The sequence below is a fragment of the Triticum dicoccoides genome, chromosome 1A (assembly GCF_002162155.2).
Source record: "Triticum dicoccoides isolate Atlit2015 ecotype Zavitan chromosome 1A, WEW_v2.0, whole genome shotgun sequence".
In the NCBI taxonomy this organism is placed as follows: Eukaryota; Viridiplantae; Streptophyta; class Magnoliopsida; order Poales; family Poaceae; genus Triticum; species Triticum dicoccoides.
This window is the reverse complement of record NC_041380.1, coordinates 581,436,620-581,508,378: the sequence shown is the minus strand read 5'-3', so window position 1 is coordinate 581,508,378 and position 71,759 is coordinate 581,436,620. Positions and strand designations below refer to the sequence as shown.

General features: G+C 44.8%; 3 protein-coding genes and 2 pseudogenes across 6 annotated transcripts in view; 3 read left to right on the top strand and 2 right to left on the bottom strand.

Moving 5' to 3' along the window:
* LOC119292363 (mediator of RNA polymerase II transcription subunit 15a-like) overlaps positions 1 to 12,955 on the bottom strand; it is a 14,766-nt gene extending 1,811 nt beyond the window's left edge. For 2 of the 4 annotated variants that reach the window (XM_037571226.1, XM_037571218.1), the window contains exons 1-8: positions 12,673 to 12,955; positions 12,175 to 12,295; positions 11,954 to 12,056; positions 10,237 to 11,172; positions 8,930 to 9,000; positions 8,041 to 8,344; positions 677 to 720; positions 1 to 3 (exon numbers count right to left, since the gene is read on the bottom strand). The exon at positions 1 to 3 is cut by the window's left edge. In XM_037571226.1, the coding sequence (XP_037427123.1) occupies positions 1 to 3; positions 677 to 720; positions 8,041 to 8,344; positions 8,930 to 9,000; positions 10,237 to 11,172; positions 11,954 to 12,056; positions 12,175 to 12,295; positions 12,673 to 12,800 (1,710 nt within the window). In that variant the 5' untranslated portion in view covers positions 12,801 to 12,955. Of the gene's footprint in view, positions 4 to 676; positions 721 to 6,937; positions 7,272 to 7,643; positions 7,747 to 8,040; positions 8,345 to 8,929; positions 9,001 to 10,236; positions 11,173 to 11,953; positions 12,057 to 12,174; positions 12,296 to 12,672 lie in introns of those variants that run through there. The other 2 variants (XM_037571240.1, XM_037571234.1) reach the window with 2 other exon arrangements.
* Positions 12,956 to 21,296: 8,341 nt separating this feature from the next.
* On the top strand, positions 21,297 to 36,846 carry LOC119356100 (PLAT domain-containing protein 1-like). The gene is made up of 3 exons (XM_037623006.1): positions 21,297 to 21,322; positions 35,966 to 36,110; positions 36,208 to 36,846. Exons 1-3 carry the CDS (start codon positions 21,297 to 21,299, stop codon positions 36,754 to 36,756), a joined length of 720 nt encoding a protein of 239 aa, XP_037478903.1. The 3' UTR covers positions 36,757 to 36,846.
* Positions 36,847 to 43,880: 7,034 nt separating this feature from the next.
* Positions 43,881 to 48,949, bottom strand: LOC119292356 (ribosomal protein S10, mitochondrial-like). Its single transcript, XM_037571206.1, has 4 exons — positions 48,848 to 48,949; positions 48,650 to 48,744; positions 44,371 to 44,800; positions 43,881 to 44,237 (listed from the first exon to the last, which is right to left on the bottom strand). The coding sequence occupies exons 1-3, from the start codon at positions 48,849 to 48,851 to the stop codon at positions 44,408 to 44,410; spliced, it is 492 nt and encodes a 163-aa protein (XP_037427103.1). The 5' UTR covers positions 48,852 to 48,949; the 3' UTR covers positions 43,881 to 44,237; positions 44,371 to 44,407.
* Positions 48,950 to 56,020: 7,071 nt separating this feature from the next.
* On the top strand, positions 56,021 to 57,761 carry LOC119341891 (annotated as a pseudogene).
* Positions 57,762 to 59,241: 1,480 nt separating this feature from the next.
* LOC119356094 lies at positions 59,242 to 62,519 on the top strand (annotated as a pseudogene).
* The last annotated feature ends 9,240 nt before the right edge of the window (positions 62,520 to 71,759 follow it).

The following is a 71,759-nucleotide window of genomic DNA, read 5'->3' as shown; positions in this document are numbered from 1 at the left end:
AATCTGTCGACAACAAAGACCACATACACATTAATTTGGTGCAGAAGCAATATAGAGATGAAAACAGAACAGCTAATAGACCATGGTTTGTCATTAAGTCAGAAAATATGGCATTCGCAAGATATTTCAAGTACTCCCTCTGTAAACTAATATAAGAGCGTTTCATTTAGATCTCACTATTTTAGTGATATAAATGCTCTTATATTAGTTTACAGAGGGGGTAGCTTTTAGCAGCATATAAATCTAGAAGAAAATAAGAAACTATGATGCCCATAAAAAAAATCTTTAATAAAGATTGCTAACTGCCTTGAGACTTTACAACATCCAGATACATTGTATGGTTGTATGCTCCATACTCCACATTCATACAGAATTCCGCATACATGTAATATATATCTTATAAAGACTGCCAGAATGTAGTGCATCTATCTACACACTTGCTGTATGAAATTCCAAAAGAGGAATTTCTAGAACACATACCAAAAGAAAAAGAGATGGGCAACATGAAGTGCAAAAGTAAAAGGCCCCAACATCCAACATGGTGTCTTGTTTCATATTCTAACAATCTAGATCAGGGCAATCTCAACCTCTTAGTTCTAGGGGCCACCGTCTACGAATTTTAGGAAGTTCCAAGGAAGGTAGTGTCAAAAAGGATGACATCAGTATCATGTCTTACCATTTGATAGATCTCCTCTTGCCAATCACCTGCACCTGCATGGCCTGTTTGAGCAGTAGAATCCACAGATGTCGCATGGAGAAGAAGGTTGTCAATGAGTATGGTAGGATCAAGTACTCTACCAGGTCTAGGGCGTAGGCGGTAAGGGAAGGATGGAGGGAGACGTGGCGAGGATCGGGCGCGCCGGCGGCAGGGCACCGTCGCGGCTAGGAGAAGGGCGGCGGCTAGGGCTGTTGGCGGCTAGGGTTCCGGCTCCTCAGGGAGCCGGGCAATAGGAGATAATATTCTTCTTATTGCTTGCCTTCAAAAAGAGTCTTACAACCTATATTTATATCCTAGATAACTTGTAGAAGAATCAACCTAAGATAACTTGCCTAAGATAACTTGCCTAATCTGAAAATAAAGACTAAGATAACTTGCGGGCCTAAGCCGGCCGGCCATAACACTTCTCCCCGCCTGCACAAACAGCTCGTCCTCGAGCTGCAAGGTGGGGAAGCGCTTGCTTGAACTCTTCGAGGTAATCAACCAGCGTCAAACACCTTCTCGACATCTGGGGCGGCCAGGTCAGCGGCGACGACGTCCTCCGGAATGTAGTCTGCCACCTCCAGGTAGAAGAGTCGCGGGCAGGCGTGGCCGGGCTTGTAGGGTTTGTCGCAGTTCAAGCACAACCCTTGGCGGCGACGCTCGAGTATCTCAGCTGGGGTGAGCCGGCGGAACGGGCGCCCCGCGGTCGCGGCGAGGGGTGCCGCAGAAGCCTGCACAGGCCGACCCTGCGCGGAATCCGGTCCGGGTAGCGACCCAGTAGTCTGGGACGGTGATTCCTGCTGGATGGCCACCGCGCGGCACTCGAACGCGCGGGCGTAATACATGGCCGACTGGAGATCCTGGGGTCCCCGAAGCTCCACGTCCATGCGGATATGGTCCGGTAGACCGCCCACAAATAACTCGGCGCGCTGAGTGGCGGAGACGCCCGGCGCGTGGCACGCCAGGGCCTGGAAGCGGTCGGCGTAGTCCTGCACCGTGGATGTGAAAGGTAAGCGGCCGAGGGCCGCTAGTCGGCTCCCGCGGATAGGAGGCCCGAACCGGAGGAGACAGAGCTCCCGGAAGCGCTCCCATGGTGGCATGCCGCCCTCGTCCTGCTCGAGGGCGTAGTACCAGGTCTACGATGCGCCTCGAAGATGATAGGACGCGAGCCAGGTGCGATCCGAAGCGAGCGTCCGCTGCCCTCGAAAGAACTGCTCGCACTGGTTGAGCCAGTTGAGGGGGTCCTCCGTGCCCTCGTAGGTGGCGAAGTCCAGTTTGGCGAAGCGAGGGGGTGTCGGCCCGCCGTGCCCGGGGGCGGCCGTAGTTGCCGCCGGCGCGTATGCTGGGTCGGGAAGCGCCGGGGCGTAGTTCGCCGAGCTGGAGGGGTGATCAAACCGCAGGGAGGGCGTCCGGTGTTCCGGCGCCGTGGAGTAGACCGGCCCCGAAGACGAGCCGGTCGCCCAAGCGGGGATCGGCGATGGTGACGGTGGAAACTGCACCTGGTGCAGGGGCCGACCCGTAGCCCTAGGCGCGGGTGGTGGTACTGTCGATGGCGGCGGCGCCTGGTGGAGCTGCACCGGCGCCTGCGGCGTGGGGGCCGGCGGTGACGCCGGAAGAAGCTGCTGGGTCTGGCCCTGCTCCGAGGCGCCGGTGCCCAGGTTAGGGCTGGGCGGGGCCGGTGGAGGACCCTGCTCCGAGGCCGCTGGAAGGTAGGGCGCGACGGAGGACGGCGCGGCCGGCGCGGTCCAGGTGGGCCACTGCGGCCCCGTGGTGGCGAGAAGTGGCAGGGCTGCCGGCGCGATCTGCGGCGGCCACTGCGCCCAAGGCGGCGGTGCGGCCACTGGGGCGGGGAGCGCCGGGTAGCCTCCGGTGACGGCCCCCGGTGCCGAGTACCACGGAAGCGCCTGCTGACCCGCAGCCATGGCTGGATGGAGTCCGGTGATGGCCCCCGGTGACGAGTACCACTGAAGCGCCTGCTGACCCGCGGCCATGGCTGGATGGAGTGGTGGGGGCGGCCCGTACGGACCTGCCAGGTAGAGGCGGATCCCTTGAACCGCGGTGACGAGGTCGTTGAGGACGCCCGCCATGGCCTCCGGCGTGAACTGTTGCGGCTGCGGGGGAGGTGATGGCGGCGGCGAGTGTTGGACGGGGGCCTGTGGCTGCCCTTGGCCCGGCGTGGTGCCGGGTGCCGTTAGGACCGGCGCTGAGAGCGACGCAGTGATGCCCGCCGAGAGCGAGGCCGTGACGCCCGGTGCAGAGGCGGCGGTGGTGGAGGAGTTGGCGGGCAGCGGTGGTGGTGGCGGTGGAATTGGCGGAGACATGGTCGAAACCCGGTTACCTGATACCAAATTGGTAGGATCAAGTACTCTACCAGGTCTAGGGCGTAGGTGGTAAGGGAAGGATGGAGGGAGACGTGGCGAGGATCGGGCGCGCCGGCGGCAGGGCGCCGTCGCGGCTAGGAGAAGGGCGGCGGCTAGGGCTGTTGGCGGCTAGGGTTCCGGCTCCTCAGGGAGCCGGGCAATAGGAGATAATATTCTTCTTATTGCTTGCCTTCAAAAAGAGTCTTACAACCTATATTTATATCCTAGATAACTTGTAGAAGAATCAACCTAAGATAACTTGCCTAAGATAACTTGCCTAATCTGAAAATAAAAACTAAGATAACTTGCGGGCCTAAGCCGGCCGGCCATAACAGAGTATCAGGATACAATGAACAACCAACAAATAACAAGCTACAAGCAGGGGCAATTGGAAAACTTGTGAACCAAATAAAACAATGACAGAAGATGAATATGGACAGCTTAGTCATCATGATTATTGCACAGTAGCATTTTTCCAGAAAAAATTCCAACAAATAAGAAAACCCATTGTGGTGAACAAAAGTCAGAGATCAATAGGGTCAGTTTAGTCAAAATGATTATTACACAGTACTTGATCACTAAACATCACAATATATAATTCAATCTTCGAGCTGTTCTCTATCCATCGTAATTCAGGTAAAAAAAAGTGTGAAATGCAGTTTTAATGCTTTAGGACTAACTTGCCACCCCCTCGATAGTTCTAGGACCTATGGTGCATTTCACTTGTCAGAAAACATATAATTGCATCTGAAATGAATCTGGTTGTCATCTCCAAAAAAGTTTCAAATATTTTCAAGCTAGTTCATGTAAACTATTTGAGTCGTACTTAGGGAAAACCCAGTGTAATGATGCCAGTTGTATCTAAAACATCCCACCTAAGCAAAAGTCCAAATACCATTGCTGAAGCCTAGTTAGTGAGGAAAAGGAGAGAGAATGTATATTACCAAGATACAACCATTATCAGGTAACCCAAGATAATTAGTCTTTTTCCCTTACAGAACATATTAAATGGCAGCTCATTTCGATACAACAATAAGATATTAGCCACTGGAAGAGTTGTATCTAAACACGTATTTAGTGCATATGATAAAACACAAGATACAATGCTCCCGGAGTGCCCTAAGGGTTTAATAAGAGTTGGGATCCAAAATTCCAGGTTGTAGTCTAATAAGGACCTTGTATTATAGTCCAACGTAACTGTTAGCACGATAAGTAAGGGCGTTGGGGTCCTGATGGACAACACACATTTTCCCCTAAACTTTTCTGTGTAAGGTAAAAATAATGCCCAAATGCTTCTTAGTGCAGCTGCATTAATTGGGCTTCCTGAGCGCACGCAGTACACGACAAAAAACTCACACGGCACGGGGTGCATCCGAGCAGACCTGCTATAAAGGGTAATTGGCATCCCATGTCATCATTACACTACAAAAAGGGAAAGTATCTGGTCCTCATCCCTTCTAACGCTCCCTATTTTGCACACATCAATCAAGAAAGGAAAAGTACGTGCATTTATTTGGGTTTTATAAAATTTAATAAGTCATAGCTTTTGATTAGAGTATCGGTATTCAGATTCATATTCACCGTTGGGTTTCTCGCGACGAGTTTTTCAAAACTAGATCCCATATGGGTATATTTTGACGAACTTTTTTTAGAGCAACTTTGATGCTACATTGGGCAACTTTGGCGCTACAAAGAAGCAACTTAATTGCACTGTGTGTATTAGTGAATTCACCTAGTAGCCTTCTAATTAGTTGTGTGCAGTAGTGTTATAAGTGGTTAACATGGTTGCTACATTGCATATATCAAAAACTAAGTTGTTGATAGTTTGGTTGCCTACCATACTATGGAAGTTGCTTACCATAGAGTGGAAAGTTGCCTAAGATTGCTCCTAAGTTGTCGACCTCAAAAACCTAGTTGCCTACGTCGCTACGAAGTTCCCTAGGGGTGATCCTCAATTTCCTACAATACTATGGAAGTTGTCCATCAAGGGATATAAGTTGGCTACAACATCAGAAAAAAATGTGGGATCTAAGTTGCCTATAATGATTCTAAATTTGGAAACTAAGTGGGGACGGATTGTATGAGAGCCTTGTGGGGGATTGTGTGCCCGCCAACGCTACTAAGAGTGTGGGCACTGGCTAGCCAGGTCACGACTAGCTCTTCAAAACGTGAACCCATACGGATATGTTTCGATTTTTTTTTCAAAAGCAACTTTGATGTTAGATGAGGCAATTGTAGTGCTAAACAGAAGAAACCACTCTATTAAAGCAACTAATTAGTAACTATAAGCGACTAGCTAGTAATAACGAACAACTTTCAAAAAAGAGGTAGGTAACACCACATCACCTTCATAAGCAACTTTCCTTCTACTAGAGGCAACTTTAGTTAGTTCACCAAAGTAGGCAACTTCACTACATTTGATCTCCTAGTTAATTTTGTGTAACATTCTCCTAACTTGCTCACCGCTACTTCTAAGTTGCCTACCATTCATGCTCATATGTCGTTATTTCTAAATTGCCTATAATACAATGAAGTCGCCTGTCGTCGATGCTCTATTGTCTGCCATTGCTAGTTATGATCGGCAACAATAGACCACTCACTACTAATAGTGAACAACTTCGAGAGGTAGATAACATCACATAACCTTCCTGACCATTTTTTGTTCTACTAGAGGCAACTTTAGTGCTAAAAATAGCCAACTTCACCAAATTTTGTGTTCTAGTTAATTTTGCCCGACATTCACCTAACTCGCTCACTAGTGCTTTTAAGTTGCCTGCGGTTCTTGCTCATATGTCGTTGTTTCTAAATTGCCTATAATATTCCGAAGTCGTCTACAGTTGATGCTCTGTTGTCTTCTATTGCTAGTTATGGTAGGCAGCTTGATGGTGAATCTAGTTCACTTGATAGTAATGGTAGCTAACAATATAAGGACTTTCTATTGTAGGCAGTCATGCTAGACAAACTAAGAAGAAATTACTTTTCTATAGCATTAAAGTTGCCTCCATAGGATTTTTTGTTGTTAGGCAATCATACTGGGAAAAAAGAAGTTGCTTCCTATAGCACTAAAGTTGCCTCAATACCACCCAAAGTTACCCACGAAAAAAGTTTGTCCAAACCTACCCATATGGGATCTAGTTTTGAAGAACTCGTCGCAAGAAACCCAGCGGTGAAAACAGATCTGAGTTCCGACGTGTGAATCAAAAATTATAGATTTTTAAAATTTTTGAAACCCAAATAAATACATGTGGGATAGGATCGTAGTTGATTTCCTTGTAAGGTGAAGACGTAGAGTACTTTCCCTTCTGGATTCGGCTAGCTTTGGAATCACGTGGTGGGGGACACTAGTTTTGCTTTTTTGGGAAAGTGACAGACCGACTTTCCGTATATGGGCAACTGCTCGTCAGCCCCAATGAACACATGGGCGCTGGCTAGCCATGTCCAAAATAATGAGAGGCCAGATCGACAATACTGCTTAATTGCATCACTTCGCACCCGCCACTGGTATTATGGTCCCAGATTAGCCGTGGGACAAACTTACCAGTCGAGAGTGTGTTGGCCCGCCCACCACTAGTAATTGAGTTACGAGTGGCAGTCTATGCTACCGACCCACCCAGATTGGCCCAAATTAGCCATGGGCTAATATCTGAGCTCAAACTACCTGTGGCGGTTAAAATATGACGACCGCCACTGATACTTTACAAATCAATTGCAGGCTCTCTTGCCACCCACCACTGGTACATTTTTAGGTATTTATTGTCATTTTTAGAGGTTTAGGGTATTTTGGGTTTTAGCGTTTTATGGTTTTATGATATTGTATGGGAAATTGCAAAAACAATATCCGTTGTGGGCCTTAGAAAACAACCATTGGCTGGTCCTGTCTACTATTACCCGGACTACTATTACCCAAACTGTTAGACCCGTCAACCACCGGTAAGTTCATTCCACTTAATTACTTTATGATTAAATCAACCCCCACAACACCTCCGGTAAGTTCATTCCATTTAACCCTAGGCCACACAGGGACCTGGCCAAATTCCCCTTCTTCCTTTGCCCAAATCCCTAGCTGCCCATCGCCCTCGCCTTGCTTGCACGGTTGCCACCCTCGCCAGTCACGCGTGCCCGGACCACCCTCACTGCCGCCCGGTCCTGCCCAACTCGGTCATCGGGTGCCTCAGCCTCAGCCACCACAGTAAGCTCTCTCCCTCTTCTCCCTGTTGATCAGAAATTCAATCTTGAGGCCTAGGGATTTGATTCTCATGACGCAAATCTTAAATTCAACTCATTAATTAGTTCTAGTATAGTTAAAAGATATAGTTCTTAGTTATGCAATTCTGATTAGTTCTAGTATATAGCTCCCAATATAGTTACAAGATGTAGTTCCTAGTTCCTACTTCTAATTAGTTCTAGTATAGTTCCTAGGTAGTTGGATGCATGTATAATGTGATAAATCAATTTATCTATGTAATGCGATGCATATATAATGTAATGTGTGCAAAAACGCTGCCACGACAGCAAAAAAATCTGACATGGTAGTGATTTACGTTGCCGTGGCAGCGTTCATTTTTCACCTAGGGGGAGGTTACCGGTGGCGGGTGGGAGAACGTGCCGCCACTAATGTGCCACATACAAGGGTGAATAGGCCAGCCCTCACTGGTAATAGGTTGCCAACCATGGGTGAAATGACGCCTGCCACAGGTAACATATTACCAGTGTCAGGATACCGTGGCGAGGTGCCCTACCCACCACTGGTAGCCTTATTGCAACCACCACTGGTAGGCATTGCTGCAGTAGTGTGATAAGCTAGTTTAAACTACAGAAGGATTGTTCAAGGCACAGGTACATGCTGGATACCAGCTACACTAGAGAACTGTAATCTGGTGCTCATACTTAACAAACTTTGAGTATTAGTATGACTATCATGCTACTGCAAATTTTGGGAAGGTTGTAGCTGCTGTGAAATGCTAGAATTAGGAGCTTGACCTGGAGGTGGCTGGAATTGTTGTTGTATTTGTGGCTGCACTGGCTTCCTTTGTGAGTTCAAGATACTGATAATATGTTTCTCATATCGAGGAACTTTGTCCCTCACAGCAGGTTGGACACTACTTTTACCAATTTGCAGCATTTGTAATATGCGCTCCAACATTGTTTTAAAGCTCTTCATTCTATCATACTGCTCAGATGATATTTGAGGTGGAATAATGCTGTCAACATGCTGTAGTTTCACACACATCTTATTGAATAATTCACTGAGTTCTGCAAAGTATTGGTCCTTTAACCTCTTAATCTGTCGACAACAAAGACCACATACACATTAATTTGGTGCAGAAGCAATATAGAGATGAAAACAGAACAGCTAATAGACCATGGTTTGTCATTAAGTCAGAAAATATGGCATTGGCAAGATATTTCAAGTAGCTTTTAGCAGCACATAAATCTAGAAGAAAATAAGAAACTATGATGCCCAATAAATAAAATAGCTTTAATAAAGATTGCTATCTGCCTTGAGACTTTACTACATCTAGATACACTGTATGGTTGTATGCTCCATACTCCACATTCAAACAGAATTCCGTATACATATAATATATATCTTACAAGTGGAATGCCAGAATGTAGTGCATCTACACACTTGCTGTATGAAATTCCAAAAGAGGAATTTCTTGGAACACGGACCAAAAGAAAAAGAGATAGACAACATGAAGTGCAAAAGTAAAAGGCCCCAACATCCAACATGGTGTGTAGTTTCATCTTCTAACAATCAAGATCAGGGCAATCTCAACATCTTTGTTCTAGGGGCCACTGTCTACGAATTTTAGGAAGTACCAAGAAAGGGAGTGCCAAAAAGGATGATATCAGTATCATGTCTTACCATTTGATGTATCTCCTCTTGCCAATCACCTGTACTTGCATAGCCTGTTTGAGCAGTAGAGTCCGCAGATGCTGCATAAAAAGCAAGATTGGCAAAGAGTATCAGGATAAAATGAACAAAGCCAACAAATAACAAGCTACAAGTACATTGTAGGCATTGATGCAGAGGCTGGGGGTTTAACCTCCTTTTCAAAAAGAAAAAGAAAAAAAACATCGTAGGATGGAATGCAGGGGCAATTGGAGAACTTGTGAACCAAATCAAACAATCACAGAAGATCAATATGGTCAGCTTAGTCAATATGATTATCGCACAGTAGCATTTTTCCAGAAAAATTCCAACAAATAAGAAAAACCAATGTGCTGAACAGAAGTCACTGAAGATCAATAGGGTCAGTTTAGTCAACATATGATTACAGAGTACTGGATCACTAAACATCGCAATATAATCCCGTCTTCAAGCTGTCCATCTATCCACCGTAGTTCAGGCAAAAAAAGATTGAAATGCAGTTTTGAAGCTTTAGGACTAACTTCACACCACTCGATAGTTCTAGGACCTGTGGCGCATTTCACTTGTCAAAAATCATATAATTGCATCTGAATTATGAATCTGGTTATCATCTTCAAAGAAGTTTCAAAGAACATTCAAGCTAGTTCATGTAGCATCACATTAATTTCATAAACTGTTTTGAGTCGTACTTAGGGCAAACCCAGTGCAATAATGCCGGTTGTATCTAAAACATGCCATCTGTGCGGAAGTCCAAATACTGTTGAAGTAGCCTAGTTAGTGAGGAAAAAGAGAGATATTGTTGTATCTTATGAAAATACAACTCTTATCAGGTAACCAATAATATTTTTTTCCTCCCACAAAACATATTAAATGGCAGCTCCATTAGATATAACACTAAGATATAAGCCATTGGAAGAGTTATATCTACACATATTTAATGCATATGATACAACACAAGATACAATGCACCGGGAGTGCCCTAAGGGTTCAATAAGAGTTGGGATCCAAAAATTCCAGTTGTAGTCTCATACGAACCTTGTATTATAGTCCAACGTAATTGTTAGCACGATAAGTAAGGGTGTGGGGGTCCTGATGAACAACACACATTTTTCACTTAACTTTTCTATGTAAGTAAGGCAAAAATAATGAGAGGCCAGATTGTTAAGCTAGTTTAAACCGCACAAGGAATGTAAGGTGACAACAGGAAGATTGATATAAGAACATGGAGAAAAAGAAGATGAGAACCATAAGAGCATATGATGGATCTACAAAAAAAGTATATGTGAAAAGTGAAAACTTACTACTAGAGGAAACTTCTTGAAGGCCCCTCTGTGCCTGAATAAACTGGTTTTGCTGATCCATGTTATTTTGTTGCAAGAGCATGGCTCCTGAAGTTTGAAGTCTTTGCTGCATGGAGGATTGCTGCTGCATCCTTAATTGCTCTTGTAGTTGGTTAGGCTGAGACTGGAACTGTGGCATAAGATGTTGCAATTGTTGAAGTTGATTGTGTTGAAACTGAGGTTGCATCAAACCCATTGATGGCTGCTGAGCATGTTGTTGCTGTGGTTGCTGAGCTTTTGTTTGTTGCATATGCATCCACTGCATGTTTGACACATTAGGCACAGTTCCAAAAAGTTGCTGCTGCTGTTGATTTTGTTGATGCTGCTGTAGACTCGACATGTTTGCCTGAGAGCCCAATTGTTGTGGCTGATACAAAGGCAAATACTGCTGGCTCAACATCTGATGTGTTTGCTGCACATTCAAAAGATTATTTGACTGAACTGCTAGCCTCTGTTGCTGCTGCATCATCACAGCACCATTCTGTTGACCCATTAGCTGATTTTGTTGTAAATTTGGCTGTTGTCCCATCAACTGTTGTTGCTGCTGTTGTAAAGGAATATTGGGCTGCTGACTCTGCAGAGAAGGCTGTTGATGCTGGTGATAAATTAATTGCTGAGATTGTTGCTGTTGCTGCCTGCCTGCCATTTGCCTTTGTGCATCATAAACATCTTGTGAAGTGCCTTGCGCCAAGCCATTATTCATTGTGTTTTGTGGAATGACAGACGCAGTCTGCATCGTTGATGTTTGATTAACACCTGGCAAGTTCTGTCTGATATTAGTGAGTGAATAAGCTTGTACAGATGTAGAAGCATTTGGCTGCCGGGCCTGTTGCTGAGACATCAAGGGAACTGCTGATGTTTGTGCTTCATTACTGCCTTGTGGATGGAGTCCAGGGGCTGTTGCAGAAAAGGTACCATATGTGTGTTAATAAAGTATCTTGTGAACAAATACTTCCTGTGGAACTGTAACAGGCACACAAAGTGTTGAAAGCAGCATATTACAGATCAAATGAAGGCTTTCTGCATTTTCAATGAGAAAAATAAATGTACCAGAGCAATTAAAGGACTGGCAACCTGATTTGTTTTAGAGAGCATGCAAACAAGTGTTTGCATATCCTTTTATTAATATGAGAGTCAACGTAAATACAGCTGACAGCTAACCAACTGATCTACCTTATAAAGGTAGCAGGGCGGGAATAAACATAATTCTACAAAGAGCTGAAGATCGCTGCTGTGAACCGGTGAAAACCCAGTTGAACAACCCAATCCGGCGCTGTACCAGGGGTCAACAAAATATTCTGTATGTGTGAGGAATCGGACCATTTTAAGGTAGGAAGGCGGATTACCCAGTTGAATAACTAACTAGTCTGTTCATTTGTTATTTTCGTACTTAACATTGTTTCTACCATACTAACAGAAAAAACATGCTATAATATTTTATTGAGCCAATAGGTTGAACTGAGGCACTTACTGTGTCGTTCCAAGTTCAATAACTACGTACACATGACACAAGCTAGATGAAAAAGCTGTGGATGGTGATTTAATGCAATAAAGCACATAATCTCAGCACTTGATGCAATAAAGCACATAATCTGAGCACCTGATGCAATAAAATATATTGACATCCAAGCGAAGATGATAAATTGTGCAGCACAGTTTAGTGTATATGGTATGTTACCAGGGTTGTTTTGATTTGGAATCAGCTGAGCATTTCCAGCAGCCTGCTGTCTCTGCGTCTCCATGGAGAGCAACTTCAGAGAAATCTTCCGTAAATAATCATACTGAGTAATGCAAAAAGAAAACGATGTGAAGTTCTATACCAAATTACTGATAGTGGCTCACAACCAACAGTTCTTGTGTGATTAGCAGTTTCGCACGGTCGAGGATATGTTAAATTACCTGACTGGTTGCTTCGGTATAGACCTTTTGTTCGAACCACGCAGCGATTTTTTGAAGTTCGTTCAGTGCCTCTGGCGCCACAGACACAGATACTGGCAGACGATTCTTCAGAGTCTCCAGTCTACACGCACAATGCAAAATGTGAATAAATAGTACGAATAGAATGGTTTACCCTAGGTGATCAAACGCGGTGCCATGGAAAAATTGTGTTAAAAGTTAAAACTGCTCATAGTTAATGGAGCGATTAAGCAGTATTTTGACCATATGTATAGGAATCAAACAGAAACTGGGAGCTAGATCGACGACGGACGAATCTGCTGGTGCCGCTACGAATCAGTACACACGAAACTGGAAGTTTAGATCAAAGCGGCTCTCGTCAGATGGATCGATGAAAAAGAGTCCTCTTTTTTTCTTTGCGGGAAACCGAAAGAGCAGAGGAAGGGGAAATCAGATCAAATCAATCAATGAATTAGAGTGAGTCCCTGCATACACACGTACATCTTATCGACGATCCTGCCGCGCGCCTCGGGCTGGAGCTGGGCGCGCCAGTCGCCTCCGGCGGGGGGCGGGTCAGCGGCGGCAGCGGCGGGGCCAGACCCTTGGGTGGGCCGCCAGTTGGGATCCATGGTCTCGAGGGATCGATGGAGGTGGAGTGTCACGACCCAATCTCTCTTCTATCCAATCCAAAGAGAGAGACGGAGAGGGATCTGGGGGAGGGGAGAGGAGAGGAGAGCTTGTAGGGGAGGGGAGAGGGGAGAGGTAGAAGAAAGTGCAGAGCCAAAAGAGAAACTGACACATGAATTCAGGGTTTTCTGCCCTTACAGATGGTCCCCACTCGGCCACAATACCGGCTCACAGACTATAGCTGACCAAACGGGCCAGCCCGGCCCGGCACGGCACGGCCCATCCTAATTGTGCCTGGCACGGCCTGGCCCACCGAGGCACGATTATTATACGGGCCGTGCCGTGCTGGCCCGCGTGCTGCAGCCTGCAACCCAGACACGGTCCATATGTTAATCGGTCCAGCCCACCGGCATGTTAGACCCGCTAATCTGCCTTCTATTTTACGCACTGAGCGTTTTTTAGCCTTTTTTTACCTATCGGGTCACATTAAGATACATACAAAAATACAAAAAAGATAATCAGGCCGTGCCGTGCCGGCCCGCGTGCTCGGCCTTCAGGCCCAGGCACGGCCCTTGGCGTGCCGCGTGCCGGGCCTGGCCCGTTTAGCACGTGTCATGCCGTGCCAGGCCCGTGTCGTGCCGGTCGTGCTACCGGGCCGGCCCAGCTATCCCGGCCCGTTTGGCCACCTATATCACAGACTCCACTCCACAACCTGGCCAAATGGCTCGGGCCAACTAGGCCGGCCCGCGAGCACGCCAGGCACGATCAGCCAATGGGCCAAGCATGGCACGGGCTAAATGGGCCTGGCCCGGCACGCCCTGGGCCATGCTTGGGCTGCTAGGCTGAGCACGCGGGCCGACATGGCACGACCGATTATCTTTTTATATATATACTAGCAAATGACACATGCTTCACATGTAGTACCAACTTGGATGGACAAGATTGCATTAAAAAACCTAGTAGTGAATATTTTCATAATTTCAATTTAACTTATAACGTAAAACTATGCCATCAAAAATAGATGTGACATCTGGGGGTAGTAACAAAATCTAGATATCAGATAGATCCAATATATGCAAAATTAGGTAGATGTGTACCTTTTTAGGGCCTCATTGTGTGTGTAAGTGGGCTCATTAAGAAATAAGAAGTTCTGGAATTGTAGAGAATAGAAATTTGTTCAAAATATAGTTTCTTCTTTATTTTCCTTTTTTGAAAGGTTCTTATTCATTTCCTGCATGCACGATATTTCATTATCTCGTATTTTAAGCTTGGAACGACCTATGCATCAAGATTGTTTTCTCCTTTTATAGAACATGCATCCAGACTTGTTAAATTGGTGGTACACTTTCTTTCATGCCTACGTGCATTATTTCTTTGTAGATACAACATTTCTCTTTCACTCAAAGGAAGCACGGCAATTTCTTATCGAGGCTCTCCCTGTAGAAGGCTCCCGATTCTCTGAGTAGTTTCTTACAAATATTTTTCTTCTCAAAGCCTGCCACCTGACACAGCGGGACAGTGCATCACTAACTCCCACCGCGAATCCAATGGTAAATAAACTGCCATGATGTGGAAGATTTCAACCCGTTGAATGCAAGCCGTCCGATTGGAATTATCAAACGGCTCGTATGCTTTGATATTGGTACACTATATAGTAGTTATATATATAACTCTATATGGCCCAATAGATAAAAATAGGCTAAAAACGCCCAGTGCGCCAAATAGCAGGCAAACTAGTGGGCCTGGCGTGCCGGTGGGCCAGCCCAATTAGAAGTTAGGTCGTGCCTGGGTTGCAGGCTGCAGCACGTGGGCCAGCACGGTACGGCTCGTATAATAATCAAGCCTTAGCGGGCCGGGCCGGGCCAGGCCGGCCCGTTTGGCCAGCTATGCCACAGCACATATGTTTTTTTTCCTTTCTTGAGCAACTTGCTGAGGCAGGCATGAGCTCTGCCATTTCATACAAAGAGAGGAGAACCGCCGAATTAATTAAAGAAAATCGGGCGAAACCAAATTACATAAAGAAAAAAGACAAAGAAAGGAAACTAGAATTTGGGTAAGGTTTAGACGAACACATACGCACTCAAACCTCAAGGACCTCTGAGCAAGGCATAAGAACGCTAAGGCCCAAAAACAATGACAGGGGATGAAAAAAAATTAAGGTGGGGCAAACCTTGCATTGACAACCATCTCAGCAGGTTTAGACGAACACATACGCACTCAAACCTCAAGGACCTCTGAGCAAGGCATAAGAACGCTAAGGCCCAAAACAATGACAGAGGATGAAAAAAAATTAAGGTGGGGCAAACCTTGCATCGACAACCATCTCAGCAACACGTCACCCAATTGTTTGACACGAAAAAATACCTAAGCCACCGGGAGAAAGAAAGGGGAGTGTATTTCTCTCATATGCTGTGAAAAGAAGAAAAGAAAAATGCGGACGTGCCAGTGTACCGTAGTACACAAAGAAAAGGATATGGGAAACGAGTATTTCATTAATCTCATTGGAGAAAACAAAATTACAAGATCCCATATGCCAAAGTGAATTTCCGGTACATGCATGCTATACATAAGAAAACATCTTGATATGAGACATGACAACGCGAAGAAGTGTTGCATAGAAGCACTAATGATGGATGGACTAATGATGGATGCTCATTTACATAATTCTTATCTAAAAATCAAGGAGTGCTTTATTAACATGAACCCTTCTGAATATATACCGAGAGAGAAAAAAAATGGAACGTGCACTTAGGCCTTAGGTCATGCATACATGTGCGTTTGCTTGCTATACTATACTTGTATGCACGTCTATGGAGGACCGAGATCACGTGACTTGCCTCTTGCAAGTCACACTGTAACTGGCATCCTCATATCAGCCATTCAAATGAGATCCAATGGACAGGATTGAGTTAAAACCAAACAAACAGTCTGGGACATAGCCGTTTTCAAGCACACGACACAAAACGAGAAGTTTACGACTTTGTTTATCAGAAAATAAGAGAACTTTGCGGATTTGCACAATGAGGCGTGAGTTTTATCGTGGATCCTTGCTTGGAGTAGCAGCTACAGAGCGGCGAGGTCGGCGCTTGTGCCCATAGTGACGGCCATCGTGCTCCCCGTGGCGGCCGCGACAACGGTGCGGAATCCTTTTTTGCCGCCGGTGCGGCCGGCTGTGGCAGCAACAAGTCCCTGTACAACGTTGACCCATCCATGTTCCAGGATTGCAAGTGAGAACCAGCCACCACTGCGTAACCAACTCTTAAGTCCAGGAGATATATTTCGTTTGCTCAATCATGTCCGTTGGATATCATGGGTGGCTGATATAGGGGCACCAGTTATAGCGTGACTTGCAAGAGGCAAGTCACCTGATCTCGGTCCGTCTATGAAGATTGCCATACGCCAACAGATAATTGTTATGCAACGTCCAATCGATCGGTCTAGCTTGAAATGTCATATCGAGAACATCCAGTCTGCATCCTTGATGAAGCTGAAAGAAAAACTCATCGTCGCTCTTTGAAGTTCTTCAAAGTAGAGTGGGGCCACCACACCCAGAAGGAATCCACTTGGGAGCATGAAGATCTCTTGCGGGCGGAATACCCTTCCTTCTTCTCCAATCGTTAGGAATCTCGGGACTACTTTACTTAAGATACATTAGTCCCGATTTATAAACGGACCGGCACTAATGTGACCATTAGTGCCGGTTCCAACGGTTAGGCGGGCAGGCATCATTAGTCCCGGTTCGTGTTGAACCTGTAGTACCGGTTCGTGTCACGAACTGGGACTAAAGAGGTGGTGGCAGGCTGGTGTCAGGCTGGGGCCCACCAGTCCTTTTAGTCCCAATTCGTGGCATGAATCGGTACTAAATATTTTCCTATATAAACCATTCGTTCACCCAGCGATCAAGCTCTCTGTTCTTCCCCTTTCCTCTCCTCTCTGTTCTTCCCCAAAGCTCGAGCTCATCCTTTATTTTGCCCAAAATTTATCAAGATTTTAAGGCCCCTCATCCATCCAAGTGATCACAAAGGTTAGCAACTTTGTCCTATTATCTCACATTGCTAGATTAGCTCTTGCAATGCTCTATAATTATAGTGATTTGTGGGCTTTACTTTGGGAGTAATTATATGTGGTAGTTTATTTGATTTATATGTAATTTGAGCTCAAATTAACTCTTAGTTTGCATATGTAGGTGTGGTTTACTTAGTGTCTTCCCGTCCCCGTTCTAACCACCGTCGATCGCCCGCATCATCCCGTCGCCGGCACCACCTTGGTGAGCCTCTTGTTCTTTTTTTAAATAAAAAAATCATGTTTGTGTGATTTAGATATATAGTTACTTGTATAATTTTCTTACACGTACGTTGTTTGTTATACATAGTGGCATGGTTTTGATATCCGTACCCCGTCGGCCCTCGCCCGGTTTATGATTCAGATGTGGTATATATTCTCTTTTATAACTATTTGTTGCATTTCGTGTTTATGACAATTATGCCGACCAACGTGACATAGATGTTTTTATCTAGGAGGTATGTGAACCGGAAATTCCAGCCGACCCTCGTGTCGAGAGGTTAAATTTAGTTGAACAAGAAAACGAGTATTTAAAAGAAAAGTTGGAAAGAATTGAAGAAGAGAAGTTGAAACTGAAGTTGTATGTTGCCGATGTCGTCGATGGTCACAAGGTCAAGATGGATGCAATGCACTTGAAGATAAGAAAATATGTCATTGATAGTGAGACTTGGTATTGAAGGAAATATGCCCTAGAGGCAATAATAAAGTTATTCTTTATTTCCTTATATCATGATAAATGTTTATTATTCATGCTAGAATTGTATTAACCGAAAACATAATACATGTGTGAATACATAAACAAACAGAGTGTCACTAGTATGCCTCTACTTGACTAGCTCGTTAATCAAAGATGGTTATGTTTCCTAACCATGGACAAAGAGTTGTTATTTGATTAACGGGATCACATCATTAGTTGAATGATCTAATTGACATGACCCATTCCATTAGCTTAGCACCCGATCGTTTAGTATGTTGCTATTGCTTTCTTCATGACTTATACATGTTCCTATGACTATGAGATTATGCAACTCCCGTTTGCCGGAGGAACACTTTGGGTGCTACCAAACATCACAACGTAACTGGGTGATTATAAAGGAGCATTACAGGTGTCTCCAAAGGTAGATGTTGGGTCGGCGTATTTCAAGATTAGGATTTGTCACTCCGATTGTCGGAGAGGTATCTCTGGGCCCTCTCGGTAATGCACATCACATAAGCCTTGCAAGCATTACAACTAATGAGTTAGTTGCGAGATGATGTATTACGGAACGAGTAAAGAGACTTGCCAGTAACGAGATTGAACTAGGTATTGGATACCGACGATCGAATCTCGGGCAAGTAACATACCGATGACAAAGGGAACAACGTATGTTGTTATGCGGTCTGACCGATAAAGATCTTCGTAGAATATGTAGGAGCCAATATGGGCATCCAGGTCCCGCTATTGGTTATTGACCAGAGAGGTGTGTCGGTCATGTCTACATAGTTCTCGAACCCGTAGGGTCCGCACGCTTAACGTTCGTTGACGATATAGTACTATGTGAGTTATGTATGTTGGTGACCGAATGTTGTTCGGAGTCCGAGATGAGATCACGGACATGACGAGGAAATCCGGAATGGTCCGGAGATAAAGTTTGATATATATGATAATAGTGTTTGGTCACCGGAAGGGTTCCGGAAATCACCGGAAGGGGTTCCGGATGTTTCCCGAAATGTTTGGGTACGAGAACACTTTATTTGGGCCAAAAGGGAAAGCCCACAAGGTTTTTGGAAAGCGCAAAAGGAAGTTTTGCGGAGTCCAGGGGCCAGACGCCAGGGTCCCTGGCGTCTGGGTCCAGACGCCGGGATCCCTGGCGTCTGGCCGTGGAGTCCGAGAAGGACTCTTGCCTTTCGGGTGAAACCGACTTTGTGGAGGCTTTTACTCCAAGTTTCGACCCCGGGGCTCAAGATATAAATAGAGGGGCAGGGCTAGCACCAAAGACACATCAAGAAACACCAAGCCGTGTGCCGGCAACCCTGTCTCCTCTAGTTTATCCTCTGTCATAGTTTTCGTAGTGCTTAGGTGAAGCCCTGCGGAGATTGTTCTTCACCAACACCGTCATCACGCCGTCGTGCTGCCGGAACTCATCTACTACTTCGCCCCTCTTGCTAGATCGAGAAGGCGAGGACGTCACCGAGCCGAACGTGTGCAGAACTCGGAGGTGCCGTGCTTTCGGTACTTGGATCGGTCGGACGTGAAGACGTATGACTACATCAACCGCGTTGATATAACGCTTCCGCGAACGGTCTACGAGGGTATGTAGACAACACTCTTCCCTCTCGTTGCTATGCATCACCATGATCTTGCATGTACGTAGGAAATTTTTTGAAATTACTACGTTCCCCAACAGGTATCGTTATGTTGTTGGATCAATTGCTACCTTAGTTGCAATCTTGATCGCATTTGTTGTTGCATTTAAATGCTTTAGCTAGAGAGTTTGTATGTTGTTTTATGAAAATAAGTGTGCATGAACTTTATGTATGAACTTATATTAATTTGGTCTTTTTGGTGTTGTGTAATGAAGATGAGCCGGAAATGGATGTACGATGATCGATGCTCTCCCCAGTTCATTAAGGGCGTGCATATTTTTCTGCTTGCGGCTGAGGCAAACAAGCAGGCGGATGGTTTTATGTGTTGTCCATGTGCTGACTGTAAGAATGATCGAAATTACTCTAACTCAAGAACCATTCACGTCCACATGTTTGAGTTCGGTTTCATGTCCGGCTATAACTGTTTGACCAAGCACGGAGAAAGAGGGGTCCTAATGGAAGAGAATGAAGAAGAATAGGATGACGACAACTATCCTGGCCATGGGTTCTCTGAATACGATGGTACAACAATGGGGGAAGAAGCCGAGCCGGCAATGCGAGAAGAAGCTGAAGAAGAGGTATCACATGAGCCCGCTGATGATCTTGGTCGAGCCATTGACGATGCAAAGAGAAACTGCACAAATGAAAAGGAGAGGCTGAAGTTGCAGCGCATGTTAGAGGATCACAAGAAATTGTTGTACCCAAATTGCGAAGATGATAAGAAAAAGCTGGACACCACACTGGAATTGCTGCAATGAAAGACAGAGAATAATGTATCTGACAAGAAATTTGAAAAGTTACTGATAATGTTAAAGAAGATTCTTCCAAAGGACAATGAATTACCCGATAGTACGTACGATGCAAAGAAGACTGTCTGCCTTCTAGGATTAGAGGTGCAGAAGATACATGCATACCCTAATGACTGCATCCTCTACCACGGTGAGTACGAGGATTTGAATGCATGCCCGGTATGCGGTGCATTGCGCTATAAGATCAGCCGCGATGACCCAGGTGATGTTGAGGGCGAACGCCCCAGGAAGAAGATTCTTGCCAAGGTGATGTGGTATGCTCCTATAATACCATGTTTAAAACATTTGTTTCAAAACAAAGAGCATGTCGAGTTGATGCGATGGCACAGAGAAGACCGTAAAAAAGACGGGAAGTTGAGAGTACCCACTGACGGGTCGCAGTGGAGAAAAATTAAGAGAAAGTGGTGGGACTTTGCAGATGACGCAAGGAACATATGGTTTGGTCTAAGCGTAGATGGCATTAATCCTTTTGGGGAACAGAGCAGCAATCATAGCACCTGGCCTATGACTCTATATATGTATAACCTTCCTCCTTGGTTGTGCATGAGGCGAAAGTTCATTACGATGCCAGTGCTCATCCAAGGCCCTAAGTAACCCGGCAACGACATTGATGCATATCTAAGGCCACTAGTTCAAGAACTCTTACAATTGCGGAATGAAAAATGTGTACGTGCGTGGGATGAGCACGGATAGGAGGAGTTTGAACTACAAAGCTTGCTCTCTGTGCCCGGGAGGAGCCCCGTGCACAGCTGCGCTTGGATCCATCCGTTGGGAATCCATTGTGTCCACCCAAATGGCGCATGGATCCGGCGCTAGGCCGGCCGTAGCTACCTCGCCGGAGGCCTCGCGGTCCGTCTGGCGTCCGAACGCACTGGTGGACGCGCAACCCTTTCGGTGGCGCGCCCATATTGGGGATGCACCATCGTCCCACGAGGCCATGGCACGGCGTGCCCGCCATGCAAGGCACCGGCTGCGGGGGGTGGCGACAGCCCTCGCGGTGGCGGACGTCTGCGAAGCGGAGTCACATTCGGCGCCCCGTATGGCGCATCAGTCCGGGCGCCGCAACCGCATCATGGTGGACGTCGACGGCTCGTCCCCGGACGGATCTGTCATTGATCTGGCGTCCACCGGCACCGTTCGGGCTCTGGTCTCCGACGAGAAATAATAGGGCATGGGAGACGGTGGGGCCTTGAGTCCCGTGAGCTAGCTCGTGTCTCATGCCCTACCCTACCTTGCCGACGGTCGGACCAACACTCTGAAGAGCGCAGGCGGCCGCTGGACATGGCCAGGGCGGAGCCGGGCGAGTGGTGAGTAGAACCGGACGAGCTCCGCTTAGATTAGGTTTCACGTTACATGTAATAATACGGATTTGAGATATCCGGATGTGAAATACTTTTTTGAGAGGTGATCGATCACTGTCTCCGGATGCGACCAGGCGAGTCCATGGTATTTGAGGGGTCGAATTTGTTAAGCCCAGCGGTATATGCTCTAAATACTGCAGGGAAAAGGAGGTAGCACTGCGAGTGTAAGCGTGAGTGACAGCACGTGTTGTGTTGGTTTTCACTTTCCCTACAGTAGTGGTAGTAGCTCGCGTGTCGAGGAGTAATTCATTTGCCTTTCCGTGCACAGCCCCTACTGCTCTGCGTTGCCCTGTGACTTTATTTCTTTCCATCGAAAAAGAGCAGCAGCTTCGCTTCGCCTTCACTTTACCCATCCACGGAATCTCTCTCTTAATTTCTTCTTCTTCTTCTTGTTTCCGTGTCCGTCCTCTGCTCGCTCGCTTTTCATCCTTTATTCTTTCCTGTGATCTATCTATCGACTTCCTTTCTTCTTGTTCAGATCCAGCTGAGCAAGTGAGAATGTGGCGGGGGATCGCCATGGTTTGCGTCTGCACGATATGTATGCTGTGCTGCCTCTCGCTGCACCCACCATCCACCACGGTACTTAATTCCATCATGTGCATCTTCTTCTTCCGACCTACTAGATGCCTGTGCGCATCTCCTTATTTTTCTTCATACTAGGGAAGGTTACGCGCTTGCGCTACCTTGGCCCGGTAGGCAGGCATAGCCTTGTATGCCCATAGTTGTTTTGGTACCATGTCCTTGTTTGGGACTGTTTGTTTTGCCACGACGATGGCCGTTGGATGTCCGGAATGGCATCGGGGCCACCCATGACTTAGCTCAAAGGGGAGTTGGTCGGAGTGACCGGGAGAGTGTTATGGCAATAGATTGGTTCTGTTGGAACACCATTAGTCCACCCGAATGAAAGTTCAAGGCCATGGGTTCTGTGGTGTGGGTACAGTATGCTAATCTCTGCAGAGCGTGTTTAAATCTATCGATAGCCGCGTCCTCGGTCATGGACACAGTTCATATTAGGTCACACCGTGGATCAACAGAAATATTAAACCTGCACAATAAAGCTATACTTGTGGCACGTGATATGAGAAAAGTTGTTGAGACCGTTAAGACGGTTTCTTTTGTGATCCGGAAGTGATCACCGTGGTAAGATGATGATTGTGGTTACGAAGTAACTGAGATGGTAAGCGGATCTGAGAGACCCTGTTGTGAGCATTGCCACTTCATGAGTAGCATGCTAAGTTCTTGCATTTAACCTGCTTAAATATTATGTTATTGTTTGCCATTGTTGCTTTATTTGTGTGAGTTTGCGAGTACATTCAAAGTACTCACCTAGCTTGTCATGCCAGTTTCAGGAGAAGCCGTACCGGAGTTGGAGTTGCATCGTTGCATCGCAGTCTAGGCCGTGTCCACGTGAGATGGAGTCCTTCTACATCGTCTTTCCGATGCCGTGTAGCTTTGTCGTGATGCTGAGGCCTTCGTTTATGTTCACTAAATAATGTACATATGTGCAGCAGCATCGTGTGTGTCGCTTGGCCTCGCTATCTGATGTACTATCGAACCTATGTCTCAATAAAGCGGCATATTTCTGTACCAAGTTGTTGTGTGTTGCCAGAAGACTTGATCTATGGGTTGGCAATGCAAGGTAAACCGGTCGCTCTGAGCCGGGTTGCCACAATGGAGGAGAAATCAACGATGATGAGGCCCTTGAGGCGCTGGACGGCCCGGTCCTGCTGGCGCCTGAGCTTGGCCAGCCGAGCCGCCTCCCTCGCCTTCTCCAACGGCTCCCGCTCGGAATGCTTGATGGCAAGCCGAAGAGCCTTCGCGTTCTTCCGGCGGAGCCGCCGAGCGTCCGTCTCCGCCGTCGTAAGCAACCAGCATTAGACCCACGCGAGGAGCCGCTCGTCCTCGTTGGGGTCCGTTGGTAACCCACGTCGGCGGCGGACAAAGCTCTCCACAGTCTGCCCCTCCCTTGTCCGCTGCCTCTTGCGGCGGGCGGCGCGCGCCTTCGACTCCGGCGTGCGCGTCCGAGCCGGCGGGGCAGGCATAAGCACCCACCACTGCCCACGAGGGGGAGCAGTAGCCGGCGGGGCGAGGGGACGGTGTAGGGAAGGCGCGGATTGCGCTGGCCGCCTGGCGGAGCTGCCCATGGACCCGGGGGGACAGCGCCGGCGTCCGAGATAGCGCCGACGGGGAAGCTGCAACTGCGGCAAGGCTGCAGATCCAGAGCTACCCCCGTCTCCACCTTGGACCGCTCCAAGGTGATGCGGAGGGCAAGCTCATACTCCGAATCCACCTCGTCGTCGGAGCAGCTGTTGGAGCTCGATATTGCGTCGGATTCGATTAGAATCGGTGAGGGGAGAGGAAAGAACGAAGCGAGAGAGGAGAGTGAGTGAGCTAAGGTTTCAGACCGACGAGGCCGATGGGGTTTTTTGTGGGACATCCGTGGGGTTCATGGTGGGCCGAGATTATCAGGCAGATGCGCCCTGGCCACCCCCATATTTGGGCTGGATATGAGGGATACCGGTCAGTCCGGATATTTGTGAAGGAAATATGCCCTAGAGGCAATAATAAAGTTATTATTTATTTCCTTATATCATGATAAATGTTTATTATTCATGCTAGAATTGTATTAACCGGAAACCTAATACATGTGTGAATACATAGACAAACAAAATCCCACTAGTATGTCTCTACTTGACTAGCTCGTTAATCAAAGATGGTTGTGTTTCCTAACCATAGACAAAGAGTTGTTATTTGATTAACGGGATCACATCATTAGTTGAATGATCTGATTGACATGACCCATTCCATTAGCTTAGCACCCGATCGTTTAGTATGTTGCTATTGCTTTCTTCATGACTTATACATGTTCCTATGACTTTGAGATTATGCAACTCCCGTTTACCGGAGGAACACTTTGTGTGCTACCAAACATCACAACATAACTGGGTGATTATAAAGGAGCTCTACAGGTGTCTCCAAAGGTACATGTTGGGTTGGCGTATTTCGAGATTAGGATTTGTCACTCCGTTTGACGGAGAGGTATCTCTGGGCCCTCTCGGTAATACACATCACATAAGCCTTGCAAGCATTGCAACTAATGTGTTAGTTGTGCGATGATGTATTACGGAACGAGTAAAGGGACTTGCCGGTAACGAGATTGAACTAGGTATTGGATACCGACGATCGAATCTCGGGCAAGTAACATACCGATGACAAAGGGAACAACGTATGTAGTTATGCGGTCTGACCGATAAAGATCTTCATAGAATATGTAGGAGCCAATATGGGCATCCAGGTCCCGCTATTGGTTATTGACCGGAGACGTGTCTCGGTCATGTCTACATTGTTCTCGAACCGTAGGGTCCGCATGCTTAAAGTTACGATGACAGTTTCATTATGAGTTTATGTATTTTGATGTACCGAAGGTTGTTCGGAGTCCCGGATGTGATCACGGACATGACGAGGAGTCTCGAAATGGTCGAGACATAAAGATCGATATATTGGAAGCCTATATTTGGACATCGGAATCGTTCCGGGTGAAATCGGCATTTTACCGGAGTACCGGGGGGTTACCGGAACCCCCCGGGGGGTTATTGGGCCTACATGGGCCTTGAGGGAGAAAAGAGAAGGAGGCAGGAGGTGGCCGCGCGCCCCTCCCCTTCCTAGTCCGAATAGTACAAGGGAAGGGGGCGGCGCCACCCCCCCCTTTCCTTCCTCTCTTCCTCCTCTTTCCCCCCTTCTCCTTCTCCAACTAGGAAAGAAGGGAGTCCTACTCCCGGTGGGAGTAGGACTCCCCCTGGCGCGCCCCTCCTTGGCCGGCCACCCCCTCCCCTTGGCTCCTTTATATACGGGGGCAAGGGGGCACCCTAAGACAGACAAGTTGATCTTCGTGATCGTTCCTTAGCCGTGTACGGTGCCCCCCTCCATGATATTACACCTTGATCATATTGTAGCGGTGCTTAGGCGAAGCCCTACGACGGTTAAACATCAAGATCGTCACCACGCCGTCGTGCCAACGAAACTCCTCCCTGAAGCTTTGCTGGATCGGAGTCCGGGGAGCGTCATCGAGCTGTACGTGTGTCAAGAACTCGGAGGTGCCGGAGTAACGGTGCTTGGATCGGTTGGACCAGGAAGATGTACGACTACTTCCTCTATGTTGCGTCAACGCTTCCGCTTCGGTCTACGAGGGTACGTAGAGAACACTCTCCCCACTCGTTGCTATGCACCACCATGATCTTGCGTGTGCGTAGGAAATTTTTTGAAATTACTACGTTCCCCAACAGTGGCATCCGAGCCTAGGTTTTATGTGTTGATGTTATATGCACGAGTAGAACACAAGTGAGTTGTGGGCGATATAAGTCATACTGCTTACCAGCATGTCATACTTTGGTTCGGCGGTATTGTTGGACGAAGCGGCCCGGACCGACATTACGCGTACGCTTACGCGAGACCGGTTCTCCCGACGTGCTTTGCACATAGGTGGCTTGCAGGTGACAGTTTCTCCAACTTTAGTTGAACTGAGTGTGGCTACGCCCGGTCCTTGCGAAGGTTAAAATAGCACCAACTTGACAAACTATCGTTGTGGTTTTTGATGCGTAGGTAAGATTGGTTCTTGCTTAAGCCCGTAGCAGCCACGTAAAACTTGCAACAACAAAGTAGAGGACGTCTAACTTGTTTTTGCAGGGCATGTTGTGATGTGATATGGTCAAGACATGATGCTGAATTTTATTGTATGAGATGATCATGTTTTGTAACCAAGTTATCGGCAACTGGCAGGAGCCATATGGTTGTCGCTTTATTGTATGCAATGCAATCGCGCTGTAATGCTTTACTTTATCACTAAGCGGTAGCGATAGTCGTGGAAGCATAAGATTGGCGAGACGACAACGATGCTACAATGGAGATCAAGGTGTCGCGCCGGTGACGATGGTGATCATGACGGTGCTTCGGAGATGGAGATCACAGACACAAGATGATGATGGCCATATCATATCACTTATATTGATTGCATGTGATGTTTATCTTTTATGCATCTTATCTTGCTTTGATTGACGGTAGCATTATAAGATGATCTCTCACTAAAATTATCAAGAAGTGTTCTCCCTGAGTATGCACCGTTGCGAAAGTTCTTCATGCTGAGACACCACGTGATGATCGGGTGTGATAGGCTCTACGTTCAAATACAACGGGTGCAAAACAGTTGCACACGCGGAATACTCAGGTTATACTTGACAAGCCAAGCATATGCAGATATGGCCTCGGAACACGGAGACCGAAAGGTCGAGCGTGAATCATATAGTAGATATGATCAACATGGTGATGTTCACCAATGAAACTACTCCATCTCACGTGATGATCGGACATGGTTTAAGTTGATTTGGATCACGTGATCACTTAGAGGATTAGAGGGATGTCTATCTAAGTGGGAGTTCTTTAAGTAATTTGATTAATTGAATTTAAATTTATCATGAACTTAGTACCTGATAGTATCTTGCTTATGTATGTTTGATTGTAGATAGATGGCCCGTGCTGTTTGTTCCGTTGAATTTTAATGCGTTCCTTGAGAAAGCAAAGTTGAAAGATGATGGTAGCAATTACACGGACTGGGTCCGTAACTTGAGGATTATCCTCATTGCTGCACAGAAGAATTACGTCCTGGAAGCACCGCTGGGTGCCAGGCCTGCTGCTGGAGCAACACCAGATGTTATGAACGTCTGGCAAAGCAAAGCTGATGACTACTCGATAGTTCTGTGTGCCATGCTTTACGGCTTAGAATCGGGACTTCAACGACGTCTTGAACGTCATGGAGCATATGAGATGTTCCAGGAGTTGAAGTTAATATTTCAAGCAAATGCCCGGATTGAGAGATATGAAGTCTCTAATAAGTTCTATAGCTGCAAGATGGAGGAGAACAGTTCTGTCAGTGAGCATATACTCAAAATGTCTGGGTATAATAATCACTTGATTCAGATGGGAGTTAATCTTCCAGATGATTGCGTCATTGACAGAATTCTGCAATCACTGCCACCAAGCTACAAGAGCTTTGTGATGAACTATAATATGCAAGGGATGAATAAGACTATTCCCGAGCTCTTCGCAATGCTGAAAGCTGCGGAGGTAGAAATCAAAAAGGAGCATCAAGTGTTGATGGTCAATAAGACCACTAGTTTCAAGAAAAAGGGCAAAGGGAAGAAGAAGGGGAACTTCAAGAAGAACGGCAAGCAAGTTGCTGCTCAAGAGAAGAAACCCAAGTCTGGACCTAAGCCTGAAACTGAGTGCTTCTACTGCAAGCAGACTGGTCACTGAAAGCGGAACTGCCCCAAGTATTTGGCGGATAAGAAGAATGGCAAGGTGAACAAAGGTATATGTGATATACATGTTATTGATGTGTATCTTACTAATGCTCGCAGTAGCACCTGGGTATTTGATACTGGTTCTGTTTCTAATATTTGCAACTCGAAACAAGGACTACGGATTAAGCGAAGATTGGCTAAGGACGAGGTGACGATGCGCGTGGGAAACGGTTCCAAAGTCGATGTGATATCGGTCGGCACGCTACCTCTACATCTACCCTCGGGATTAGTATTAGACCTAAATAATTGTTATTTGGCGCCAGCGTTGAGCATGAACATTATATCTGGATCTTGTTTAATGCGAGACAGTTATTCATTTAAATAAGAGAATAATGGTTGTTCTATTTATATGAGTAATATCTTTTATGGTCATGCACCCTTGAAGAGTGGTCTATTCTTATTGAATCTCGATAGTAGTGATACACATATTCATAATGTTGAAGCCAAAAGATGCAGAGTTGATAATGATGGTGCAACTTATTTGTGGCACTGCCGTTTAGGTCATATCGGTGTAAAGCGCATGAAGAAACTCCATACTGATGGACTTTTGGAACCACTTGATTATGAATCACTTGGTACTTGCGAACCGTGCCTCATGGGCAAGATGACTAAAACACCGTTCTCCGGTACTATGGAGAGAGCAACAGATTTGTTGGAAATCATACATACAGATGTATGTGGTCCGATGAATATTGAGGCTCGTGGCGGATATCGTTATTTTCTCACCTTCACAGATGACTTAAGCAGATATGGGTATATCTACTTAATGAACCATAAGTCTGAAATATTTGAAAAGTTCAAAGAATTTCAGAGTGAAGTTGAAAATCATCGTAACAAGAAAATAAAGTTTCTACGATCTGATCGTGGAGGAGAATATTTGAGTTACGAGTTTGGTGTATATTTGAAGCAATGCGGAATAGTTTCGCAACTCACACCACCCGGAACACCACAGCGTAATGGTGTGTCCGAACATCGTAATCATACTTTACTAGATATGGTGCGATCTATGATGCCTCTTACTGATTTATCGCTATCGTTTTGGGGTTATGCTTTAGAGACGGCCGCATTCACGTTGAATAGGGCACGATCGAAATCCGTTGAGACGACGCCTTATGAACTATGGTTTGGCAAGAAACCAAAGTTGTCGTTTCTGAAAGTTTGGGGTTGCGATGCTTATGTGAAAAAGCTTCAACCTGATAAGCCCGAACCCAAATCAGAGAAATGTGTCTTCATAGGATATCCAAAGGAAACTATTGGATACACCTTCTATCACAGATCCGGAGGCAAGACTTTTGTTGCTAAATTCAGAAACTTTCTGGAGAAGGAGTTTCTCTCGAAAGATGTGAGTGGGAGGAAAGTAGAACTTGATGAGGTAACTGTACCTGCTCCCTTATTGGAAAGTAGTACATCACAGAAAACTGTTTCTGTGACACCTACACCAATTAGTGAGGAAGCTAATGATAATGGTCATGAAACTTCTGGACAAGATACTACTGAACCTCGTAGATCAACCAGAGTGAGAACCGCGCCAGAGTGATACGGTAATCCTGTTCTGGAAATCATGCTGCTAGATCATGATGAACCTACGAACTATGAAGAAGCGATGGTGAGCCCAGATTTCGCAAAATGGCTTGAAACCATGAAATCTGAGATGGGATCCATGTATGAGAACAAAGTATGGACTTTGGTTGACTTGCCCGATGATCGGCAAGCAATTGAGAATAAATGGATCTTCAAGAAGAAGACTGACGCTGACGGTAATATTACTGTCTACAAAGCTCGACTTGTTGCAAAAGGTTTTCGACAAGTTCAAGGGGTTGACTACGATGAGACCTTCTCACCCGTAGCGATGCTTAAGTCTGTCCGAATCATCTTAGCAATTGCCGCATTTTATGATTATGAAATTTGGCAGATGGATGTCAAAACTGCATTCCTGAATGGATTTCTGGAAGAAGAGTTGTATATGATGCAACCGGAAGGTTTTGTCGATCCAAAGGGAGCTAACAAAGTGTGCAAGCTGTTGGGGAACGTAGCAGAAATTCAAAATTTTCCTACGTGTCACCAAGATCTATCTATGGAGAAACTAGCAACGAGGGGAAGGAGAGTGCATCTACATACCCTTGTAGATCGCTAAGCGGAAGCGTTCAAGAGAACGGGGTTGAAGGAGTCGTACTCGTCGTGATCCAAATCACTGGAGATCCTAGTGCCGAACGGACGGCACCTCCGTGTTCAACACACATACAGCCCGGTGACGTCTCCCATGCCTTGATCCAGCAAGGAGAGAGGGAGAGGTTGAGGAAGGCTCCATCCAGCAGCAGCACAACGGCGTGGTGGTGGTGGAGGAGCGTGGTACTCCAGCAGGGCTTCGCCAAACACCGCAAGAGACGAGGAGGGAGAGGGGTAGGGCTGCGCCAAGAAGGAGAGGAACTCATGTGTGTTGGGCAACCCAAACCTCAAGTATATATAGGGGAAGGGGAGGGGCTGCGCCCCCACCTAGGGTTCCCTCCCTAGGGGTGGCGGCAGCCCCCTAGATCCCATCTAGGGGCGGCCAAGGGGAGGGGAGAGGGGAAGGCGCACCAGGGTGGGCCTTAGGGCCCATCTGCCCTAGGGTTTGCCCCCTTCTCCTCTCCCTTGTGCCTTGGGCCCTTGTGGGGGGGGCGCACCAGCCCACCTGGGGCTGGTCCCCTCCCACACTTGGCCCATGCAGCCCTCCGGGGCTTGTGGCCCCACTTGGTGGACCCCCGGGACCCTCCCAGTGGTCCCGGTACGTTACCGATAAACCCCAAAACTTTTCCGGCAACCAAAACAGGACTTCCCATATATAAATCTTTACCTCCGGACCATTCCGGAACTCCTCGTGACGTCCGGGATCTCATCCGAGACTCCGAACAACATTCGGTAACCACATACAAACTTCCTTTATAACCCTAGCGTCATCGAACCTTAAGTGTGTAGACCCTACAGGTTCGGGAACCATGCAGACATGACCGAGACATTCTCCGGTCAATAACCAACAGCGGGATCTGGATATCCATGTTGGCTCCCACATGCTCCACGATGATCTCATCGGATGAACCACGATGTCAAGGACTTAATCAATCCCGTATACAATTCCCTTTGTCTATCGGTATGATAGTTGCCCGAGATTCGATTGTCGGTATCCCGATACCTTGTTCAATCTCGTTACCGGCAAGTCTCTTTACTCGTTCCGTAACACATCATCCCGTGATCAACTCCTTGATCACATTGTGCACATTATGATGATGTCCTACCGAGTGGGCCCAGAGATACCTCTCCGTTTACACGGAGTGACAAATCCCAGTCTCGATTTGTGCCAACCCAACAGACACTTTCGGAGATACCTGTAGTGTACCTTTATAGCCACCCAGTTACGTTGTGACGTTTGGCACACGCAAAGCACTCCTACGGTATCCGGGAGTTGCACAATCTCATGGTCTAAGGAAATGATACTTGACATTAGAAAAGCTTTAGCATACGAACTACAGGATCTTGTGCTAGGCTTAGGATTGGGTCTTGTCCATCACATCATTCTCCTAATGATGTGATCCCGTTATCAACGACATCCAATGTCAATGGTCAGGAAACCGTAATCATCTATTGATCAACGAGCTAGTCAACTAGAGGCTTACTAGGGACATAGTGTTGTCTATGTATCCACACATGTATCTAAGTTTCCTATCAATACAATTCTAGCATGGATAATAAACGATTATCATGAACAAGGAAATATAATACTAATCAATTTATTATTGCCTCTAGGGCATATTTCCAACACAAGCTCCAGCGATCCATTTATGGACTGGTGCAAGCCTCTCGGAGTTGGAATAAACGCTTTGATAGTGTGATCAAAGCATTTGGTTTTATACAGACTTTCGGAGAAGCCTGTATTTACAAGAAAGTGAGTGGGAGCTCTGTAACATTTCTGATATTATATGTGGATGATATATTACTGATTGGAAATGATATAGAATTTCTGGATAGCATAAAAGGATACTTGAATAAGAGTTTTTCAATGAAAGACCTCGGTGAAGCTGCTTACATATTAGGCATAAAGATCTATAGAGATAGATCAAGACGCTTAATTGGACTTTCACAAAGCACATACCTTGACAAGATTTTGAAGAAGTTCAAAATAGATCAAGCAAAGAAAGGGTTCTTGCCTGTGTTACAAGGTGTGAAATTGAGTCAGACTCAATGCCCGACCACTACAGAAGATAGAGAGAAAATGAAAGATGTTCCCTATGCTTCAGCCATAGGCTCTATCATGTATGCAATGCTGTGTACCAGACCTGATGTGTGCCTTGCTATAAGTTTAGCAGGGAGGTACCAAAGTAATCCAGGAGTGGATCACTGGACAACGGTCAAGAACATCCTAAAGTACCTGACAAGGACTAAGGATATGTTTCTCGTATATGGAGGTGACAAAGAGCTCATCGTAAACGATTACGTTGATGCAAGCTTTGACACTGATCCGGACGATTCTAAATCGCAAACCAGATACGTGTTTTCATTAAACGGTGGAGCTGTTAGTTGGTGCAGTTCTAAACAAAGCGTCGTGGCGGGATCTACATGTGAAGCGGAGTACATAGCTGCTTCGGAAGCAGCAAACGAAGGAGTCTGGATGAAGGAGTTCATATCCGATCTAGGTGTCATACCTAGTGCATCGGGTCCAATGAAAATCTTTTGTGATAATACTGGTGCAATTGCCTTGGCAAAGGAATCCAGATTTCACAAGAGAACCAAACACATCAAGAGACGCTTCAATTCTATCCGGGATCTAGTCCAGGTGGGAGACATAGAGATTTGCAAGATACATACGGAGCTGAATGTAGCAGACCCGTTGACTAAGCCTCTTCCACGAGCAAAACATGATCAGCACCAAGCCTCCATGGGTGTTAGAATCATTACTGTGTAATCTAGATTGTTGACTCTAGTGCAAGTGGGAGACTGAAGGAAATATGCCCTAGAGGCAATAATAAAGTTATTATTTATTTCCTTATATCATGATAAATGTTTATTATTCATGCTAGAATTGTATTAACCGGAAACATAATACATGTGTGAATACATAGACAAACAAAATGTCACTAGTATGCCTCTACTTGACTAGCTCGTTAATCAAAGATGGTTGTGTTTCCTAACCATAGACAAAGAGTTGTTATTTGATTAACGGGATCACATCATTAGTTGAATGATCTGATTGACATGACCCATTCCATTAGCTTAGCACCCGATCGTTTAGTATGTTGCTATTGCTTTCTTCATGACTTATACATGTTCCTATGACTATGAGATTATGCAACTCCTGTTTACAGGAGGAACATTTTGTGTGCTACCAAACGTCACAACGTAACTGGATAATTATAAAGGAGCTCTATAGGTGTCTCCAAAGGTACATGTTGGGTTGGCGTATTTCGAGATTAGGATTTGTCACTCCGTTTGACGGAGAGGTATCTCTGGGCCCTCTCGGTAATACACATCACATAAGCCTTGCAAGCATTGCAACTAATGTGTTAGTTGTGAGATGATGTATTACGGAACGAGTAGAGAGACTTGCCGGTAACGAGATTGAACTAGGTATTGGATACCGACGGTCGAATCTCGGGCAAGTAACATACCGATGACAAAGGGAACAACGTATGTAGTTATGCGGTTTGACCAATAAAGATCTTCGTAGAATATGTAGGAGCCAATATGGGCATCCAGGTCCCGCTATTGGTTATTGACCGGAGACGTGTCTCGGTCATGTCTACATTGTTCTCGAACCATAGGGTCCGCACGCTTAAAGTTATGATGAAAGTTTCATTATGAGTTTATGTATTTTGATGTACCGAAGGTTGTTCGGAGTCCCGGATGTGATCACGGACATGACGAAGAGTCTCGAAATGGTCGAGACATAAAGATCGATATATTGGAAGCCTATATTTGGACATCGGAATCGTTCCGGGTGAAATCGGCATTTTACCGGAGTACCGGGGGGTTACCGGAACCCCCCGGGGGTTATTGGGCCTACATGGGCCTTAAGGGAGAAGAGAGAAGGAGGCAGGAGGTGGCCGCGCGCCCCTCCCCTTCCTAGTCCGAATAGGACAAGGGAAGGGGGCGGCGCCCCCCCCCCCCCTTCCTTCCTCTCTTCCTCCTCTTTCCCCCCTTCTCCTTCTCCAACTAGGAAAGAAGGGAGTCCTACTCCCGGTGGGAGTAGGACTCCCCCTGGCGCGCCCCTCTTTGGCCGGCCGCCCCCTCCCCTTGGCTCCTTTATATACGGGGGCAAGGAGGCACCCTAAGACAGACAAGTTGATCTTCGTGATTGTTCCTTAGCCGTGTACGGTGCCCCCCTCCACGATATTACACCTCGATCATATTTTAGCAGTGCTTAGGCGAAGCCCTGCGACGGTTAAACATCAAGATCGTCACCACGCCGTCGTGCTGACGAAACTCCTCCCCGAAGCTTTGCTGGATCGGAGTCCGGGGAGCGTCACCGAGCTGTACGTGTGTCAAGAACTCGGAGGTGCCGGAGTAACGGTGCTTAAATCGGTTGGACCAGGAAGACGTACGACTACTTCCTCTACGTTGCGTCAACGCTTCCGCTTCGGTCTACGAGGGTACGTAGACAACACTCTCCCCTCTCGTTGCTATGCATCACCATGATCTTGCGTGTGCGTAGAATTTTTTTTGAAATTACTACGTTCCCCAATAATTTGAGGCCCGTTTGAAGCATTTGTCTGGGTTAAAAAAACGTGACCAGGCAGTCCACCTTGACGTATGAGGCGGGTTTGAGAGGAACCTCCTATGCAGCGCTTATTGCGGCAAGGAGTCGGAGTTCCACATGGGAGACGACTCACCTGGGCCGGCCCACTAGCTCTCCTCCGGAGAATGAAAAATTGCAAAAATAAAAAGAGCACTAACCAGGAATCGAACACGCAAACTGCTCCAGATGCGCTCCGCACGCTCGCCATAGCGACACGCGAACTACTCTAACAAATCCGCAGCGCCAGCATTGAAGAACCTGTACGAGTCCATAGCCACTGTAGTAACTGAAGTTTATTGCATACAATTACATATTAAAACTTCTATTAAAATTTCAAAAGTAAAAAGGAAAAACTTTTTGAAAAGAAAACATTATTTCGGAACTGAATAGAAACTAAAACCAAGTAGGAACAAAAAATTGAATACGAGAATATTTTCTAAATTATGAAGTACTTTTCGTAAACGCAAAACATCTTTTCCAAAACATGAGCATATTTTCAAAAAGGTGATACATTTTTTCAAAACTAAACTATTTTCAAAAAACTCGAGCATAATTTGAATTTGTGAACTAATTTCTAAAACATAAACATTTTTTAAATTTGTGACTAAATATTTAAAACTGTAGCTCTTTTAGTATATGTGAACAAATTTGGAAAACAAGAACATTTTTTTAAATTCCAAATATTTAAAATTTGCGAATAAAAATTAAATGTGCGAACACATTTGAATTTATCAACAAATTTTGAAAAATGAACATTTTTGTAACATGTGAACAAATTTTGAAAACGAAAATATGTTTTTGAATTTGCGAACAAATTTTCAAAATGGGAATTATTTTTGAAATTCCAGAACATTTTTGAATTTGTGAACAAAATTTGGAAACAGGAACATTTTTTTATGAAATTCCCAAACATTTTTTATTTGTGAAAAAAAATTAAATATGTAAACATTTTTTTGGAATTTGTGAACAAATGTTTGAAAATGGGAACTCTTTTGAAAACAAATATTTTTAGTTTGTAACAAAATTTAGAAAGGAGAACATTTCTTGATTTATCAGGCATTTTCTGAAACGACGCGAACATTTTTTTGATTTACCAAACATTTTCTAAAACAAAGCGAACAAATTTTAAAATTACTTTATAACAATTTATAAAAAAAATGTTGAAAAAGGGAAAAAAATTGTAAAAATGAACAAAATTTGTAAGAGGCAAACAATTTTTGAGAAAGGGAAAACGTGATAATTTTTTTAGATCTATGAACAATTTGTGAGAAAGGGAACAAATACTCTAAATGCGAACATTGTTTAAATTATTTTTAAAAAAAGAATTTTTTAAATTTATGAACAAAATTTGAAAATGGGACCATTTTTTAAATTTTCAAACATTTTCCGTGAATCTCAAACAAAATCTTCAGAAATTATAAGCATTTTTTCAAATTAGCATACATTTTTCAAATTCCCACACATCCCCAGCAATCTCACACATCCCCACACGAACGATCAAACTCCGATCCGCCCGTCAACCATCGCTCGGCTGGCCGCCCTCCTCCTCGCCTTCGCCGTCGCCGTCTCCACCACCGCGCTGGCGCATGGCCGCGACCTCCCGACCCAGATCAAGGTGACTGACCACCCTCCCTCTCCTCTCCACATGACATGATTATTGCTCTTCTCGTGTACTCATCGCGTTTACCTTGCCGGCTTCGACCGATCCGCAGCTGACAAATGGCGGCGGCGTGGTTGGCGGCGACAGGCAGGAGTGCGTGTACACGGTGTACGTGCGGACGGGGTCGATCTGGAAGGCCGGGACGGACGCCAACATCACCCTGGAGCTCTACACCGCAGGCAACGCCGACGGCGTGGCCATCTCGGACCTGCCGTCGTGGGGCGGGCTCATGTGGCAGGGCCACTCCTACTTCGAGCGCGGCAACCTCGACATTTTCAGCGGGCGCGGGCCGTGCATGGCCAGCGCGCCCTGCCGCATGAGGGTGTCCTCCGACGGCACCGGCCCGCACCACGGCTGGTACTGCAACTACGTCGAGGTCACCGTCACCGTCACCGGCCCGCACCGCGGCCGCGCCCAGCAGCTCTTCACCGTCGAGCAGTGGCTCGCCACCGACGCCGCGCCCTACAAGCTCGAGGCCGTCGTCGACCGCTGCCCCGCCGATGACGCCGCGTCGGTGTATGACCGAGTACGCCGGCGTCTTGATACGTGTCTTATTGTTTTTCATCAAAACGATCTTCCTTCGTGTGTTATGGTTCGTTAAGCCCCGTGACCAGCGTGCGCCGCGCCGCGGCACGGAGATGTACTATTAGATGAGTTCGTACTGCTGGTGGCGAAATAATTGGGACCTGATTTGTACTATGTGCCATGAGTGGGGGTTGTGACTGCTAGTTGCGGTGATGGTTTTGTACGTCGATCGATGGTGTCGATATGGCATCTCCATTTGTGTGAATCTTTGTCCATGTTTTCATGCAGTACATGTCTTCTCTCTGCTGGCCGGTGCATATGCCTGTAGATTCAGTTCCAAGCTCTAGCCACCGGTAGAACAGCGTCTGTGGCTGCATGTGTGCGTGTGTTTTTTGCCCTAGCAGGTTGTGCGTGTGCAGGGGGCGTAGGAGAGGGGAAGAGGAACGGGAGGGTGGACTGGCTTTTCCGGTTCATGTGCTCCAGTAGGCTGGTTGGGGCAGAAAAATCGGAAGGGGGGATCGGTTGCTAGGGCAAAAAACACACGCACACATGCAGCCGCCGCCGCCGCCGCCGCCGTCCCGTCCCTCGCCGGCGGCCTCCTCTGATCTGACGCATCATCGTGGGACGAGTCGTAGGGACGGTGAAGGTGGTCGGCATGTTGCGGGGCTAGCTGGTGTGGGCGCACGATCGCTCGCGGCGGGGCGCGCTGCCAGTTCTTGCGACAACCGCAGATGGTGGAGTACAGGACCCTGCGATGGGTGCCCATCTGGAAGATCAACATGACCTTCCTTCGGCTTCCCATGGCCGTCGCCGTCACGAGATTCATCGTCAAGGTCCATGTCGTCTCCTCTGACGTACGCCGGCTTCACCATCTCCCTGTTCCTCTTCGAATTCGTGTGTTGATTTATGAACCAGAAATTAAGTTAAGTTTGTCTATTTCCAAATTCCTAATGTTATCTCTTGAGATCTGAACCTGGATTTTGTTCATATAGCTGCATGTACTATTGTAAATTCCACTGACAAGTCAATGGAAAGAGTAGACCTAGAGATAATTTAAAATAGATTCTATATGCCCTTTGTTCAGTTAGGATCAACTTTGTCAGTCCACGTGCTCTGTTGGAGACCAACCCCAACGTGTATGCTACGACCAGTTCAAGAAGAACATCTCATATGTCAGGAACCACACACATGGTAGGAGATGATGTGTTTCTATGTGTACCATGTGATCTTCTGCTGTCATTTTCTTTTCTTTCTTCCAACTCTGACCCATTATCTGCTACTTTAGATCTTTGCACTTAACAGGTTAAATGATGCAAACAATCAACTCGGGAAGTGGCTGTTTTGATTAGTACTCCCTCCGTTCCAAATTAGTTGACTTGAATTTGTCTAAATACGGATGTATCTATATTTGTTTAGTGTCTAGATAGATCCGTGTCTAGATAAATATAGGTCAAATAATTTAGAACGGAGGGAGTAAATAGTATGAGAGACTAGAATGAAGGTTCTATAGGCCCGGGCAGTGCTCTGTGTACTAAATGTATTGTTATTCCTATAAGTGCAAAGCTGGACAAGTACATGATAGATTTGCTGATTACACCTTCAGTTCAAAATTCTTGTCTTAGATTTATCTAGATACGGATGTCCGTATCTAGATAAATCTAAGACAAGAATTTTGGGACGGAGGGAGTAGTCATGAGTTAGTCTCTTCCCATTCATTTTCGATAAAGGGCATTTTTATTAACTCATAATGTAGCATCAAGTGGATACAAAGCATAAGGAATGACACCCTGTCTCTGTATAGCTAAGATGCACACAGACTTAACGAAGAGTCTAGCAAAGTGTATATATAAAAAGAATGACAAGTTGGCAACAGTAAAGCCATGAGTCCAAAACTATGCCAATGTCAATGGAGGAGGTGGACCGATTCAGAGATTATGTTGCCACCCATGTTGGGTAAAAATGTCCCTGACCACCCGCTCCAACCGCATACACACCGTCTTGAACAACGATTGATACTCCGTTCGCTGTAGCGTAGACCACATACAAAGCCAGTACGTACAACGGTAAATAACCTGCATAGGGAGGAATGTTTCCATTCATTTAGTTTTTAGTCTCGAGGGAGGAATGTTTCTTGCTATATATAGATAAAAAAATGGTAGTGTTGTTTATCTAGATGTACGTACAACATAAAAAATCCACCATGTATAGGTTGCCATGCTTTTTGGATTGAGATTCACTATGTATTTTAAGTTCATATTGTCTTAAAGATAAGCTCAGCACTAATTGTCGGCATGCTCTTCATGGCTTCATTGAAAGATAATGAGGCTATGTAAATTGTCAATGCAGAAAGGTTCTGACAGTATATAGGATTAGTTGTAACCTTTTCTTGGATTTTCAAGAAAAATCCTGACATTACTAATCAGCTGGGCATGTACATGATAGATTTGATGATTTTTACATTGTAAATGGTCCCTTGACTTGCTCTTTACAGGTACTTACATGTGGCAATGCTCCTTAGATTGATAATATGTGCAGATTTTTGGGGATGAAAAAAATGATAGAGGAGAGCGCCCCAATTCCTTGCTGCTTTGTGCCATTTTGTTTGCCGGTACTGATTGATGCTGCTTGTCTTTACAGGAGAAAATATCTCTTAATAACTGAGACTTTCAAGGTTGATGGTCAGAGCAGTGTTAATGGCCTCAAAGAGGCTGCAGAAGTTTGTATGACTGTCATATTCAGGGTCAGAATAGTATGCACGTTCTTCCAAGAATCGAAGCACGTTAGGAAGGTGTACATCAATTGAGATGATTGAGCAGTTCCAACTTCAAATCAGGTCACTCTTTATGGTTCAACCTTCGATCAAGATGTTCCTCTTTGTACTTGCTCACATTCATGTGAAATTGCCCTTCCTTTCTTGGATGCAACTGATGCTCTACTTCTCATGAATCATTTTCCCTTCTCAGTTGCCTGAAATTACCAGATGTTGGGTATGTTCTTCCACGATACTGCTCTTGAATTTGATATAATCCGCAGGAGCAATCCAAGAGCTAAAAACTACAATGATTTTGCTATCAACCAAGTATTGTTATTTTTCTACCTATGTCCTAATCAGGTGCGTCACCTGCTATTGTCTTTGCCTACTAAATTATGATGAATCTTCCACTTTGTTGTCTGGTTTTCTTTATCCTCCTTACCTTTTCATGCCATTCTGCACGCTACTCATAATGCCCATTTCTTGTTATTTGCTAATGGTTGTACTGGACAAAGTATGGTCTGTTGTTGAAACACACAAGTGTGGCAACAAAGTCATACAGTGCATTTCCTGTTGTTGCTTGGTTTTATGGTTCTTAGAATGTCACTGTACTATGTATTAGGCTAAGCAAAAGTGGCTTTAGCACTGAAGAACATATGTTTATCTTTAGGAGATCTCTAAAATATTCGAGAGTGTGTTTTGTTATGAATTATTGTTGTATATAAGGAGAATAGTAAGAGAAGATCCGCAGTTGTGTCTGTAAGTTTTACTATTGTAGTTTTTTCTTCTTGCAAGATCCCAAACCATTTACCCATTTGATCCGCAGATTCGCTTACCGACTGTAAATTGTTTAACTTCCTTGCACATAAAAAGACAATATGCTTGGATTTGTGAAACAACTATACTTTTCTTGTACAATGGTGAAAGAACTACATTGTTATACTGCTCTTTGATTCAAGTTCTTCTATTCCATATCAACATAGGAGACTTGAATTACACCACAACTCATTGGCTTGCCAAAATGTAAGGATGACAACTTTGTGATGAGTGAAATTGGATGTAGTCAGTAGGGAGGGAGGGGAAATGAGGCAAACCTCTTCCAGACCTTTTGGTTATCTAATTTGTTAACTTGTTTATAATTTTAATAATTTGTTTACCGAGTTCAGCAAAGTCATCTTGGATGGGGCATTGTACATGGTGCTTGTGAGTGTTCTGAATTAGAATTGTCTAATGTATGGATTCCCTTTTGGCCGTACATCTAATTCTACAGATATTTGAATGGATCAACTCTACAACGACACATCTATTTTAGTTGTGAAGTGACAACTCGTAGGCCTGATCAAGTACAAGATTAATGGATACAACTTTTAGAATACATTTGTATAGCGTTGCTTAAGAGTTGTTTGGGTATAATATACTACGTCTTATATTTAGGAACAGAGGTAGTACTATTTTCTCTTGAATATTCAACTCAAATGTGTCTTGGCTCTTTTCTCTTCAAGGAAAATGTTCCTTTACTTTTACAATACATTCGCAAGCCGCCACTACATCTAGGGCCGTCAACACCTCATAGGTCGCTTATGATGAGATCATCAATATGGAAGGACAGGATGAAGATATGGACCCTTGGACGACAATGTCGTTGTTGTTGTAAAATGTGGTGATGGTGTTTCAATTGAAATAGGCAAGGGCAGTCGGCCACAAGGAGTTAAAAGAGCCTGGACGAAATGAACCGAGCCTTCTGTCCGTGCAGTCTACAACTTGACAAGGTTAAACACAAGATGTTTTTTTCTGAATAGTATCTATAGCAGCATCTTACATTTGTTAATCCAATCATCCTTACCTTTTAATTTCCCAATATTACACGGAAAGCAAAAGGAAGCTCATGGAGTTTTTTTTTTTTTTGAGGAAAGGGAGAGCTTCATTCATATCAATAAGTCTGGAATACAATCAGAAGCAATTACATCTTTCGAAGCTTGTGGCACATCAGCTAATAGAAAGAAATCCCCATTCACTCTAGCATAGGCAGCAAGCTCATGCGCGGCCACATTGCTCTCCCTATGGACTTTGGAAACAGAACACGCTCCAAACTCCTTGATCATATCCTTAGAATTCTCATAACAAGCCCACCAGCTGGCCCTGCTAACATTACTATCATTCACAGCGGTCACAACAGCGTTGCAATCCGTCTCCATCTGCACTTTGTTCAAATTCAGTTTACGAGCCTGGTTAAGGCCGAAAGAAAGGGCCTGGACTTCGGCTTCCTCTGCATCCGAGCACCCATGAAAACGGCAACCAGCTGAGAAGACAATGTCACCAAAACAGTCCCTGCCAACCGCTCCCAGTGCAGCCAAACCCGTGTCAGCAATGAAAGAAGCGTCGACATTGATCTTTATGTGATCTGCGGGCGGCTTAGTCCAGCCAAGCACCTCAGCATGGGGAGGCAGGCTAGAAGACTGCAAATTACCTCCATGCAACTTTTGCTTCCCCTTCACATCGTTGACAACCGGATTTGGGCTGGATAGGCACTCCCAATAATTCCTCAAGAAAATCACAGAATCTCGTATAGTAGCTTCATCTCTCAGGTGCCAAGCCCTCTAAAGAACTAGCATAAGTTTTTCCCTCATGTCACCATGGAAAATACTCAAGCTTTGCAAAAGCCAATCCGGGGAGAAGGGCATGATTGATTTGTCTTCAGGCAGTTTCCAAATTTTACTCATTTCCTCTTGGAGTTGATGCAACCACGGTCCGAGTGGCAAGCTAGAAAGCAACATGCTTTGACATTACTGTTCCTTATAAGCATGACTTCTGTTGATATGGTAGTTTTGCATTAACTCTGTAATCTTTATTTGTATGTCATCAGCTCTCTGACTATGTTTAAATGAGAGCAGTTTACATCAATAGGATACGGGCACCAAATATTAAGAAGAAAATGGGCATGGCAGAATAGTTATGGTTGGTTGCCTTGTAATATATACTCCCTCTGTCCCATAATATAAGAACGTTTTTGGCACTACACTAGTGTCAGAAACGTTCTTATATTATGGGACGGAGGGAGTATCTTTCATGTTCCCTCAGTAGAGCGCACTTGGGTAGTTATTAATTTGTTTTGATGTTTTGGGTGCTATCCTTGTTGCTTCACTGCTAAAGTATAATTATTGCCTTGGCCAATAGAAGAAGATAATGACTTGTGGAGGGTACTTTTTAATAGGTCACTGCAAACTAGAATACGACTGATATCTACAAAACATAAAAAGTGTTGAACACCAGATTTCCCTTTCTTGATAATGGCAGGAGTCTGTGGAAGAAGTCTTGGACTGCGGCGAAGAGATTTATTATCTAGCGTCACATGTTGGTTCAGAGAGATCTTGTGTTGTGGTATGTATAAGTATGCCATTTTTATCCCTCCTAAGCTCAGCCTGAAGATTAAACCTGCACGGGATCGTCGTTGCAGGACCGGCGATGGCGGCGGTGTGGCGTTGTTCCTCTGTTGAGAGCATCACAGGTAAAGACTTGGCTTGGGTGTTGTTTGTGGTTCTCCGATGCTTGCCGCTGTTCGAGCTGGTCTTCATGGGAGCTATCACGCAGCCGCCGGCGTATCCAAGACGATGGCTTTCACGGGTCCGACCGAGTCCTGCTATCCACTCGCCGTCTCCTCTTAGGCATCAAGGGTGGGTAGTGCGTTGGCAAGGAGTTTCCGGTTAGAGTTGTTGCTTCGAGGAGGCCGGCATTTGTTGTGACGCGGCTAGATGATTGGTCTAGGACAGGCATTTTGTGTTGTGTTTGTAATTGTCGCGATGGAGTGTGGATTTCGAGCTACACTTGTTGTTCGCAACAAGTTGTAGTTTCTTGTACAATATTTCTGCCTTTTATAAAAATATGGTACGCCTAGGCATACTCTTAAAAAAAAGAAGAATGCTTGTTGATCAAGAAAGAAACGCGAGTCACACTGTCCAGAAACTTTTTGTTTTGTTTTGTTTTGCCGTGTTTGTAATTGTCGCGATGGAGTTTGGATTTCGAGCTACACTTGTTGTTCGCAACAAGTTGTAGTTTCTTGTACAATATTTTTGCCTTTTATAAAAATATGGTACGCCTAGGCGTACTTTAAAAAAAAGAATGCTTGTTGATCAAGAAAGAAAAGCGAGTCACCCTGTCCAGAAACTTCTTTTTTGTTTTGTTTTGCCGTGTTTGTAATTGTCGCGATGGAGTGTGGATTTCGAGCTACACTTATTGTTCGCAACAAGTTGTAGTTTTACAATATTTCTGCCACTGCCCAGGAACATTTGTTCTGTACGAGCGCACGACCCTGACTCCAGCTCTACAGCTCTCAGTACGTGTGTTAATCGGCCCCTAATCAGGTATAAGCATAATCACCAGCTGACGAGGTACATTAGATACTCTATAGATAGTTTTATATCGGTTATAATGAAGCACATCACACCATAATCTCAATAGTAAGTGAATCGATTGTCACCCACATAACATAATCAGATTCGGTTACTTGCACATCAAATATTCATGCTGGCTGCCATATATTCAGGCTCCGGCAGATAGATGGCACTAGTATATCGCAAAAAAAGAAGACAGACAGACATCGTCTATTATCACCATCTTCTTTCGAAATACATGGATGGTTACCAAAAAAGCAACAGCCTCAGATAGGTCACATGCATCCTTAGTTACATAGAATATATAGTACTTATATGCTAGATCAAACCAATGCCAGAAATTAAGATCCACACAAGTTGGATGGATAGCTTGTGTGTGGCCTGATGCAGCTCTAGTACAAGACAAGAAAGTAGTACCTACAAGACAAGAAAGCAGCCAGGAAGCAAACACCAATTAATCCATCAGCGACCAACCCAGTATGGTTTATTTTTAAATAAGGGGAGAATTCAGTTGCCCAAAAGAAGCATTTTGTTGTTATATTGTTATTACCTCCTTTTTATTCTATGCCTGAACCCTGTTTTGGATGTCAAAGCAGGCCACCACCTTTGCTGCAGCCAAACTTTTTACCCAAGCGTGTCTTGAAATTAATAACGACTTCATACTGAGCCCCCAATATACGAAGCCGTTTCAACCAGAAGAACTTCTTGGCCAGTTCATGTGTCTCCGCTGTTTTCTCCACAAACACTTTCTTCACATGCGTTGAGAATTGCTCCCTGGATTTCTTATCAATATGAGGTGATCGCAGCACGGTGTATAAGGACCGCGATTCAGGCAACCCAACCTTATGCATGTACGGCGCAAGCTCCTTCAGATTGTTCTTCTGGTTATTGAAAGATTTCATAATTATGCGTATCTTGGCAGGTGACTTGTGGGTCCTCGGGTACACATCTTCCTTGGTCTCCTTAATAGGCTTGCCAAGCTACAACAATTAACAAACTTGACATTATAAATTGCAACAAAAGGGGTAGCAAATGTCTAGATCTGTAGCCTTCTTCTAATATCATCTCCTTCGACAAGATATATGAATAGACGTGCAGTGAACTAACAAAAGTCATGAAAAAATCTGGAAAATTTTGTACACACATTTCTAGTATTGCTTTACCTATTTTTCAGAACTCGTTTTAACATACAAGATACAACATTTTGTTGCAGAGAAAGTTTACATACAATCAATGTAGGAGTAATAAAAAAGAGAAATTCCGGACCGAGCTAATTAGTGGATTGCATGAAGATTGCACTATAGGCCTATCACATAGTACAGAACATCTCCATCATATTACCCTAACTTTGTGTTTGGATGTCTGTATTGGGGACCTCTGTATTGTATTAGTTTCAATTCCATTTCAGCTAGGGAACCATAATGAACATGAATACAAATTCAGTTGGTTGGATGTTAACTGAATTGGCTCACGAAATTATACCGAGGTTTCAATATGGATGTCAAACTATGGAATTGCAGAGCAACATTAGTATATCCATCAAAACAAAAGTTGTATGATGTGTGATTACAATTGGATGATTATATAGAAACAAAAAAATCAATCAAATATTCTAGAATGGTGGAGGAAGAAGGGAGTCGTGTTAATGCAGGAAGAACGGGAGCCGAGGAGGACCAAGAAGAAGGGGAGCCGTGGCCCGAGGGAGGAGACGGGCTATGGTGGTGGGTCACCGCAGTGCCAGGGACGAAGGGAAGGGCTGGCGCCGGAGGGGACCGCAGCCCTTAGAGGTCAGATTGGATCTAACCGCGGCGAGCATGGCCGGAGACAACGGGAAGGGACGCCGGAGAAGAGGAAGGATCAGCGGCGGAGGAAAAATGGAACGGGAGGGTCTCGACCTGCGGGGCTCCGCCGTCTGCCTAGGTGCCGCCGTCCTCTTTCTCGTGGTGGAGGGACGAAAGAGAGACTGGAAATGATTAACGAATTAAACAGAGAGAACCAAAAGGATTCAATAGAAACCAATAGGGTATTAATTTCATAGGTGAGGAAATTGACATTAGCAAAGTAGATTAGAGCTAAATCAAGCAGAGTAGAGCCGTTTTCTTCTAGATCAAAATTGACATTAGCAAAGAAACGAATAAATTCCTTTACATTGACTGCCATTGCTCTGCCCCAAACAAAACAATTTAGGTCACGATCAGATATCTAGCAAAGCAAACCTCCATGAGAATTAGGGCAATTCTAATGAGGGAGCCTAGCCTAGGTTCTGAACTGGTTTTCCTTGTAAGCTAGCCCTACTCATATGGAAATCCGAATGGCGATGAATCCAATCTAATACGTACTGCAGTTCAGTTCTTCCGTGCAACATCTGATTCGAGTTTGGCTATTAGCTGAGTAATATCCGGAATTAAAGAGTCCATTCGAGGTAAAAACACGTACCGTGGAGTTGGTGTTGTTGGATCCGGGCCGGCTGCTGTTGCTAAAAAAGTGAGACCGCCGTTGTCGCAGCAGCAGGAGGTGCTGGCCGTCGGAGGAGCGGGAGGCCAGCGACGGGGTTGCCGCATCCAGCACTGTCCAAGAAGCGCGAGACCGCGGCATCAGGTGGAGACGACGACCGGCGGAGCGCCAGGCCGGCGGCGTACCGGAGCATCGCCATCGCTAAAGAGCAGCTCTCCCGAACCGTACTATCACTTTCTTTGGATGAAGAGAGATCGGCCGATTCAAGCTTGGGTGTGCTACATGTTTTGAGCTTCTTAGTGGTGGGCTTATTGACTTGCTCATGTTAGGCCTTTGCCACAGAGTAGAAGAGGCATGGGACGATAAAGGATGGGTCTGGGACGACGACGGCGACGATGTGGTCGTGACGGAGACAGACCACGAGGAACTCGATAGGGTCCGCCAGAGAGAGCACACCGGAGAGAGCACACATTCCACTTCAAAGCACGGTGACCGTGTTCTCTCTTCGGCGGACCCTATTGAGTTCCTCGCAGTTTGTCTCCGACACGACCACATCGTCGCCGTCGTCGTCCCAGACCCATCCTTCACCGTCTCAGGCTTTTTCTACTCTGTGGCAAAGACCTAACAGGAGCAAGTCAATAAGCCCACCACTAAGAAGCACAAAACATGTAGCACACCCAAGCCCGAATCGGCCGATCTCTCTCCATCCAAGTGACTGTAGGGTTCAGGAGAGCTGATCTTTGGCGATGGCTATGCTCCGGTACGCCGCCAGCCTCGCACTCCGACAATCGGCGTCTCCACCTGATGCAGCGGTCTCGCGCTTCTTGGACAGTGTTGGATGCGGCAACCCCGCCGCTGGCCTCCCGCTCCTCCGACGGCCAGCACCTCCTACGGTTGCTGCGACAGCGGCGGCCTCTCACTTTTCAGCAACGGCAGCCGGCCTGGATCCAACAACACCAACTCCACGGTACGTGCTTTTACCTCGAATTAACTCTTTAATTCCGCATCAAGATACTACTCCGCTATTAGCCATCTCGAATCAGATGCTACACTGAAGAACTGAACTGCAGTACGTATTAGATTGGATTCATCGCCATTCTGATTTCCATATGAGTAGGGCTAGCTTACAATGGAAACCAGTTCAACACCTAGGCTAGGCTCCCTCATTAGAATTGCCCTAATTCTCCGAGAGGTTTGCTTTGCTAGAGATCTGATCGCGACCTACATTGTTTTGTTTTGTTTGGGGCAGAGCAATGGCAGTCAATCTAAATGAATTTATTCGTTCATTTGCTAATGTCAAATTTGATCTAGAAGAAAACGGGTCTACTCTGCTTGATTTAGCTTCTAACAATACTTCCTGAACTATGAAATTAATACCCTATTGGTTTCATTGAATCCTTTTGGGTCTCTCTGTTTAATTCATTAATCATTTCCAGCCTCTCTTTCGTCCCATCGTCCCTCCACCATGAGAAAGAGGACGGCGGCGCCAAGGCAAAACGAAGATGGCGGAGCCCTGCAGGCCAAGACCCTCCCGTTCCGTTTTTCCTCCGATGTTGATACTTCCTCTTCTCCGGCTCCCCTTCCGTTGTCTCCGGTCATGCTCACCGCGGTCAGATCCAATCTGACCTCTAATGACTGCGGCTGCAGTCCCCTCCGGCGCCAGCCCTTCCCTTCGTCCCTGGCACTGCGGTGACCCACCTCTGGCGCCAGCTATGCACCAATGCTTAATGGACAATAACATTTTACCAAATGGTAGCATCTAATACTACCAATCGAACCCTCAATCTAATGTATGAACCCAAGGAACTAGCTGTGTATATGTCCAATGAAAATGCTTCAGTGTGCAAGGCTCGCATAGAAACAGAAACAGGCATTCAAGAATGAAACAAGGCAAGAATTTAGACATGAATGATGCAATTAACTATGTCCACAGTACATAAGTTTCAGATAGTATAAACTGAATGGGATGGTCCAAATTACTAGTCAGAAACAACGGGGCAATGAACACAAGCGGTTAAAGCTTGTAAAATTGGTAGATAACCCAAGAGACACCCAGATAGTGTCTCCTCGCGCGTGTATTTTATAAACATTTGTTCGTGGCATCATGACTGGCGTAAGCTCAGATCTGTTCCAAAAGACCAACTGTAGTTTATTGCAGAAAAATGGCATAGAAATTAACTTGCATCAACTAAAACTAAACCTAGCATCGACGGGGCAGAAAAGACGCATTTTCCCCGCACAAGGAACAACCAGAAATACAGACAAAGAAAACTAGTCGGCCTAGGCCAGCAATCACAGACATAGATGCACCCAGCCATGGCATCGCACAAGGAACACAAGAGAGGATCGGATCTGGAGTAAGAGGGAAAGCGAACCTGCTTGGCCTGGGAGCCGAGAGCCCTGCGCTGCACGAACCTCATCACGTCCGACTGCTTCCTCCTGCATAGCTCCGACACCAACTTGTACGCGCCTGCCACCACGAATCCATCAAAACGAGCGCGCAATAATACGTGCGACAAGGCAAACGGACCAGGTTGCGGGAGGAAGAGGAGCTGGTAGACGGAGGGGCTCACCCATAGCTGCGGCGGCGGCTGCGAAGGCACGGTGCGGAGGCGGCGGGGAGAGGGAGCGTGGAGCCTTAGGGCTTGGAGAGAGAGTTGACCAAATGGGCCGGCACAGCGAGGCCCCTATTAAGCGTGCCTGCCATGGCCCACGGCAGCCCGTTTATAAACGGGACGGGCCGTGCCGTGCCGACACGCATGCAGCAGCTCCAGGTCCTCCGACACGCATGCAGCCTCAGACCACTCGCGCTCTCAACCGTCGTCGTATATCGCGTTCTGGGCGTTTTTCTTCGGATTTTATTTATTTATTTATTTGTTCGCACGCGTTTTTGGTTTTTTAAATGTTTTGTTTTTCAGGGTTTTCGACTTTTTGTTTTTCACCAGTCTTTCTTAACTTTTTATTGAAAAAATGCGTGAAAAACGCTTTTTTTCGTGATGGCATGGTTTTGCTTTCGAGAGAGGTACGATTTTGCTTTCGTGAGAGGCACGGTCGTCTATCTCGAAAACGAAAAAACATGTTTTCTCTCTTTTTTTGTTAGAGGCACGGTTTTGCTTCCGCGAGAGGCATGGCTGTGTCTCTCGGAAACGAAAAAATATGTTTTTTATTTTTTTTTCTTTGTCAGAGGCACGGTTTTGCTTTCGCGAGATGCACGGTTGTGCCTCTTCAAAACAAAAAAAAACGTGTTTTTTTGTGAGAGGCGTGATTTTGCTTCTGCGAGAGACATGGTTGTGCCTCCCGAAAACTAGAAAAAAAACATATTTTCTCTTTTTTTCCTTTCATGAGATTTTCCTTCCGTGAAAGGCACGGTTTTAGTTTCGACGTGCCTCACGAAAATGACTTCCGGAAAGGGGGAAAAACATGCTCCCGTTTTGGTTTTTCGTTCGTTCTTTTCATTAATTTTTTTCATCAAAATCTATCAACCTGAGATCTAGTTTCGAAGATCTCGACGCGAGAAATCCAACGATAAAAATGGTTCGAGATTTTGACGCACGGTTTAAGAGATAAAACATTTTGTATAAACGGATCTACGAAAAAAGAAAAAACTCACAGCTAGGAAGTTGGGAGTCATCTTTTCCAGGAGTACTTCTCAATTAGTGATTTCGTCCTGGTCCAGGCCCAGCACATTAGTTAAAGGCGGTGGGCCTATGGCCCATTTATCCTTTATGGAGCACACGATTTGGGGCCCATTTCGGCTGTCTTGGCCTATATAAAATTAATTCTAGTGTTCTTCTCAAAAAATATAAAAAAATAATTCTAGAAAGAAATGTGTCGCGTTGTGCCGGCACGCGGGCCTGACCATACGGCCCTGACACGGCCTCGAGCGTGCCGCGTGAGGTATGCCCTGTTTAACGATGTGTCGGCGGGCCCATGATGTGTCGGGTACGTGAGCTAATGGGCCGAAACGTTAGGTATTGCCCAGGTGGCCATGTCTGCTCTCGGGTGTCCCTAAACCGGCAAACCCTATTTGGCCCTGCAGGCGCCCATTAACGTGTATTTTGCAAACTGGCGCCTACAGCGCCCCGCACTGGGCCCGCCCATTCGAGTATTTTCCTCTTTTTTTCGAAAACGCCAAAAAGTGCTCGCGCAGCAGGGTTCGGCCCCTCAACCTCTCTGATCCAACCGCTACGCACTAACCACCTCGCCATCACCACACTGCTGCACTAAAAGTTCGTTTCTCTTCTTATATTCCCTTTTCTGTTCGGTTTATACTTTTTTCTTTTTTATCATTCTTTTTTGTTTTCTTTAATGCACCATTTTATAAATTTCGTGAACCTTTTTCTAAATTTACGAAGTTTTTTATAAATTCGTGAAGTTTTTTTCAAATTGGATGAACTTTTTCTGAAATTCGATGAACTTTTCTCAATTTCGATGCACTTTTTTCCATTTCGGTGAACTTTTTTCAAATACAGTGAACTTTTCTCAAATTCGATGAACTTTTCTCAATTTTGATGACTATATTCAATTTCGGTGAAAAAAAATTCAAATTCACTTTTTTTCAAATACGGTGAACTTGTTTTTCATATTCGATGAAGTTTTTTTGAAATTTGATGAACTTTTTTTTAAATTTGATGAACTTTTTTTAAAATTCGATGAAGTTTTTTCAAATTCACAATCTTTTTGTATTGCGAGCTTTTGTTTTGAATTCATGGTTTATGTGAATGCGTTTTCACGTTTATGTTTTCTTTATTCAAATAGTATAATTTATAGTGGGTATATAATAGTATATGTTTAATGTTTATACTGAAGGAAAGGTCAAAGAGGTGCTGTTTTACTAAAGCTAACAAGTAACTGGCGGTGGTGCAGTGGTTAGCTAGTGTTCAATCACGTGGTCGTTGTGAGTTCGATTCCCAGTTCTCCCTGAATGAACCCTAAATTCAAAAAAATAGAAAACTAAATCTGAAATTTTGTGACATCAAATATGCTCAAACTTTGTAGGTGCTTGCCAAATTTCATGCTGAAAAAATGTTTGAGGAGGAGCTATACACAATAAAAAGATTTCACTGCTCAAAGTATTGAGCATTGATTTTTGTTTCTCACGTGTAGAGCTCGTTGGATGATATTTTTCGACGAAAATTTACAAGCACCTAAAACATTTGAGCATATGACTCCATGTCGGTAGGAAACCACCCGAAGAAGCAGGAGGGACTAAACTTGTCTGGTTTCAATTAGGGACTAAGATTTGCTTGTTTTGAAGTTAAGGGACCATTTGTATATTTTGAAAAAGTCAAGGATTGAAAAATATAATTTCCCCCCTTAATATATAGTAATGTATCATCTTTTTCTTAAAGAGAATTTAACCATTATATAGCGAGCATGAAAAACAAACATCGATGGCACTATCTTACTCTGGTCTTACTGTCATTTGTTACTTCTAGTAAACCACTTGAATCGGCGCCTCATTTCTCATGATCCACAAGGGATAGATGCCACCGGTAACTGGTTCCATAGGGGAACATTTTGTGCTCATGTAATCATTGTCCCACTCACACCCTATTAAATGTGTTTCCTTGGAACTTAGTGAATTATCTGATTCAAGCTCCACCCTGGCATCAACATTTGGTTGTTCAAATGAAGCATGTTGTCAGCTAATAGAACCATGCAAATGTGATGTACTGTCAGCTATAGCTGGTTTTATATCAACTGAACTCCCTCCGTCCCAGAATATAAGACGTTTTTAGAAAGCGTCTTACATTATGAGACGGTGGGAGTAGCATATTGTGGCACCACCCGATCGGCACATATTGTAGACCCCAGAATACTGAATATTCTATTGATCTTATTAATTAAAAATCTCGTAAGAATTCATGACCGTGTGTGCAATCGTTGCCTTCCGACAAAGAACTGCTACCGTTGTTTCTCCAACGTAAGAATTATCCGAGTCAATTACCTGGAGTACCGCAATTGGTTGTATCGATCGATGCAAAGGCATGGGGTTATTCTAATTTTTGAAAGAAAAAAATCCTTATTCCCTTATTATGTAGGGCACTTCTTTCTTTTCAAAACATTTGAAGTTCAAAGTTTGTTCAAAGTCAAACTTCAACAAGTTTAATAAGTTTATAGAAAGTTTTACTAATACCCACATCATCAAGTATATATATACATTGTGAGTTTGCGACGAATCTAATAAAACTAATTTGGTGTAATAGATTTTAATACACTTTTCTATAAACCTAATCGAACTTAAAGAAGTTCGACTTAGGTCAAACCTAGAACTTCAGATATTTTGAAACGAAGGGAATATGTTATTGTTCATTTGTCAAGGGTTATGTAAGTGTATCTAGTGCCCCTTTAATGTTTTGGACGATCAATAATAAAAAGAGTTAAAGGGCTAATGTGTTTGTGAGTGTACACAGGTGGAAGTGTATCTACTGCCCCTTTGATGTTTTGGACGATTAATATAAAAACAGTTAAAATGGCTTATGTGTTTGTGAGTATACACAGGTGGAAGTCCCTCTGGTTTAACCGAAGAATTATTACCCCTAAAATTTGTGTGAAATAATTAAAGAATCCAGAATACCTGTTGAGGAATATGAAGCCGTGGTGTAGACTTTTGTTTAACAGACCCATTTGGTCACGTGGCAAACCGTACTACTAAGGGGATACAATTGAAAGCCAACATTGAAGTCTTCGTGCACATACTCAATCGAACCTCATTCTTCTTGGAAATCTCATTCTTGGCAAGCTATTCAGGAAGTGTTTCGATTAGAGGGTAGTAATGTAAACAGTGAGGGAATTAGATCACGCTGGTAACGAAACATAATAGATAAATCTCTGTTATGTTTGGTTGATGCCCGTAAAGTAATCAGAGTTACGGTGTCTGCTCCAAGGTCGTCGCGGACGGTGGCTGCAAAGGAAGGAGAGCACACAAAGGACGGGAAGGAGAGTAGACAAGGGAGGAGGACGGAGGACTAATGACAGAAGAAGGAGGATGGATGAGGGAGGGAGCCTCAACCTTGCAGCGAACGGTCCAGCCGGCGATGAGGGCGAGCTAGGGCGGCGTGAAAGGGGTCTCGACTAGGAGAAGGCACGGGTTCGGTTACTGGTCGACCATCAGAGATGGGAGGAGGTGGCTCGGAGGGGGTCAGAGAGGTGGCTCAGAGGGCTTGAAGGGGATTGAGGTGGCGCCAACACTGGTAGAGGAGTAGGAGATCTGGGAGAAGGAGGTGCATGCGGTAACACAACCTTTACCCAGGGAGGTGTGTGTGTGTGGATGGTATCGATCGAAAGCTGGGCTGGAACCGTTCACGGAGGCAGCCCATTACGGCCTACACACACCTTCACGAAAGCAGCCCATTACGGCCTACACACACCAAACACGCGTAACATTTTGGGTTTACACTGTAAACAGGTTATGAGGATTATTATTTTTCCGAAACAAACACCTCCTTAGCCTCAATGTCTTCGGGACATCAAAGTTAAATTCTTAGTTAAGGAGTTGGATAATTTGTTCCAAAAGTCAGTAAAATGCGCCGAGTTAAAAATCCGATCGATATTCACATGTCGTGTTGGCGTTGAACCTGTAAAATGAATACTCTCGCCACATCACCTCCTATATTTCTTCGGTTTCGCAACAGCACCCCTTTCTGACTAGACTTGAGACTAAGAGAAATGTATGTATTGTCAACTCAGGAGCTAAATTGGAAATGAGTCCTGGTTTTTTCTTTTTTTCTATATACTGCAAAGCAAATGAGGCGGATTTCATACGGACGTCAAGACATCTGAGAGCTTGCAGGCTAGGGCAACAGAATACAACAGCTCAAAGGATTTTATTCTTTAAACTCCAATAAATAGTACAATACCACTAGTTACTTTACAGGTTTTGATCAGCTGATAAGAGAAATCAACAAGAAAAATACAAACTCCTTGGAGCTCGATGCGTCGGTCCAACAACAAACCCAACCGAGTACAAGTTTTGCAACTCATGATGCTCACCAAGCATCCCAACCTTCCTTCCGCTCACAATCTATTGTTCTTCATCAGCTCCACAAATTCACCAAACGCTGCAACGCCAAAAGAGTTAAAACAGTGAAGTCATATCCACAACCGGATTAATAATGGAACTAATAATTTTCTTCCGAAAAACTGTTTTGCGTGCATGCAGTAGCCAAGAAGTTATACATACCGAAGTCTGAGTCATGGGGCCTGGGGGAGGACTCCGGATGGTACTGGAGAGACATAAGCTTCATCTTGGGGAGACCAGCACAGCTCTGGTCATTTAGGTTGATGTGTGTTAGTTGTACTCCTTCCGGGAGCGATTCAGGGTCCACAGCATAAATATGGTTTTGCATACCAAATCAAATGTTACATCGATTCATATGTACCAGTAATTCAAAAACGACAAAAAAAAGTGGCATTCTTGTCCATAAGCTAATGAAACAACACAAAATGGTACCAACTTATAAGCATAACTTACTATCACTGCTGCTTAAGCACCAGTACAATTGGTGATGAATAATCAAACTAACCTAGGAATCTTCAGAAATATATAACTTGAAGTTCAAAAAAATGTATAAAACTTGCACAGATGACCTTATGTTGAAAGTAAGGCTTTCATAGTCCCTAGACCAAAACCGAAGCAAATAGGTTCATGTACTTTGGTAAGTAAGACTTACCAAAGTTACGCATACCTGACTATCACTACAATTTGGCAAAATATACAAGTAATAAACAAGGCAAGTAAACTAACTGAAAAGATAAGCAAAATGTGCGGGGTAAACTGACAGTCTGTGCTTGTAAACTGACAATGATAGTTTCGACTAGGACTCCTATTCTTGTAATTCTTGCCGGTGTAGTGTGATCATTTTCTCAAGCATTTGTGATTCCATCAAAGTTGCCACCAAACCAGACGACGCCCTCTCTTTCACCAGCTCCGCCCACCCAACAACTAGTGAGTCATGCATTCTTGCGAGTGTAGTGTGATCCTTTGCCTTGGCTGCTGCTCCTCCCGTTGTTGTTCCTCCACAAGTAATAACTAAACTGTACCATGAATCATCTCCTGTAACCTTGTTACCTGTACGATTTTTGGCCCGGTTTTTCTCATAAACGGGATCAATTTGTTTAGATTTTTGATCGGGTTTCCTTTATAAACTGGATCAGCCAAAGCTTAAAAGATGACTCTTAGCTTTGGCAGCTTTTTGAGTAATATATTTAGGTACGTACATATCCTCTCGCCCCGGTGACCGTTCAAAGAAAAGAAAAACTATACCATGAAGAACGGCTACCCTCCGATGCTACCCTCCTTTTGAGAGCGCCCCCCTACATCATTCTGAAATATGTCATCATCACGGCCCACCACACCTCATTGCCTAGAAAAACTTGTACGGGGTTTTGCCTCGGCCAACTCAACAATTATCAATGAGATATTTTAGCGGGTGCACCCATACTACTTCTCATTAATTTTTCCGCACATAAAAATAACAACTAAACAACAATTATTTCATTTGATATAATATGAATTTCTATGATACACAAACAGTTACAATAAAAATGAATAGCAAATGACATGAATGCCCAAAAATCAAATTACTAAAAAAAACAAGATAATGCACTTGATTAGCAACCCGTAAAAAAATGCATTTGATTAGCAATGTGAGTGAGAAAAGGAGGTAGGAGGAGTGCACAGCCTACTGCGTTGCGGGTGCGTTGCGTTCTCGCTCAGCTGGAACAAAAGACCAGCAGCTGGGCCTCCACTTTCCCCATCCATTCTTCCCTTTCTTGTTTCCGTGTCCGTCCTCTCCTCGCTCGCTTTTCATCTTTTTTCTTTCTTGTGATCTATCTATCGACTCCTCCTCCTTCTTCTTCTTCTTCTTCTTCTTCTTCTTCTTCTTCTTCTTCTTCTTCTTCTTCTTTCTTGTACAAATCCAACTGATTGAGTCAGTGAATATGTGGTGGGGGATCTTCAACCTCGCCATGGTTTGCGTTTGCACGATTGGGATGCTGCCTCTGGCTGCACCCACCATCCACCACGGTAATTTATTCTATCATGTTCTGCATCTTCTTCTTCTTCCGACTTACTGTAGATTCCTGTATCTGTATGCGTACATACATCTCAATTATTTTTTATGTTCTCGTTTTCTTCTTCTTCTTACGTACACAAGGAGGAGGAGGACGAGGAGGGAACCCGGCGAACGACCTGGTGGCGATGGTGAACGGCGACCGGGCATCGGCCAAGCTGCCCACCCTCCGCCACAGCAAGGGCCTCGGCTGCATGGCGCTGCAGTACATCTCCCGATGCAGCGACAAGAGCGGGTGCGCTGACGGCGGCACGCTCGCCCCGCCCTGCCGTCCGCCGGAGACCGACATCACCGAGGTCTACGCCGCCAACTGCGGGGTCGAGCTCCCCACCGTCGGCGCCATCTCAGGCCGCATCCTCGGATGCGGCTTGCACGCGGGCGTTTACGACTTCGAGATAACCAACGCCACGGTGTTCCGCGGCAAGGACCAGACGCTGCCACGCTGGTGGGCGCCGGCGTGGACGGAGGATTCTGGTGCCTCCTCCTCACCAGCGGCAGCCCCAACTCCAGCTTCCTGCTGGAGGACGCCGGCAGGGGTATCGCGCAGACACACGGCTGCTTCAGCGACCCGGACACCCTCTCCTGCAACGCCTCCGCCGCCCAAACCAGGCGAGTCACCGCCGGATCCTCTGCCTTGGCTCCGCTTCTTCCCCTGCTGCTATTCCTCCTCTAATCAAGTGGAGTAATAGAGCTCTGTCCCAACAGAATTATTAAGCTAGCAGAGACATATACTACTACAACTCCTACTCTTGTACTCCCTCCGTTCACTAAAATGTTTTAGATATTTTAATATAAACTACACGCGGACTGAAATGAGTAAAAACATCTTATAATAATAGTGAATGGAGGGAGTACTGCACAAAGAGTGAGTCATGCATTCTTGCCAGTGTAGGGTGATCCTTTGCCTTGGCTGCTGCTGTTCCTCCACTAGTAATAACTAAATTGTACTATCAGAATTACTGTGGGCATTAAGCTTGCAGTGGCAGAGAGGGACAGATACTACTACTCCTGCAATTTTGCTACTCAACCAGCCAGTCATGTCATGCATTCATTTCCACTTGATATTTCCAAAACATTTGGGATTCATCTTTCCCCTCAAATTTTAAAATTAGAACTGCAAATTTAATCCATACTTTCAAACAAATAATTAGTACTAAGTAATAGGAGTAAAATTTACAGTTTAGCGAGCTACTACCTCTGTAAACAAATAATGTAAGATGTTTTATTATGTCACTACTTGTAACGCCCCGGCCACAGCCACCGGTTCCTGGTCATTACGTCTGTAGGGATCTAGACTGACCCCATAGATCAACACTAGTCTTTCCTACATACTTTCTCTTCAGTTGTGTGCATCTGGGACCAGCTTTTTGTTTGGTCACTCATACTAGAATTGCTCTAACCTAAACACACTTAATTTTGAAGTTCTTTTTAAACGGGCTCCCGGGAAAAAAGGAATTCTTTGTTGATATGAGTAGGCTGTCGTTCCTATTAAGCTAGGCTCTCACATACACGCCCACTCAAAGGAATCGATGTGCTTGTCGGCCCACAGGAACCTTCCCACCGGTTCCCGGCAGTAACGCCTTGAGGGATCTAGACTGGCCCCACAGACCAACACTAGTCTTTCCTACACACTTTGTCCTCACTCGTGTGCACCCGGGACAAATTTTTTCGGTCGGTCAGCCATCCTAGAATTGCTCCAAGCCAAGCACGCTTAACATTGAAGTTTTTCAAATGGGCTCCCGCAAAAGAAGGAATTCCTTGTTGATATGAGTAGCCTATCATTCCTATTAAGCTAGACTCTCACACTACTTTAGTGACCTAAAACGTCTTCTATTTATTTACAAAGGGAGTATATTGGAGTAGGATTGAAAAAACCATTTTCATCATCTATAAAATACTACTGCTATGTATATGTAGAATACTACAAACCAAGTTCATATCAGGTGGATCCGAAAATTAAGACAAGGCAGGCTAAGTAGCTTACTTATAATTGCAATCGCAGGTAAAATAAACACCCTGCCGATTTAGTTACCCGCAAATCCCTAACCCAAAGGTGACGACGGCGGAGAGCGAGTCGGAGTGGGAGATGGCGGCCGCGAAGGCTAACCGTAACCCAAAGATGTCGGCGCCCAAGAAGAGCAAAGAGGAGGGGGGCTGCTCGACCCCGATCCTTCAGGTCTTTTGAGCACTTAAATCTTGACCCTAATTTCTAAGTTTATAAGACTATTAGCTTTACGCTCCAATCATCTTTTGATCTCTTAAATGTTGACCCTAATTTCTAAGTTTACAAGACTATTAGCTTTATGCTCCAATCATCTTTTGATCACTTAAATTTTGACCCTAATTTCTAAGTTTGATGTTTTTTAAAAAAATACGTGAATAATCTTTTGATTCCACGAACAATATTTTGAAAATTTAATGTCAGGAACTTATTTTTTTCGAATTATTCAAACATTTTTTTGTGAAATATGTGACATTTTTTATTGTCATGAGAAAAATGTATGCTTTTAAAAAATGCACAAACACTTTTTTTAAAGCGTGAACACCTTACAAAATTAATTAATTGAACATTTTTTAAGTTTCATGGTTTTTTAGAATTGTATAGAAAACCTTTTTTTTCTTTAGGATCGGTAAAAACTTAAATAGTTTAACACTTTTATAAAATTATGTAAACAGATTTATTACAACATCTGAACACTTTTAAATATATTTTTTAGATGAACACTTTTAAATATTTATTTAATAAGAAAATCAAATAGATAAAGTTGGGCCAGCCCAGCACGAAGCATCAAGTCCTCAACAACAAAAAAACAAGCATCCCGCCAATTTAATTAGTCACCCAGACTTGTCCCCAAACCCCTAACCCTAACCCGAAGATGGCGGCAGCGGAGGCTAACCCTAACCCGAAGAGGGCGGCCCCGCTCCCTCAGGTCTTCCCCGGCAAGGATTTCGTCGACATTCCCTTGAATGCCGACGAGGGCCCCGCCTGGTCGCTGCTCGTCGGCGTCATGAGGGGCGCCCTACGCTTCCACCGTCTCCGCGTGGCGAGATCGGGGCGGATCTCCGGCCGGAGCAACGAGGTGCTGGAGATCTTTCACGACCTCAAAAGCTCGCACGGGTGCAGCAGCTTGAGGGCCGACGCCGCCCTGGCTCCAGACGGCCGCTCCCTCTGCGTCGTGCAGCAGGAGGAGAACGAGCCAACCCACGCCCTGCAGCTGCAGCTGGAAGCCGACGAGGAGGAGCTGCGGGCCGAAGCGCCCCTCCCTCCGCTGGCCTGGAGCACGCATGGCCGCTGCATGCCGTCTCCGCGGACGGCCACATATGGGCCGTGTCCGCGGGCCGCTGCTCCGTCTCCAGTTTCCACCTGGTGGTGCAACGCCTCGTCATCCACGAGGAGGAAGAGGGCGTAGCCGGAGGACGCTGGGAGCAGGTCGGCAGCCCCTTCATCCACCATTGCAAATTCGACCTCTCCTTCCCCATCTGGGGTGGCAGCTTCCTCCAGGGCTACGCGGTGCTCCCCGGCCACGGCCGGGATGGGGGCACCATGATTCTCATCTCCCTCCAGAATAGCCTCTTCTTCACCTTCGATTGCTCGGCCCCAGACTCCGGCTGTGGACCAAGGTAATCCGCACCTCAGACGAGTGCTACCTCCCTATCAATGGCCGCGGCCTGTACGCAAGAAAGCAATGCCATCTACATGCTGTGGAACAACGTGGTCTACGAATACAAGCTCGCACCGGCAGATGAAGAGCGAAGGCTCAAGCTGCATCTGCCTGCGAGGATTGACTCCGTTTGTCCTTTCATTGTAATGCAAGGAGATGGCTTCCTCGCCCATCTGGGCTCGGGGCTCATGTGCTCTGTCTGGATCAGCCTCGATCTCTCATGCGGGTGTGACCACCTACATGCCTTTGTCACCACCTTCCACATTGCTCCCCTGCCCTGGGATGTCAAGGTCCTGCACTCCACCTTCCGCCAGCTCGACATGTTGCCCATGAAACACATCCATGAATTTCAATTATGCTTTGTGCAGTAAGTTTTTCTCTCCACTAATCCATGTGTTCATTTTGGTCATCTTGCTTACAAATTAATCTTTTAATTTATCTACTAATCAACCACTTAGAGAGTATATGGATGACAAGGTGCTGCTGCCTCAACTCCATGAAGAGCAAGTGCTTGATGATCCTTGCAGGTCTAGACATTACTTTGGTTCCAAGTTTCTTTGTGCCTTCCAAGCTTCTTAATTAGTGCATGACATATTTTGCTTCTTTCATCCAGGCATTTTCTCCCACCAAGTCCTCCTAGGTACGTGAAGCCACCACGTATCCATATTGACAAGGATCACTTGTTTATTATCTGCCAAGGTGGTTCACAATCATTTATCTATAAAACCAGTCTGGATGAGATTCCAGGGTTAGAATTCGAAAGCGCACCTCCTCTCAAACCACATTACATTGTACATGGAGATGATCATGGGCACAGGCATTTTTTCGGAGTAGCTCAAAACTATGTGCTGTCTCATTCCTAAAAGATGGCATGGATGTGATTAATCTTGACACCACATGTCACGCTATGGATATCCTTGCACGCCGGCCTGTTTCTGTTGACGATCCTTTTGTTATGGTTATCCAAGTTGGTCGAGCGACTTTTGCTCTTACTGAGACTCTCCAAGTTTACTCTAAGGCCCACCATGTTTCTCCTCCTGGATCCACCTCATGGGTGCGCTGCCACACAGACCAGTCTAATGTTCTTGACAGGAAGGTCAAGCTCTCGGGATATGTTGTACTGGGTGATGATTCCTTTATAGTCTGTGATACTATCACATGTTCTTGTCTTCGGTTTGACGTCGGTGCCAAGAAGTGGCATGTTGTCATGCCTTGGACTATATGGGGAGAATACCTGCCAAGGGCTATGCTTAGAAACCGCCTTTTAAACGGCGCATGTGTATTTGTGGATGGTTTTATCTACACATGCTCAAATCGTGGGCTTGCTGCTTATGAACTACTCTCTGAAAATCATATTGTGTACCTCAAAGACCCAATCTTTTTGCCATTCTCATGGGAGAGTAAACAGTGGGAGAGCGAAAGAATGTGTTTGGATTATGCTGGCAAAGAGGTCGACTCTGGTACCATATTGTTTTGGGTGGTGCAAGGTGAATCTCTCTCCCTCTCTCTCTCAATTATGCATGGTGATCAGTTTATGAAAGATGTCATCACCTCTAATGTTCTTGTATATACAGGCGTGCCATTCAATATAGACCCCCCAAGAATCAGCTATGGATCACCGCCGTCCAGGTTGAGACTGAGAAAACACCCAGTAAGAGCATGAAACCCGTGGAAATTAAACATCTTCTTTGTGCCGCACCTCTCATTGATCAAGTGGAAGGAATTGATCAGGAGGAAGTAATCAGAACCACATGCTTTGGGGTCTCTTTCTGATTGGTACATTTGTTGATTCTAGCCATATTTCTTACTAGATTCCACATAGATAGCGATGCTGCAAGCCGGCAACTCAGTGCAAGGATCTGTATGAAGGATTGAACTTAGGAGTGCTATATACAGTGCTTGAAGTGAGTGAGCGAGAAATTTCCAACAGAGTACAGTGCGCGCGGGGATGGAACTTCTGAACTAAGAAGTGAGACGGATTCTGAAGTACAGGTGAGAAATCCTCCTCGTCGAGTCGATGGGTTGGTTGAATCAGTGAGTCGTGCAATGGAGTATATGTTTCATCGGAGAAATGCGGCGACCCCCTGTTGGCAGCTGGGTGCGATGGTATGAGCTACCTAATAATTTTGTATGCTGATTTGTCGAATAGGACGCTTGATGGAGGGCCTGAACAAAGCTAAGTGCATGAATAGGAAGAGGGGCGACCAGTACACGCAGGGTCCGAGGTTGGACAAGTTCAAGGAGATGCCGGTGAAGAAGGCTGAAGAGCAGAGAGTGGAGTTTGACGGCGCCAAGGGCGAGTGGAAGTTCAGGGTGAAGCACTTCAGCTCCTACGGGTTTGGTGAAGCTGAAGCCGACCTGGGCTGCCGATTCCTTGTAGCTTTATCGATAGGTGCCTGGTCGGTTGTGATGCTTTCTCTGAATGATGCTATGAGCTCCTTCCCATGTTTTTCTCTGTACATATCTTTTCTTCTTGCAGAATGCACAAAAATTACATTCTGGCACCAATCTAGCACGTGCGTGGATGGATAAATGAAGGGACATCTGTGCAAATCTGGTCTATAGATTTTATTTTTGAACTTTGGTCGATAGATAATCTTGTTGCTGTCCTGAATGGAATGCATCCTTTTGGTGATCATATTGTTTGATTAGTAGAGTTATCTTAATGCCTGCGGCTTCTATATGGTTTTCCTAATATATTTTTTGTTTGCGTAATGTAATGTATTGAATTTGTTGTTTTAATACAGTATGTGTTTAGCGCGCTGAGGAGCTATGCCTGATTAACACTCTAGCAGAGCAGACAGGGTCACACCTTTGGAGACCTCTCTCGTGGGATTTGCCAATAAGGTTTCGACAAGGAGGACGGAGAGCAGCTTTCCCTCGGTTGTGTCCAGGGAAGTGAAAGCAGGAAACGCCTTGAGCTGCAGTTGATCCCACCAGTGCCTGAACCAGAGGAGCAGAACAACCCTGGACAGCTGCTGAAGGTGCAGCAACTGTAGCTTCACCTTCTGATGTTCTTGGCTTGCTCCGAGAAGAGGCGCACTGTGCTATATATGACATGTCGCCTGGGTGATTCCTGCTATATATAATACTGTACTAAGCAAGCATTGGAGTTGGCACATAGAATAGAAGTAGAGATGAACAAACGCTTCAATTTGCATGTCAGCGCTCGACGATGTTTGATGTTCTAATCATGACTAAAGTAGAAATCATCTTCGGTACAGCCATCTAAGGAAGTCTAGCACATAGATTTGGCACGATTTCTTTTTAACGAGAGTCATCTTCAGCTCATATACAGTGCACAGTTAAGGAGCGCACACCAGCGCATGGACTGGCACGAGCAATTCCGCGAACAGGTTGTGGGCATGCGCCGAAAGGGCGCCGCTGCTTCCAAAGAGCCCATGGAAAAGGCACCAAAACAAAATCACTGCGGTGCAAGGAAGGCGAGCCGCCGAGGAGACGGTGGTGAGGAGGTTACCGTGTGTAGAGAGCGAGGGGCGCGCGCGGGGAGCAGCTGCTGGCCGGAGGAGGAGGTATGCGGCTCAGTGGCGGAGCCAAGGGAGGGCCAGCGAAGGCCATGGTCACCCCCGTGCTTCGGCCTCAAGTACCCTGCACTGCCCTTCCTGCTCTCGAACACATGGCGAGGAGCCGCCATTACCAGTTGCGAGCTCATCGTTGCCTTTTTTTCAGTTGAGCGAGCTCATCGTTGCCAGGAGGAGGAAGAAGACATCCTGGGCCTGGGCTTTGAGCTGTTCCAAATGGGTAAGTACCAGTCCACTGGGCCAGACTGAAAGCCTCAATTATACTCTTATAAAAAGAAAAGTTTCCAAAGTGGCATGCTGGTTTTTGATTTCTTCCACCTGATGAAGCTTATTGTGCATCCAACTTAATTAGTCTTCCACCCTTCAAAAAAAAAACTTAATTAGTCTTCCACACATTTGATTTCTACTTTTTCCATCTTGGCCTCGTGTCTGTCCAAACTGAAGTTACAGCTCACTCATTTTACTTTTCACAGATTATTGTTCTTCACTTGGAAAAAAAGTTTCACTTAATTCTGGCCAAAGGCGTCTACTTTTACTGCTGTAAAGATCCACTGCCACTTATGTGATGATCAGATGATCCACTCGTTGCATCTCAGATGTTGTTGTGGGGATGGTCCTTTTGTAGTAGTGGCAAGACGTAAAAATAAAATGGAGGGTGTGCACACTTTTTTAAAAAATAAGGTATATTCAATTGGCTTGGCTTGGCCTTAAAAATCATCTAATCATTATATGGTAAAAAGAATTGTCCCAAAATTCTGGGTGTGCCATGGCACACCCGTTAGGTACGCCACTGTTTTGTAGGGCCTTTCAATCGCATTGCGGCACTTTTAGGTTGGTTGAACTTACGGATGTAAGTAGATGGCGTTTGCATGCCCGTGATCGTCTGTGAAGCAAAGACCGCACTAATCTTTGTTACTTTATAATAACCATGTTAGTTTAATATTTCTGTTCACGGAGAATGGTGGACATGTGATTCACGGAGAAGCGACAACATCTGGAGCATGAATCCACCTACAAGTGGTTTCAAGAAGACCGCATGCATGTTTCTTCTTCACTGCTTACTGTTCTTTTATAAAAGATGGATATTTGAATTTTCGCTCCAATGAAACAACCACGAATGACTTGCGTTTTGAATTATTGGGTTTTCTTTCCTGTTTTTCCAAAATCGCTTATGTTGTTTGTTTGCACACCTGACCACCTTCAACGGGCCGACAGAGGATCAAAAGAAAAACTTATTGAATTTAAAGTATATATACACCGATATACTTGCAAAGCCAGGCACCATGGTTTCAAAACTTACATGGGACTGATGTGAATGTCATAATTCAATAACCATCCATCCAGAGAATGAGCGTGATTGAAAATTCCTTCCTCAAATGGTGATACTTATTTAGAATAGTACTGATTGTAGCCACACGATTGTATATTGTTGTGTGAAGCACACGACCTTCATCCCGAACGGGACGACGGCCTTTTCATCTGAACAGGGGCGACAACGAAGAGTACAAGCACAATTTTTACGGAGGTGTAGAAGGTGATACATCGGATCGGAGTGCTCAGCGGATGGTGACCGACGTCCTCCCAACGGCCACATAATGCAATTCACGAGATGATGTGGCATGAATTGATTGAGAACCATGGGGCCCCGCCCTGGAAAACAGGGAACAGGGGAAATAGTTCATGAGGGTAAGGGGGCCAATGCCCCCCCCCTCCTAATCCTATATAACTAAGTTGTTGATTTCTATCCAAAAAAACTGTTGACCCCTGCTACTTTTATTCATCTTAACATGCACACATGTCACCTCACCGCATATATCACATCATGAAAGGCCCGCCTCAAGATGCATAGAGAAAAGTTTTCTGTTGTTATTAGTTGATCTCACTTCCTTCACAGTGCATACCTCTCTTTCTCTTTTTAGTTTTTCTGGCGGACCGGTCGCGCAAGATCTTTGGTCTTCCCCCGGAACCGATGAAAAAGCGGGTCGCTTCTTATGGACTCGCTCAGAATGATTCTTTTATATCTAAGGAAAGGGGATGACATTATCGCCATTGATTGAATTTGTACGTCTATCGCTATCCCGGGCCGAGGAGAGGGGGTTTCGGAAGCCGTGCCCTTGTTGGTAAAGGAAGTAGGTTTTGCTTTTGAAAGTAGGTATTTCTGGAAGCAAGGAAAATAAAGAAGGAAGCAGGTACCGGTCTAGGGGTTGCCGAGGATACGTAATTGTATTTATCCCAATATGCACACATGCCCAGTTTCCCACCTCATCAAAAACCCACCACAACTTGCTTGGAAAAAAGATTTTCATTATATTATCCATCCAACCACAAGAGCACTTCGCTTCGGAAGTGGGCCATCGCCGTGATCATCATCTCGACAGCCGTCTTTGCATACTTGTACGATACTCTCCGACTCATCGCCTATAAAAGCTCGTCAGAGAGGGAATGGGAAACAGGCGAAAAGCTTTGAAGAGTACATACGCCGCATGAACGGCTGGGTCAAGGTGCTGGTGCAAACTTTGTGGGCAATTTGGTCGACTGGTAATTCTCTACGAAACGTTTTTTTGAAAAATAGAGCACTCTATTCGATTTCCATTATCAAAAACCTCGTGTCTTCTTACAAATATAAAATGAACTGCGACTAAAGCAGGCTGCTTGGCGGCAGCCAAAGCAAGCATGATGCACGGATAGATGGATTGCAGAATGAGTTAAGCTCATTTGCCCCCATCAGGCCGCGAGATAAGGCAAGCTAGCCTAATGCCAGCCACCCCTTAGCGAAAGAGAGTCTAAAATGCAACACATATCCCCTAGGACTCCCACAAACCGAGGTCTCCAAAAGCACCAGCCATCAAGAACTGATTTTTTTTAAACTATGATGATTTTTATAGCAAATTCGGAAACTATATACCCTAATACAGAAAAATCAAAAAGCATCACCCTGTCGGCCTCCTGTTGGCCGAAGAGGGACTTTTCGGCCAACCGCTGGCCAAAAAGAACTTTTCGGCCAACAGTTGGCCAAAGAGTCCCTCTTCGGCCTACACCGGCTCTACAGTTTTAGAAAATTCATATCAATTAGGATTTTTGGTATTTTAATTTGATTCTTTTTGCATTAGATTAGAAATTTTATGAAGTTTTTTGTAGATATCAAGTTTGACTAGATTTGAAAGTTTGAATTTGAATTTTTATGAATTTGCTCAAATCACTAGATTGCCTATAATTTAAGCTAGGAGTATTCTTTTTAGATGGTTCTTTTTGCTACTGGTTCTTTGTGACTTTTTTTATCAGTAGTAATTAATTGGTGAATTTTAGGATTATTTAAAATTAGGTTTTCATGAAAACAGTTCTGTTTTAGTGTTTTATAGGTTTTGTGCTATTCATTTAATTTTAATTGCTTTAAATTGTTTTATTTATTTTTGTGACATATTATTTTAGTTTCTGTTAAGTTATTAGTAGATATTTTATTTGTAGTATTTTTATATTTTATTTCTTTTATCCTCCATTTTCTTTCTCGTCGTTCTTTCCCTCCATTTTCTCCCGCTATTTTCTTTGCTGTCATTTTCTCCCGCCATTCTTTGCCTCCATTTTCTCCTGCCATTTTCTTTTTCGTCATTTTATTTGCCGCCATTCTCTCCCTCCATTTTCTCCCGCCATTTTATTTCCTGCCATTCTCTCCCGCCATTTTCTTTCCCGCCATTCTCTCCCGCCATCTTCTTTCCCGCCATCTTCTTTCTCGCCATCTTCACTTCTAAACTTATAAAACGAGCCTCATGTTGTCCATGACCATAGATAACATCGTCTGACACGGTCTGTGTCTCCTGCGTCGGTGCTGCTGGTAGAGTGTGAAACACTGTCTGAGAGAAGTCATAAGTGTTTGCAGCTTCGTCATCATCATCGGAGAGTGTTTCACACTTATGACTTCTCTCACACAGTGTTTCACACTCCACATGAAGGCATCATAGTCATCCTCCATCGATGCAGCACTCCTTAGTGTGGCGGGAGAGAATGGCGGGAAAGAAAATGGCTGGAGAAAATGGTGGCAAAGAAGATGGCGGGAAAGAAAATGGAGGGAAAAAGATTGCGGAAAAGTATTTTTTTCATGTATAAAACGGCAATGGTTGTACAGGATTTATAAGGAACTTTTAAATATAAACTCCGATGAAGCTCAAAACAAGTTTTCTAGTAGGATAAAAGAAATAAAATACAAAAAATAGTACAAATAAAATAGCTACTGATAACTAAATAGAAACAAAAAGAATATGTCAAAAAAACTAAAGAAAACAATTTAAAGCAATTAAAATTAAAAGAAGTGGCATAAAACCTATAAAACACTAAAACAAAACTGTTTTCATAAAAACCTAATTTTAAATAATTATAAAATTCGCCAATTAATTACTACTGATAAACAAAGTCACAAAGAACCAATAGCAAAAAGAATCATTTGAAAAAATACTCCTAGCTCAAATTATAGCCAATCTAGTGATTTGAGCAAATTCATGAAAATTCAAATTCAAACTTTCAAATCTAGTCAAACTTGATATCTACAGAAACTTCATAAAATTTCTAATCTAATGCAAAAAGAATCAAATTAAAATACTAGAAATCCTAATTGATATGAATCTTCTAAAACAGTATAGCAGGTGTTGGCCGAAGAGGGACTCTTTGGCCAACTGTTGGCCGAAAAGTCCTTTTTGGCCAACGGTTGGCCGAAAAGTCTCTCTTCGGCCAACATGAGGCCGACAGGGTGATACTTTTAATTTTTCTGCATTAGGGTGTATAGTTTCCGAATTTGCTATAAAAATCATCATAGTTTCAAAAAAAAGTCTCGAGAACCACGGTTTTCGGTTAAACTAGAAGCACCAAAAAAATTGTTTTCGGGACATCAAGCGCCAAGAGATCTTCTGTCGGCCGTAATCCTATGGTTCGCTCTCCACCCCAGTGTTGCTCTGAAGACCTCTCCTGCCAGCACTTCATTTTTTTATTTTTTTTGGAACACGAAGCGGTACCCTCGCGTTGCCCTGCACCGGTGACTCGAGGGCGAACGCGAGCACCGCCGTCGGGCCTCATACGTCTTCGATCCCTCACCGCCGCTTGAGGCTAGTGTCGGCCAAGTCCGAGCCGCAGCCAAGGACGACGGCCACTACAAGAAATATGTCAACTTATGACCACCACTATTGGTCACTGAATGGTCACAAATTTCCATTTATGACCTTTTTGTGACCAAAAACATAAGGTCAAAAGCTGGGCGTCGTAAACTAACTATAGCGACCTTTCTTCTGGAATGGTCGCAAACGTTTATGACCAAAATAAGTCCACTGTGGCGTTTTGGTCACTAGCAACCTCCCCAGGTCGCGTAGGCATCCAGCGTGGCAAGATGATGTGGCACAAGATTCAACCCGGTCCAATTCGGTTTTCTACATGGGCCTAGCCCAAGAATTCGGCCTTTCTATATATTTTTTCATGTGAATTTTTTGTCGGCTTCATGGACCAAGCCCAACATTGCAGCCTTTTTATTTTTGGCCCATGGCCTTTTTGTCTCAACAGTTTCATTTTTTCTTTTTTTATAAATTGGGTTCACTAGTCAGGTAGGTCCCCATTGTCAGGTTCTAGTACTGGGTCCTAGCCATCAGGGCAATATTCTTCATTTTTTTATTTCACGCAAATAAATACCTGGTATTTAAATTGGCACACAGAAAACACACGAAATACTTCAAATATTATCAACCATCAAAGTGCTACATCATATAACACACATACAAATGTAATCAGCATCAAGTTTACAATCAGATAACAAGCTCCACAATAGGAGCAGTTTACATCAAGGTTAGTCAGATGAAATCCTATGCACGACTCACTAGGCGACCATAGTCAACTGGGCCACCTTCGCTACACTAGAACAGCAATAGAACTATCATCATGCCTTCGGCCATCGCCCTGTTACATGAATCAGAAGAGAAGAATTAAAACACTAGAGCCAATATATTATGAACAGACATATTATATAAATATATTATGATGTTCAAAAAAGTTTTATTGTAAACGCATAGTTCTGGTCAACAACACTAACAATTTCAGATCAGATTCTGGAACTACCACTAGGAATTCAGTAAACTGACAGTTTGAGATCCAGTTCAAAATGTTTTAGATCAGTTTCAGATCAGATTCTGGAACTACCACTAGGAATTCAGTAAACTGTATGGAGGTTCAAAATGTTTTATACTATAATAAAGAGTTTTATTGATTAATGATATTTCTGGTTCAACAAACAGTTTAAGATCCAGTTCTACATAGGGTACTGTGTCAAGATCGCAGCTTCATGTTCATGCTTGCTAGTATGTGTCAAGAGAAAACCTGAACCTGAAAGCTCAGGCTGTTGCTTATTTTGTTACTGTGTGGTAAGTACTACTAAGATCAAAATGCATTCAAGGGAGCATAAAAGCCATCCCCATTTGAAGCATGTATAGTCTACAGAGATACTAACAGGTGAACAGACAGCCCCTAGAAATTGGCTAACTACTTCTACTATATAATATGCAGTCTACAGCGATACTAACTACTTCTACTGTATAATCACAGTCTGCAGTCACTAAATAAATAAGCTACTGAAACTACTGCTGCTGTTATAATCACAGTCCAGTTAAATTTGTGCTACTGCTGCTGTTATAAAACTACTGAAACTACTCATGCAACAATTAGCATGAGATACAAGCAGCACTAAGCACCAAGATTACTACACCAAGTCAAATTTAAGCTACTGAAAAATGGTGGAAGATTCATGACAAGAATAACAGTAGCAGAAGCTTCATGTGCTAAAATACTGAAGCTTCATGTGCAAAATTACTCAAGCTTTATGTGCAAAATTAACTATAGGTGCTGAAGCTATTCCAAAATTATCACAAATTTTAAGCTATCATCCTGCTGCAGAAATAGCCACCGTCCAGGCCCCCGTCATCCGCCAGGCTGCCGCCAAGCTCCAGCCCCTCCAGCGGTGACCACAAGGGCCTCCTGTACAACATCATGAGAACAGTCAAGGACTGCAACATCCAGGTAACAACAAAGTTCAGCACAATAAAATAGAGCGTCAGATCCATGCTATCAGACTGAGAGTCTATCATACTAACAGCACATGCTATCTTCATGCCCTATCATAACAGTTCATAATAAGTATGAAATGCAAGAATACATAATATTGCAATTTATTCCGCTATAGCCTATCATGTTCAAACAGTGGCTCCCAAGAGTCCAGGTTCTTAGTTCATTGATCTGATGGGAGGGTAAGATCAATGCCATGTCAGTATGTCACCTTGTCTGCTAAGCAGATATGCATCTCCCTTCAACTAGAGTGGATAAACGAACAGCGAGATGATGGCACATGGCAGTGCCATGAGGTGCAACATTTATTGCAAATGGTGGAAATGAAAAAAATTGGCACTGTCCTGTGCAAGATTAAGTAATTCTTTGACAAAACAGGTGCAGGTTGAGTAATCCTATCACAAAACAGGATTCAAAACTTCAACAGAGGCACCAGTCGCAACACTTTGAGTGTATTCATTTTGAAATTCAAAACAATATGTGAAGGCAATAACCGAAGCTGGTTAGCGAAAACACATAGATTTGGTTCCAGTTATTGAGAATAAGCTATCGGGCAGGGTACAGACACCTCTAAGAGACAAATAAATACATGATTAACTAGAACACCTAGCTATCAGTACTAACTAGTCAACTAGCAAGAGTATCGCCAGGAACCCCATCTGATTCACCACAGCATACTACCATTCCCAGCGACCAAACCAATTTACCGAAATGCAAAGTCTTAAACAGAAGGCAACAGATCAACTTATCGGTGGCCAGCAAGAGGGCGCCCATGAAGGCGAGCTGAGCTCTCCCGTGCGTGCGATGGTTGCAGGCAGGAGGTCGTTCATGTGGGGGAGGGGATAGAACACAAATCCTCCAGACGGGTGCTGGTGGTTGGTGATGGAGGAGGTCGTCGGGTGCCTCGTGCATCCAGGCGACGACGGCAACCTTGGTGAGCCGCCATCACCAGCGTGCATGGACCTATGCCCATCAGCCACGCGAGTGCGCTGGAGGTCGCAGCCAGATCAAGGGCTTGACGACGACCTGCGTGAGGAAGAAAAACAAATCGGGCATGTGTGAGCAACATCCAGATCGAATCAAAAGGAGAAGAGAGGAGGGCGAGAGAAGACCTTGTTA

Excerpts from the sequence above, each read along its gene's own strand:
- LOC119292356 (XM_037571206.1), bottom strand. Across the intron at positions 44,801-48,649 it reads TCGGCTCCCAGGCCAAGCAG|CTTGGCAAGCCTATTAAGGA; the intron begins GTTCGCTTTCCC and ends TAATTGTTGTAG.
- LOC119356100 (XM_037623006.1), top strand. The coding sequence starts at position 21,297 with ATGGCCAGGGCGGAGCCGGGCGAGTG. Across the intron at positions 21,323-35,965 it reads AGGGCGGAGCCGGGCGAGTG|CAATCTCACACATCCCCACA; the intron begins GTGAGTAGAACC and ends ACACATCCCCAG. Across the intron at positions 36,111-36,207 it reads ACCTCCCGACCCAGATCAAG|CTGACAAATGGCGGCGGCGT; the intron begins GTGACTGACCAC and ends ACCGATCCGCAG.